The sequence below is a fragment of the Gymnoscopelus microlampas genome (genome assembly GCF_963454915.1).
Source record: "Gymnoscopelus microlampas genome assembly, chromosome: 1".
NCBI lineage: Eukaryota > Metazoa > Chordata > Actinopteri > Myctophiformes > Myctophidae > Gymnoscopelus > Gymnoscopelus microlampas.
Window position 1 is genome coordinate 52,416,133 of NC_139962.1, and position 72,089 is coordinate 52,488,221.

General features: G+C 41.6%; 1 protein-coding gene across 7 annotated transcripts; it reads left to right on the top strand.

Moving 5' to 3' along the window:
- The first annotated feature begins 984 nt into the window (after positions 1–984).
- Positions 985–48,416, top strand: cyld (cylindromatosis (turban tumor syndrome)). 7 transcript variants are annotated; one of them, XM_084069815.1, is made up of 17 exons: positions 985–1,618; positions 3,557–4,133; positions 7,137–7,457; positions 9,651–9,756; positions 17,940–18,041; positions 20,327–20,443; positions 23,375–23,790; positions 26,347–26,512; positions 28,720–28,861; positions 30,720–30,842; positions 32,447–32,538; positions 33,153–33,219; positions 40,594–40,726; positions 41,227–41,335; positions 42,742–42,860; positions 43,815–44,035; positions 45,657–48,416. In XM_084069815.1, exons 2-17 carry the CDS (start codon positions 3,642–3,644, stop codon positions 45,913–45,915), a joined length of 2,985 nt encoding a protein of 994 aa, XP_083925941.1. In that variant the 5' UTR covers positions 985–1,618; positions 3,557–3,641; the 3' UTR covers positions 45,916–48,416. The 7 variants fall into 7 exon arrangements, with proteins under 7 accessions (XP_083925941.1, XP_083925943.1, XP_083925942.1 ...); XM_084069817.1 differs by having other exon boundaries at positions 43,815–44,031; XM_084069816.1 differs by having other exon boundaries at positions 3,564–4,133.
- The last annotated feature ends 23,673 nt before the right edge of the window (positions 48,417–72,089 follow it).

Here is a 72,089-nt window from a genome sequence, read left to right on the forward strand (position 1 = left end):
ACTTAAAGTTAGCTAGTTTGTACAGTATCTTTCAGTTAGTTAGAACAGGCCGAAATGGAGGAAGAGGGCAGATTTACAGTATTATGGAGAACATTACGTATGTGACATTATGAGAAGTAAGAGTAACACTATCTTAATGAGAGATAAGCTACAGTAACATAAAGCTGAAAGTAAATTTAGTTAACAGCATTGGTTGAAAACTTTAGTTACAAGTTACTTTGTAGATATTGATTATTATCACAAAACTTACATTAACCACTTAAGCTCTATATACAGCATCTCTGTAGCCCTGTAACATAACTGTCATATCATGACAGTCATGGATTAACTTCAACCTGGTGTTTGCATTTTCTCCATTTACAGCCCGTACATCTACATAAACCTTCAAATTTCAAATATAAAGGTCTTACCTCATGGCCACGGATGTTGCAATTCTGTACGGGCTCTCAAAAGTACCCGTATTTTCCGTGTTGTTCAATAAAAAGCATTTTAATCCGATTGGTGGCCATTTTCGTCTCATTTTCTCCTTTCATCTGCGTGATCCTATCGGTTGGGAGTTATACTGCACTCTGTAACTATAAGAAATTGACCACCAATTGGATTAAAATGCTTTTTATTGAACAATACGGAAGATACGGGTACTTCTGAGGACCCGTATATAATTGTAATATTTGTGGCCATATGGTAAGCACTTTATATTTGAAATGTGAACGTTTATGTAGATGTATGAGCCGTAAATGGAGAAAGTGCAAACACTAGGTTGAAGCTCATCCATGACAGACGACCGTCGTGTGATCCATGGCTAAGCATCTCTGTAGCCACACTTCAACCTATCCTGTCCGCTCTGAGTGACGCGTCAGCGGGGAAAGCCCCATAATAGGGCGCGACTCGATGACAGACACACATCACAACCAATCAGCGCCCGGGCACGGACGGCTTTGGCCAATTAATGGCTGCGCGAGCGAGCGAGCACCAATACGTCACAGACAGCAGCTCCATGATAGTTGAGTTGTGTGTCATCTTGTGTAAATAATCTATTTCATACCTTACAGTAAGAGCTGCGGTTTAGCACCTTTTTTTCCCTCCTCTATTTGGGAACAGAGGCTAATACATTAAATGCTGACGGTACTTTATTATTGTGGAGGGAGGCCGGTAGCAGAGCACCCTGTCAACAACATCAACAGCTAGCTGGGCTATGGTAGCTAGTTAGCTGGTTAGCTGGTTAGCTGCTCTGCATCAGCCAGTGGAATCTCCCCTCTCTAGTTAGTTAGCTGCTCTGTTCATCACACAGCTAGCTGGGCTAGTAGCAAGTAGCTAGTTAGCTGCTCTGCATCAGCCAGTGGAATCTCCCCTCTCTAGTAGCTAGTTAGCTGGTTAGCTGCTCTGCATCAGCCAGTGGAATCTCCCCTCTCTTCTCTAGTAGATAGTTAGCTAGTTAGCTGCTCTGCATCAGCCAGTGGAATCTCCCCTCTTTTCTCTAGTAGCTAGTTAGCTAGTTAGCTGCTCTGCATCAGCCAGTGGAATCTCCCCTCTCTTCTCTCTCTCTCAACAAGACAGTTGACATGATGACAGCCGCCCTGAACCCCTGACTTCTTCCACTGAAGGCTACAACAACAAGGTAAGAGATGCCTGCAGTTGTAGTTGACTGTCATTCATTGCCACAACATACCTTCACTGTCTTCTGACACGTGTGTGTGTGTGTGTGTGTGTGTGTGTGTGTGTGTGTGTGTGTGTGTGTGTGTGTGTGTGTGAGTGTCTTGTTTTACCCGAGATTTGCTATTGCCTTCTATTTGCTAGCTATACGTCCTCCTCCTCTTGCAGCCAGGGCCCTGGATTATTATTATTATTACCACCTTGACTGGGAAAGGGAACACACACACACACACACACACACACACACACACACACACACACACACACACACACACACACACACACACACACACACACACACAGACAGGATTCTAGCTACTTCCTCCTCCTCTTGCAGCCAGGGCCCTGATTTATTACCACTTTGACTGGGAAAGGGAAGACACACACTCATGCACGCACGCACACACACACATGGGATACTAATCTTTTTTTTATGCTGCAGGACGAGGGCAACCCCTGTTATCATTGTGTGTAGTCTAGTCTGAAATATTCGCTTCATCAACCTACTACAGCGTTAGCTAATGCATGAATAATCGTTGTATGCCAGATTGCCTGTCAATAAAATAAAAAACGATAACATGACTTCTTATGCATCAACTGGCTGCAGCTGTCATACTTGACGTATGACAGATAGACAGAAGATGACAGGCACCTGTCATCTCCAGGCTCTGTACTTAGACTAGTACTTTATGCGACCTTATGTCTGATGATCACGTTAATGACGTTATCTATCTATCTGACCCTATACTGTCATAATATCACACCCAGAGCCCAGGGGAAATCCAGATGCCTGTTGTATGAATCATTTGTCGGAAGGAAGGGACCCAGCTGGCCACAGACTATATACTGTGTGTGAACAACATGCAAAGCAGACAGACGGTAGATATTTGTATAGGTCTCTTGAGATGAGGTATCACACATGACGTGTTGACTGCCCAATAAGATGAGAGCATTATTGATCTGAGTGGTATCTAAGCCTTATCTCAATGAAACAATAAGACTGTACTGTACAGTAAACTATCTTAAGTACAGTAAGATCTGTAATCAGAGCTCAGGGATCAGCAAAGTCACAGTGCATCGGTATGGGGGCATTGGGGGGGATAGTGTACAGTATTCTAAACGAAATCCCAGAGAAATCCTAGCCGCTAGCAACTCTTAGATGCCATCTGGCATCTAGAGTTGCAATGCCAACACTTGACAGCCCATTCATCCAAACAGAAAAGTCCTATCTGATTGTATTAAACAACGTTAAACTCACCAAGATTGCACCTGTAAGGAAAGCTTAGATTATCCTCCTTGCATCTCAAGTTTTTGTTTCATAAAAACCCACCATAGACATGTTATGATGAGCTACTTCCTGTCAATAAATTCCTAAATCTAAGTGTTCGAATTTGGAAGCGCTCATTGGAAATCACTCAACGGTCCTGCGTATCACCTCTTTCGAAATTGCACATAACGAGCTGATAGATATATCCATTACACTGTTGAGTATATTTGGTATTTCTTTGTTTCGCTGGCTTGACTGCCAAATGATTCAAGGGGAATAGTTAGTCTTTTGAATTATTTAATAAAAGCAACAGTGCCCATGATGTGGACTTTAATGATTAATCATGTGTTTTACTGACATGCAAAGAAAAAGGAAAATACTAAATACATGAAACACCTTCACATTTTACAACAAAGTACTAGTTGTCAGGGAGCTATTTCTTTGGCCTTTGTGATGTAAAGAGAATAAAGTAGTTTAGGAAAAGTCCATTCAGTAATAGGCCTGGCCCTGTCACAACTATTACATAATTGTTAATACATAATGGCCTGATTGCAATTCTTTGTATGACAGTCTAATCTAAAACCTAACATTTTGTAATGGTGACAGCACCTATTCAAGTAATGTGTTTTCTCCAAGACCACAGGTCAAGATTGCCTTGGCGACGTGAACCCCCCCCTGCCCGCCCGCCCGCCCACCCATCCCTAACGTGGAGCATGCAGCCATGAGCTCGTCGCTGTGGAGCCAGGAGAAGCCCAGCGGGGGCTTCCGGGAGGACTGGCGCTTCTACATGGTGGTGAAGGAGTGCGCGGTGGAGAAGCCTCCCCAGAAGACCCTGAGGATCCCCCGTGGCAGCCTGGGCCAAGCCTGCCAGGAGCGCAACAACCTGGGCCGCACGCTGCCGCCCAGCAAGGGCAAGCGGAGCCTCCGCATCCTGGACCAGACCAACGTGGTGCTCAGCCTGGACGAGCGCGACGTCCTGGAGCTGGACGAGAAGCTGGCCGAGCTGCTCTTCCCCATCACCAACTGTGAGGAGCGCTACGGCCTGCTGCGCAACAAGTCCCGGCTGGAGCGGGCGCGCGACATCGACTGCGGCTCCAAGGTGCGCGTCCAGCTGCGGTCTGGGGACGAGCCGCTGCCCGGCGTCGTTCGCTTCAAGGGCTCGCTGCTGCCCGACAGGGCTCTCTCTGGGATCTGGTTCGGGGTGGAGCTGCTGGTGAGAACCCTCTCTCTTTGTCACTAAGTACCCGTGTTGTTGTTTGTTTATGTCCTACTTTCAGAGACGCATGGATGAAAATTCTCAGTCGCCGCCACTGATTTCGGTCATTTGGATCCCATAGAAGCCAGCATTGTCCTCTATGGAAGCATGTTGTGCAGCGAAAATAGCCGATCTACAAGCTCTCAATGTGTCGCGCTGCGACGCATTGAGAGCTTGTAGATTCAGAATCAGAATCAGAATCAGTTTTATTGTCACATCACAGGTTTACAAGGTAAAAAGGTGGGTGAAATTCGTTTTTGTACATCACTAGATTGGCTATGTTCAAGATTAGAGCATTTCAAGTGGTCAAACTAGCAATATGTTCAGAAGCATCTTCCATAACCCTAATGGTCTGGTATATTTCATAAAAGCTAAGCCTCAATCTGTGATTTCTTCACCTGGTCGGCTGTATGCAGAACAGCAGGAACAATGTTACTAAAACATCATCATTTTACATAATTGTGTTAATTGTTTAGGAAACCGTCCTAGTGTGGGTGGGGGGGCTCCTTTTGACACTGTTTCTTAAATCGCAAATTAGGACTTGTCCATATAACATTTTACTGTTGTGAGATTTTAGTTTCTGACAATTTCTCCTTCACATTTTGCTCTGAGTGTGTTCAGCATGGTGCTCTCTGCAGAAAGAAAATTACCCTCTTAGATTTTGAATAGGCAGTATAATTTCTTCAAGCCTGATTAGAATACTTTTTTTTTTAATTGCAAAGAAAATATTTTTTTCCACTGTAACCTTCAGTTGAACCATAAATGCAGCCATAACTAGGCCACTATTAAATACAATCTAAGAAGAATCCCTCTTGTGGGGTGGATATTAATTTGTATCATGCCACCCAGCTGTCTTCGTCACAGTGCAAAATGTCATCATCCGAGTCTCTCATGATGCTACATAATGCTGCCAGGGACATGGCTAAAGCTCTGACATGCACAAAGCGTTGCTTATTGTAGCACAATGTTTGGTTTCTCTCAGCGAGTGGAGGCTGTAGGCTCCATGAGTGGGCTGCTGCTTGGACACATGCAACTCAACTCTCTTGCTCAGTATAATGGGCTTAGCGGCACATTCTTCTAGTCCAACTGCTGATTGTGATAATTGAGATATGCCCTGGCACTACTTTTGTCATTTTTCATATTTAAATGTCTGGTGTGGGTGATAGAATGTGGTTAGTTATAATGTTGCTGTTCCACTGAGTTTATAATGCATTATGACCAGCACTTCATAAACCTTGTTATAAGTTGTTATGCGTTATAAATGTCTTATAATGGAATTGTAAATGCATTAAAAATTAAAAATTCAATTTTCTTTTTTTAACAACCACAGACTTTCGCAGACTATCAAAGTATAAATTAAGGCTTAAGTGATTAACACCAGGAAAAGACAACCCTTATGTCATATCACAATATTACAATAATCCAAAATCCCAGACCATATCTAGTCTCATATCACAATATCGATATATTATCGATTTATTGCCCAGCCCTAGCCTGTCCCGCAGACGTTGGGCGTGAGTGCATTATGGCAGCACTTCCTATTTGCATAGTCAGATTCTTGGATTATATGTGGGTAAAGTTGTAGACTTTTGCTATCGTTTCCTGGCCTGGCACTTTTCCCTTCATGGTAGGATTGGATCTATACAAAATGAAATATTACTGCTAGTCGCTGATTTTTATTCACTTTTTAAAGATATTATTGGGGCTTTTCTGCCTTTATTGATAGTATACAGTCGAGCAAGAGAGAGACAGGGAGTGACACGCAGCAAAGGTCGTCTGGCTTGGGAATCGAACCTGCGACTCGCTGTCAGGCTAGAGGCATTAGAGCTTATACGTGGTATGCGCCTTAACCATTAGGCCAGTGGCGCCCGCTGATTGCACTTTAAGTTGCTGTGGATAAGAGCAGAAGCTAAACGCCTAACAACTATTATATAAAGCAAAGCACAGTAGTCTAGGTCGTGTGTCTGTGTGAACATCCCTTCAATGGTCATTTTCCACGTTGTGGCTGTCCCGTAGGGTCAGGTACAGCTACACATGCAGCAGGCTGTGTGATGCCAACTGCATGAATCAAGCCCTTGTACTCGTAGACCAGACCTGTGGGCAGCTCAGTAGGTACAGTAGAGCAGCCGTCTAGGAACCGGAAGGTTTCTGGTTCGATTCCTGGCTTCATGTCAAGTGTCCTTGACTGTCCTTGACTGAGACACTGAACCCTGATGAGCAGCCTTGCGTGCGTGCGTGCTTGCGTGCGCGCGTGTGTGTGTGTGTGCGGCGTGCGCTTGAGTGTGTGTGAGAGAATGTGTGTGAGAGAATGTGACGCACTGTAAAGCTCTTTGAGATAGATAAGGTAAGATAAACCCAAGATAAACATTTATTGATCGTCACGCTGACAGTGCTATTGGATCAAGTGTGTCGTAGTAGCAGCAGCAGTAAGAGCAAGAGAGTCGAGATAAAAAAATATATATCTAGAAAATGTGCTCCTCGGAGCACAGGTCTCCGCCAGTACTGTTCCTGATTAATCCTGTCTTACCTATTTATATTACATATATCCGTCATCGGAGCTACAGTAGTAGTTTGGATCTTTGTATCTGTAAGTTGAACCCAGCTCAACTTCAATTTGTATCTTTGTATCTTTTGTAGCAGCTACAAACGTCGGATGTTGCTTTGTATCTTCATGTCGCTGGCTTCCATTGAAAATGAATGGTAGCATGTATCTTTGTATCTGCCCGTGTGAACGCAGCATTACTGTTAATGACAGTAATATGGCAGGTTTCAGTGTTAATGATTGTAACATGCACGTCTCTTTCACTTGCCGTCTCTTTCACAATCTCACTGTCTTGCTTTCTCCCCTGTCTTATCCCTTTGTGCCATCTTCTTTTTTTTTTATATCTCTCCTCATCTCTCTTTCTCTATATCATTTCACCCTCACATTGTTATCACTCCATCACCACCCCCCTCCTCCAGGAGGAGGGCCGGGGCCAGGGCTTCACGGAGGGCTCCTACCAGGGCCGCCAGCTCTTCCGCTGCGAGGACGAATGCGGCGTGTTCGTGGCCCTGGACAAGCTGGAGCTGTGGGAGGACGAGGAGGACGAGGAGGAGCTGGGAGAGCTGGAGGTGGACCACGTCAATCTGGTGGAGGAGGAGCTGCTGCAGGACTTCCCGCGGCTGGAGATCAACTCCCGGGTGCTGGTGCAGACCCGCGAGGGCCCGGAGAGGGGCACCATCATCTTCTGTGACCTGCTGCCTGGCAACGAGAGCCTGGGGTACTACGTAGGCGTTGACATGGTGAGAGAGGGATTAGAGGGAAGGGAAGAGATGGGTGATGACACAGAAAATGTGTCGGAGAGAGAGAGAGAGAATGGGAAAGTTGTAGAGATGGTGGAGTGACCTCTAATTGAACTCGTTAGTTTTGACCACATTGCTGAAGTCCAAGTCAATGCTGTAAGGTTTTTGATGCAGTTCTTTCGTTTCAGTTTTAACCTGTTAAGACCGGGAACGTATTCATTTTAGATGTTTGCGTTGACTAGTTTGCACAGTTTGTACATCTCTATTTTAGAACGTTTGAAATATCTTGAAAGTGTGCGAGTGTACTGATTTTAGCAGGCATTTGTAGAACCGGCCTCAGGTCTTAATAGGTTAAAGGCGGCTTCAAAGGAAGCAGGGTAGTTGCAGTAAACTTGTATGAGATCAAGTCAATGTTCTATAACACACTCACTGCAGTCAAGTAGTATTGGTTGAGCCACGGAGCAATTGCAAAACTATTGTAATGAGGTTGTCTGTATGTCACTCTTTCTGCAATAGCTCAATGTATCACCGTCAAATCGCAACACAAGGCCATGAAACCTAACCTTATTGTCAATTCTGCCATGCAGAATCCCGGCAGAAATGTCCTGTACATATGTCCTGTACTGTACATGTAGAGCGTTTATCTTAGACCACAGTGAAGGCAAACAATGTAGGAATACAAAACAAGACAATAAAGGGGACAAAACTGGGTGTCTGGGCGAGCAGTAACAAGGCACAATTAATACTATACAGGCTATATATTATCTCTAAGTCAAAATGTTATAAGCTTTGGTATTCAAAGGTGAAGGTCAAGAAGTTCAGTAATTGATCAATACAAGATCATACATCACTTCTAAACTATTCATCATAGAACGATAAAACTAGCATTTGAATGCTTGCCCTTAGCCATTTCCCTTTCCTAAGTGTCTCCTAGTTGCGTACTGTAATATATAATTGATGTAAATTGATGTTAAAGTTAACTACTGTAAGCTCATCTCTAGTATCTTGTTAGCACAAGAAACGGTTACAGAATAGATGTACTGTAGCCAGAGCCTTAGCATTTGTGAACTCCCAAGCCCCTGATATTATTAAACGCTCAATATAGAATATTTCTATATCAGATTACAGGTTATTGTCCAGCCCCGGTGAAGAAAGCACATACTGGTATTCAAGGCATTTTTGTTTCTGCACAAACTAATGGAAAGCGGGATCATCACTTTATCAAAGCTGAGTGAATCTGTTTTGTTCGATTGGATTAATCATTGTAGTTTCAAGCTTATCCACGAACATGCTTAGATCAAAGTGTTTTATTACCGGTGCAGAGAAGTTGGTACACCGGTGCAAAGGTTAGACTCACCGTGTGCTTTGCAGGCACGAGCAGCTGCCATTTACGCTTGCTTGGTTTTGCCAGGCTGGAGTTTTAAGATGCCTAGTCATAGCAAAAAGATTCATATACATAAGTGAGACATTTGACTGCTGGCCGTTAGCAGCAGAAAGCAGCAGCCGTAGCAGCAGCAGCTTCTGCCCACTCGCAGCATCTGAGCCTCCCTCCCACACGGAGGCTAGGCAGTCACGCGGGGAGTGAGGTAAAGACTTGAGCACTGTATGACCCAACAACGTGGCATGGGGCCAGCGGGCAGCCTAGGAGGAGAGCCCACTGCTCTGCTTCACTCCCCAGCTCCCCAGCCTCGCCCTGCCTTTTTGCTAGATAGCTACTACTACAACAGCAGCACAGCACCGGCCTCGTAAACACACGACCGAGAGCGTGGTCCCGGTGGCGAAAAGGAGCCTCAAACCAGGGGAGGGGTAAACTGTGGTAGCTGCGTTTGCAGGGGGGAGAGGTGCATTTTGGGTGGCATGAGGTTCCATTGCTTCCGTAGAGTGGATAAGAGGAGCTGTGATGTTTTGGCAGTGCTACAGGAATATAGCCAAAGTACCATGTTTGAATAGATGGGTAGATAGAGAGAGACGGCATCATTTTTTACTGGTAGGGCATTAGCTAATATACTTTTATTAAGCCTGGGGGAGAAACTGAGTAATGGTGCTGCCATGGCAGGCTGACACTTGTGCAGAGCCATCTTGATCAGACTGATATACATTTTCTTTTTTTTGGGGGGGGGGTTGGGGGGGGGACTAGCGAGATGAGGAACGCCTGCAAGGGTCACACTACGTCTCTTTCTCCAACTCTTCCAGGACAATCCGATCGGGGACTGGGACGGCGTGTTCGACGGGAAACTGCTGTGTAACTTTGCCAGCTTGGAGCATACTCGCCTCGTCCCCATCTGTGACGTTATGCCAGGTGAGTTTGTAGCTGTAGTGTTTAATTCCCGCGTCAACGTTTACAACAACATTGATCGCTTAAATCTGTGTGTATTTCTAAGCGTTAGGAATCAACAGCGCTCCAGTGTTTTCTCGTTTGCAGCAGCGGCTGAGCTGAGTCTGAGCGCTCCCGGGTTTGTGTTTGGCTTGCAAGCGGGAACAGGGGGCCTTTTGTGTCGATGGCTCACTTGTTTTTGAAAGTCAAGTGAGATACTCAGGCTCTTTGTTCTCCACGTCAGCTTGTTGATTTGTTTGTGTTCCGCCTGTCCTCCTCTCCTGACGAAGCCCTAACTTCAAGCAAAATGAGATTTGTTTATTTTACTAATCTACTGCCTACTAAAATCTCTCTACACGTTGAAGCCCAAACGCATGGTACAGTCCATGGCAGGCCTCATGAAGTGTACTTAATCATAGTGCAAATATACTTACTGTAAAGGGGCGAGTCTAACTCGAAACAGAAATAATTATTATAATTATTGTTATTTTGCAAGTTGCTATTCCTGCATTATTGGACAGCTCAATGTTTATTTGTGAATCTGAACGTCTACAGGGATACTCTTGGTTGCCTTGCTTCTGTCTTGCTTGTTAGGGATGTGTAAAGAAATTCTCATAAGTTGTCTCTGACCTACAATTAAAACATTTAACTGAAAAACGACTATAATGCGACTTGCAAGACAATCATGGGAAAACTTGGAAATGACTTTGTAAAACAAAGACTCGATCTCAATTACTGACCAGCCAAGACGTTTCCACGCAAACCTTCATCAAAACACGCTGGCTGAAACACACACTGTGCTGAGGTCTTCTGAACTTACATGTTATAGTGCCACCGTCCATTGATAGTGTGAATGGGAGGCTGTCTTTATGGCCCTGACACACCAAGCTAACGTCAGGCGGGCTGTTGTTGAGTGTCTGTTGCCATCTGTCCGACAGGCGCTTGTAGTTTACCGTAGGCGCTAGTAGGCCATTAGCGAGGCCCATTCACCCGAGCGTGTTGAATTGGCAGCTGATGTTATCATAGACTCACGTAGCCAGGCGGATCAGAGATCTCCGCCTACTGTTGTGTCTAGTGACGTCTAAATTCAATGCGTGGGATAAAACTGGTTCGAAACAATTCGGAAATAAAAAAAACGACAACAATGCAAACACTGTCACTTTTTTGCATATTTGGGACTAGTGATCGGACGATAATCGTTATCGTTTATCGTGATAAGAATAAACGCTCACAATAATGGTGCAGAGACTTTAATTTATCGGTAAATTGTCTGAATTAGCTTTTGTTGAGCTGCAAATTCAGTACCCCTTAAACCTTCTTGCTAAAAAAAAGAGCTCATTTGGTACACTCTTATTTCACTCAACACAAATCAATTTGCCAAAAATAGCAGACCTACAAGCTCACAATGCGTTGCAACGCTTTCTGAGCTTGTAGATCGCCTAATTTTGGCGAACGCCCCCCCCTCCAGAATAGGGATGCTGGGGGTTCAAGTGGTTAACAAAAGTGGCATTTTAAGTTTTTAAAGGATATTTTGATTATCGCGATAATATCGTTAATCACAATAAGTTTTGCCACAATAATCGTGACATGTAATTTTCCTATCATCCCATCCCTATCCCAGTATCAGGATTGGTTTTCAGGTTTGTTACTTTAACACTGGTTTCTCAATATTGTTCTGACCCCCACATTGAATTTAGATTTCCCCAGACGTATCATCAGTAGACGGACATCTCTGAGTGTCTGGCCACACGAAACAAATGTAGTCTGGGACTGGGAGGGAGAGCTCTCTGTTTGGCTGTTGTCAGCCTGAGCAAATCAGAGCATGAGAAGAAGTGAACAGCAAGCCAACGACCTATTAAACGAGGGCACACACACAGACACAGGCAATATTGACATGCTCAATTTGTTTTTGTCTTCCCAATGAATGGCACAGGGAGTAACTCCATCCACGCATAATATTTTGAGAATATCATCACTGTCGGGCAGAAACCTTGTACAGTATCTCCATATTTCATCTTTGTCTGTATAAAATGAATGCCCTATTTTTTATTCTTTGTCGTATGATTGTGTTGCACAAAAGTAGTGAAAATATCACAATGCAACAAGTTGTTAGCTTGTAGATCTGCTATTTTCAGTGAAAAAAAGAAAGAAAAATGTACTATAAATATGAACAGTTGTAGTGACAGTTCTCCCCAGGTTTACCCGACCAGAACATTCTTCCCAAGGGTGCAAGTTCGTTCTTTACATTCTGGTATTGGGGAAACAGTCCATGCCATCTTTGTTTTGGAGATTGTCTCTGCTAGATATGCCGTGATACAGACAGACTGCTGCCACCTCCTGGTGTGGAGAGTTATTTCCTTCCACACAGGCGCAGAACCAGCTGTAGCCAAGACAAAAAAAAAGATCGACATACCATATCCAGTTTTACTTCCCGTACGTGGGTGAAGTAGGTGGCCGCCTTTTTAGGAGACCGGAAGCAGTTTGGGGTCTATTCATTCCAATGGAAGAGTGAACGTGGGGGATTATTTAGCCCCACTAGACCATACCAGTGGGGGGATAAGCGCACATGATCTGGCAACCCGGGAGCCAGCGAACACAAAAATGCTAATAAACAGCTGAGATTTCGTGTAATCGGGAAACGGGCTTCGCTTCTTTGTTAGGTGCACATGGTAATGGTCAAAGGCTGTGTGCAAATTCAGATCAATTGCTCCAGCCACTGAGGAGAACCGGGCAGAACAGATTTTGGCCTCACCACTACACCACGCACTACACCACTACAGAGGTTTGTCAAGTTATAGGAGGATGGTCACTGAACACAATTTTGGACCCAATCGTCACAACAAGCCACACAATCTTCCTAAGTTTTTCATACTAAAATGGCTTTTTTCAGAGACAAGTCGAGGAGAAAATCTACTTTATTATCGACCTTTCTCTGTCCCAGCAACACACTCTCGCGGGATCTAGCGCCAGTAAACATTAGACGTTTGTGAGATCTGCCGTCAGACGACGCCCACTTAGGATACCATTTGTAGGATGTGTGTACCATTTCGCCTCTAGTGGCTCCAACTGGGATGGTCTATCTTCATAAATTAACCATCTTTGGCTGTAGTCTTTGCATTGTATTCCAGCGCAACGTTTACTGGAGACGTGAGACAACGCAAAGGTCCCTATGTCAGGGCCCTTTATAGGCACAGTGACTGTACTCTTAACCGCTTAAACCCTAGATCAAGTCTTCAACAGGGGGTCCTCAGAATTACTACAGGGGGGCTGCCACATCTTTGTGTGATAGGAACTTTTTTCTTTTTTTCACATAACCACTTGAACCCTAGCATCCCTATTCTGGTGGGAACGTTTGCGGAAATAGCAGATCTGCAACGCGTTGTGAGCTTGTAGATTGGCTTTTTTTCGGCAAAGAGGTTTGGTGTGGAGGGGGAAAAGAGCGGACCCAGGCCAGTACAGAGCCTATGGTCAAGTTTGCCGAGTATTAAGGGTTTAAAAGGTTAAGTGGCCGAAGTGCTGTCAAACAAATATGAAGCTATCCATGAAATCTATGAAAAAGTTTAATGTGTGACACAATTTTATACAATATGTAAGAGGTGGTCCCTGCATCATCTCTCTCTTGGCTAAGGGGTCCTTGGGCTGAACAACATTGAAGACCCCTGCTCTCTAGATACTTAGTTAGCCGGAGCCCCCCCCAGGGCTCTACTGTATACTAAGCCGCCTCCTTGTTTCCCTCTACACCAAATATCTTTGGCGATCTAGATTCATAGATCTATAAATATTTATAGATCGGCTTGTTGTTGACTTTTTGTCCCAGAATAGGGACGCTAGAGTTGGAGTGGTTAAGCTTAATTTGAATCTGCCTCTTTATTGTTCTCTACTAGACAGACAAGAAAGAGGTGATGACATGGCACATGCCTATAGGTGTGAATCACCTCTGATGTTTATTGGTATCACCAATTACTAATTTAACAGATTATTATAGACGGGTGAATTAAGTTTTTTAGTCAGGATGGTTAACAACATAAACCCTAAATATACTCAGTTGATCGAGGTTCCCCAGGGCTGAGGTTTGCTCCTTTTTTTCCTTTTTCCCCCCTAGCCTGGTAAACCATCCGGGTTTGCAGACCGGTCTGACCGCGAGCCTTCAAAGGAGCTTTATTACACTACCTTTTCTTAGATTTTTTACCCTCATTCAGTTTATCCATATCTAATGAATATATGACTGTGTCAACCCTGTTTTTCAGGAGCCATGTGGCCCATAGGTCAGGAGCCTATCTCCTGTTTCCGTAGCATGAGGTAGCTTGATGTACAGTAGAAGTACAGTACACCCCCCCCCCCTGGACATGATGCTAGTTTGTAGTACTAGCAGTCCTTGATGCTTGCCAAGCGGCCAGGGAGGCCAGGGAGGCACTGGATACCATTTGTACCCCTGAGTCTGACATCCCAATACTCGGCTCTATATTAATCCATTAAGACCGGGAACGCATCTGTGTCATTTTAAGATATCTTTGGCTATTCAACAAAAATAGCAGATATAGATAAAATAGCGCTATGAGCTTGTACTGTAGATCTGCTATTTTTGGAAAAATCGTAAAAATGTGTGCAAATCTTTGAATATATGTACAGTATATATATGTTTTAAAGCGAACATTTGTAACTGAAATCCTTGCTTCTGGGGGTTCCTGGAAAGTAATATTTTGAGTTGGGGGGTGGGGGGTCTGCGGACAAATTCATTTTGGGGGTCCTTGACATGAAAAAGTTTGAGAACCACTGATATTATAGCAACATAATTTTTTTTTTTTAGAATTTAGAAGACATTTGTAGAATCCCCAGAAGCAAAGATTTGAGTTTAAAATGTTGCTTTAAAAAACATACTGTATATTCAAAGATTTGCACATATTTTCACTATTTTAAATAAATAAATGGCAGATCTGCAAGCTCGTCGTAGCGTGGCACTCTGTGCCGCACTATGAGCTTGTATATCTGCTATTTTTGAATAGCCAAAGTATAAAATAATGGTATAAGTGGTTACACAGATGCGTTCCCGATTTTAATGGGTTAATGCTGTGGAGATGATGCAGAGTGCAACAATATGCCTGAATTTCCATGGGTAAGCTTAAAAAAAAAATCGCACCCTGTGTGAAGGAAGCGGTGCCTTTGGTGAGTGGCCTCCTGCTTCAGCAATTAATGCTCGTCCCTATTGGTGGTCTAAGTCCACATACCAAATTTGGACTTGGTGGCATGCTGCAAACTGGAGTTATAGTTGTTTAAAGCCAGTGGCCTCCTGGTGGCGCTATAATAGGGCGGGGCGGGGCTTCAGCAGTCAATGCTCGTCCCTATTGGTGGTCTAAGTCCACATACCAAATTTGGACTTGCTGGCATGCTGCGAACTGGAGTTATAGCTGTTTAAAGCCCGTGCTCAAACGGACATCCGGGCTCAAACGGAGAAACGGACATCCGGGCTCAAACGGACAAACGGACATACGGACGGACATAGTCAAGTGTAGAGCGGCTGGCACCGCTAAAAGACAAAAAACACGAATTGGTTCAAGTGTGTCTTCTAAGTCCATCACGTCCTGTAGTGTTCCAGGTGTGAATGAGTCCCTCATTATATGGCTAGAATGAAAACCTCCACTTCTTTGGGTCCTTTGGGACTGGAGTGCAAACCACTGGTTTTTAGACAATGGGGGTCTTCAACGTTTTTCAGGCCAAGGACCCCTTAGCTGAGAGAGAGATGAAGCAGGGACTCCCTACTACGTATTGTTTAAAATTGTATTGCAGATTAAACCTTTTTCATTGATTTCATAGATCACATCAGACGGTGTTGGATTGATGTTAATGTGTATTTCCAGACATTTAACTCATTTAAACCGTCACTGCTTGGTAAACTTGACCTTTCACTCTGTCTGCTGTTTTTTCCCTCTACACCAAACCTCTTTGCCAAAAATAGCCGATCTGCAAAGAGCTTGTAGATCTGCTATTTTTGGCTAATGTTTCCCTCAGAATAGAGATGCTATGGTTCCATTGGTTAATGTAAAAAAGTTCCCATCGGCCCGGATGGCTGGCGTAGCTGTCCGGGCACCGTGTTGCAGGTTCGAATCCCGTTCCCGATGGCATTTGCTGCGTGTCACTCCTCATCTCGCCCTCCCGCCCATTTCCTGTCAGTCTACTATATTCTATCAAATAAAAGGCAGAAAAAGCCAAAAAAGATATGGCGGTCCCCCTGTAGTAACTCTGAGGACCCCCTGTTGAAGACCACTGTTTTAGACCATCCATCTCCCTTTGTTTTTTACAACACGCTCAACACCACCCTCTTCTGGTATAACAAGCACATTTCTGGCAACTAAACTATCCAATATGCAAGATGCTCTCTCTCTTCATACTCAAGGGGACAACAAAGCTTATCAGTGCTGTGCCAGAGACAACAGTGAGGGTTTCTTATGCATTGCTAAAACTTTTTAATGCCGGAGACTGATTAGATTTAGAGCTATTTTTTTTTACTACAGAAAAATGTAAAGGAATTTAATCTGTGTCATTGTGTCAAACAGAGACATACGTTTTGAGTTTCTCAGTGCTGACACATTACAGAGCCTTGCATGCAATGCAGCACGGCACATACAGTAACAAAAATGCAATGGCAACAGGACCACTGAGTACTACGCAGTGTTGATTTTGTCGACTAAAACTATGACGAAAAATGTTCGTCGACTACCTTTTTTCACTGACGAAAACAAAATAAAAACAAAATAAAAACTAAGCTACGATGACAAAAACTAAGGATAAATATATTGACAATTTTGTCAACAAATAAAAACTAGACCAAAATGTTAGTGAGGGACTAGTGGAGAAGAGATGCAGTAGAACTAAAAGACAATTCATTTTATGTTTGGTTGCGCTCGGGTGTTGCGCTCTGAAAATAGCAGATCTACACGCTCACAACGCGTCGCGCTGCGACGCGTTGTGAGCTTGTAGATTGGCTATTTTCAGCATGCAACCAAGTGTAAAATCAGCCATTACGACGCCACCAAGGTACGCCAAAAACATTTTTTGTCGACTAAATCAACTGTAGATTTAAACTTTAGACTAAAACTAGGCAAAAACTAAAACATGTCAGATGACTAAATATGACTAAAATTAAATGGATTTTTTTTCAAAAGACTATGAATAAAACTAAATCAAAATTTGCTGTCAAAATCAACACTGGTACTAAGCTGTCATTTGGTCAGTCGACTAAGACTTTGTGAGTCGATTATTTGCTTTGTATTCAATCAACTAATCGATTAGTTGACAAATTCCTGTGACTATTGGTTTTGACTAAGAATGTCTAAGTCGAGGACAGTCCTACAGGCTACACAGTAAGACTTTTTGTGCAAGACAAATATACCAAGGTTTACTCCCCCATTAGATCTCTTCACCGAAAATAGCCGATCTACTAGCTCACAACGTGTCGCAATGTGTGATGTGTTGTGAGCCTGTAGATCTGCAATTTATTTTCGAACGCTCACCTATTTTGGCCGAACTTGCCCAGAAATAGAGATGTTGTAGACAGTGTGTATGGTAGGTAAATGTACAGGTATGCTGATCTGGAGGCAGTGGTGGAAAGTAACTAAGTACATGTCTGTTCTTAAGTACTGTACTTAAGTGCAAATTTGAGGAATTATTACTTTACTGGATAATGTTTTTTACATTTTCAGTACTTTTACTTTTACTCCACTACATCTCAGAGGAAAATATTGTATTTTTTACTCCACTGCAATTATTTGAAAACTTTAGTTACTACTGTAGTTACTCTGTAATTATTATTACAAAACATGCATTAACCACTTTATCCCTATATACTTCGGCTATTTGAAAATAGCCGATGCGTTGTGAGATTGTATCTGCCATTTAAAAAATATGTTTATACACTTGTGAAATAGGACATTCTGCATAATGACTACTTTTACTTTTGGTACTATTAAGTACATTTTGATGCCAATACTTTTGTACTTTTCACTCAAGTAAATTTTGAATACTGGACTTTTTCTTGTAACAGAGTATGTTTTGCATTCCATTATTGATACTTTTTTTACTGAAGTAAAAACATTTGAGTACATTTTTTCCACCACTGATCTGGAGGGATGTTCCTCTAATGTTGGGTGTATTATTTCTGGGCTGTGCTTCAGAATATTCCATGCAGGACCAAAGGCTGCAAAAGCACAGTTTTGCCTCCAGGGGCACCAGCAGTGACAAGTCGTCCTCTGGCCAAAGCAAGCCAAAGAACAAAGGTACAGCACTAAATCTAACAAACCCACCACAGCCTGCTGGGGAAGGGGAACCTGACACAGAAAAGGGGAATTTCACTTGGAATAGACTTTGTTTGTTAATCTGCAAAGGTGGAAATATATGTTTTTTTATTGAAAAAAATCTGTTATCACTAAAGTTGAACCCATTAAGACCTGAGGCCGATTCTACAAATGACAGATGCTTTCCGGTCTTAATGGGTTAAAAAGTGTTATCTTTTATCAATTTTCTAAATCAAGGAAAAAGGAGAACCTATAGCATCATTGCAGAATAACAACTTAAGGACATCACTACCATGATAACAGGGTGCATGACAACTATAGGGTTGGGATCTGGAACCAGAGGAATTTTGGGGGAAACGGGACCAACATTGAGGAACCGGAATCGGTTCCATCACATTTTGGAACCGTTTCCGGAACAGGTTTTTAATCACACTGTCAGAGCTGGTATGTGCTGGTATGTGGAACCAAATGGACCCGTATGGGTCCATTTGGTTCTATTTGTACACTCTCAGAGTTACAGACCATTTGGAACCCCCTTTAGGGGGAAATTGTTAAAATCCTAAATAAAAGGATCCCAACCCTAATGACAGTGGTGTGATAATAGCACTGAAATAATAATGACTAATATTTAGGTTGTGCAGTCATTTTTTACAATAGATGTATGTGCACATTTTTGACTGCCTTTCTTGAAAATGCAAAAAAAATGCAGGACTGTGCAACTATCGTTTAAATCGAATTACGTGAAATTGTTGGGAAATGTATATTCGTTGCTTTTGAAAATAACATCCTTAAAATGTGAAATTCCTGATTTTAATGTAATGGAGCAATAATAACAAACCGAGAACTTTGGTAACGAGGAGAATTTCTTCCAGATTGTTCCAGAACAATGGGTTAATTCGATGTGACTGCAATGTGTAACCTGTGAATCTCTTGTGATTGGTTTCTTGCATGAAGAAAACTTTTTTTTAAAAAATATTCTATGATTATACAACAGGTTTACAGCAGTCTGATTGGTCAACGCACTCTCCAAACGTGCTGTTAATTCCTATAATTCACAAATAACCGTACTTTTTGCGGTTTTCTTCGCCAACTAAAGGAAAATAATGTCAGTGTTTCCCCATATGCATTCAGCAGTGGTGTGGATGTTTATGTAAATTATATATTTTTGTTTCTTAACAATGGAAGACGACTCCATCTTATGTCTTTATGAAAGTTATATTATGTTGCGCTACCAGTATGTACGCTTCATATCCAGTCACAAAGTTGTGAGGAGAGTTAGGCCTGTCACAATTATTACATAATCACCTAATCTCAATTATTTGAGATAATCACAATAATTATTTGCCTAATCGTTAATAGATCTGCTATTTCCACTATTCATGTTTTTTAGTATAAAAAGTATAAAGTTAAACAATTTCGTACGTTATTTGTCATATCTGCCCTGTGCACCTTTTTGATTATGAAGTCTAAAAGCACGAACAGAAATACTATTTTGTAATCATAATGTTACACAATTAAATCGAAATTATTTGAGCGACAATTAATCGTCAAGTAAAAATTCATAATCGTGACAGCCCTGAGGAGAGTACAGGGCCCCATCCAGATCCATTGAAAGATCTTTACAACGCTCAAAGTTTGATCTCACCGCGATGCGACGCCACCACGTTATTCATGCATTCTTCTTGTTATTTCGTAGCAGATCGCGCTCTTTATTTTGAGTGCAAAGGTATTTCGATATAAATATTCGCCACCAACTGCTAAAACTTCATCCTAGGGGAAACACTGAATGTAATAATACTGCTTTGAAGAATACGTTGTGACTCTACAACACATCACGCCTGTAAACGTTGTATAAAAGCCATTCTACTCTTCAAGATAAGTCTTTAACAGTTATCATGTGTACTTATGTGGTGCTGGCTGTGGTACTCTCACCATTTATGGATCACCTTGGTACTCATAATCACTTTTCTACCCTTGTGCTTCCCTTTCCAAACTATTCTGCTGTGGTCTTTTTTTGTGTGATGGAACTCAACTCGCGCAAACTCGCAGCACATTCTTCCCAGCATTTCTGCCTGTGTAAATCTGCATTCAATTCAATTTTGTTAAACTTCTCCTGTCACTCAATATACTGTCAATGTTCTATGTGGCTAAATATTTACCGTATGCCACTCTCTCTCTCTCTCTCTCTCCCTCTCTCTCTCTCTCTCTCTCTCTCCTGCCACCACCTTCCTTGTTGTTTTTCTTTCATGTACTTTTATTGTTTGCAGGCTTAGGTCACCAGTGTGGCAGTAGGAGCAAGTCAGAGTTTTACTATACTTTAAATGGCAGCTCTGTTGACCCACCAGCTCAACCCAAATCCAAAAGCACATGGTATATTGATGAAGGTAAACTGTGAGACGTGACAAGATGTACCCTAAAAAAAAAGAAAGAAAATCATCTTGATAGCAAGCTCCTGTTAATGATTTGAAGCTGCTTCATTGTCAATTCCACTGCTGTGAACTTACCGGAACATATTTTGTTAGAGACCAGCACATCACTTGTTGTCAGAACCTAAACATTAACTGCATTGCAATATGTGTGAATGTTCTTGTGATGGCTACAATTATATGGTCATCTAGGACAAAATAAATGCACTCAGCTTCTACATAAGTATTGCATACTATCAGTAACACTTTTGACTAACATCATTTTGCAGCATTTAGATTTAGAACATGGTCTACAATTACAATCCAAGCAGGTTTTATTTGGACAACAATGTGTTCTGCATTTTCACGCAGTAGATTGCTATCAAGAAGACCTTTGACTTCACTTTTCTCTCAGCGCGAGACTCCATCTGCATGGACTTATTGGTGTGGCATGATTTTCATCTGTAAGACTTGAGGCTTTTTAATAATGCTCAGTGCTGTAGAATCATTCTCCTGGCTATTGAATACTTTGCTTCATGCTTAACTTGTGCAGCAGCAGGTAGAACGAAGAAAACTAAGCGCATGACAACATCAGGTGTCTCAGTTCTCACATGAAAAAGTATTTTGAATTTGGAAAATTGGAAATTGTGCAGAAGTATTTAAATAGTAGTGCACAATCTTCGCATTTGTTACAACAATAGCCACAGGTCAAGCTGAATTAATAGCATTTGTTAGTCTAGCACAGTGGTTCTCAACCAGTGGTCCGGGGACCACCAGTGGTCCTTGAGGGGGTTCCAGGTGGTCCCCAGCTAAATGATGGAGAGTTGGTAACCAAATGGACCCTTATTGGGTAGATCTTTAACTCTTGAGAGCGTAAAATGGAACCAAATGGGTCCATTTGGTTTCATTTTACACTCTCAAGAGTTAAATTATTGTTAAGCATCTGCATTACTTAATTAAACAAGAAGTCTACACAATTAGAGAATATAGAAGAATTGTTATTTTGATCAACGTTTGCCTGTTAATCTCTCCTATTGGTGCCACAATACAGCATGGAATTGTAGACAAAAACCTTATCCAACGATAACAAAAAATAGTTTTGGGTCTGAGAGGCTAAATCTCATCAAATGGTGGTCTGTGGCTCAAATGCTGAATAAATAATGGGCCTTGATATGGAAAAAGGTTGAAAACCACTGTTTTAGAAAGATACTAATCCCTCTAAATCTCACTCATAAGTCGCTCAGGGATAGGAGCGTTGGCTCACAAAGATGAAAGCCAGAGCATTAATAAAAACCTTCTGTCTGGAGTGCTATGTGAAGACATTGGTACATTTGTCACATCGTCATCCTTAGACCATAGATATCACAGATAATGGTGTTGGGTACTCCTATTTGACTTGTTGGGAGGCTTAAATGGGCATTTCACTCCTCATTACATCTGTAATGGTCACCGACAATACAAAACAATGTTTCTCTCCCCCTCTGTACTCAATTGTTTCTCGCTCGAGGAGCAAGGGCATTCTCCATGGAGAATTTCCACCGCAGAGAGAACTGTTATGTATGATTGTCTGTTGTTGCAGGAACGAGGGGAACACCACGGTTGGTCTCGTTTGTGATGTTGGCTGTTTGTTCATTACACTTTTTATCAGTTCTCCTTTCATTGCTGTGGCCATTTTTTCCACATCCCTCAGGTTCATACAGTACTCATATTTTTTTCTTTGGTGTATTGGTATTTATTTTTTCTTCTTTTATAATATCTCTGCTACCTTGGTTTCAAACTTGTGTTTGTGTCAATGTGGAAGTAGATTAGAGGAGTAGTTCACTGAAATTCTTTTTTTGTTTTTGTCGCATACCTACGCCAATAATTTGATGACCGGGTCATCGGTCAATAGAAGCCCACTTGACTCTGCCGGTCATCAAATTATTGGTTTAAGAATGCGAATTAAACAAAGAAATCTTCATGAAATCTCCAAGGCTTCATGGGGTGTCTTTAATTGATAGAAAATAAGTAATGTTTTGGGTGAACTACTCCTCTAAAGCTACACATATCAGCTCTATACTTTCAATGCTTACAATTTAACATTGTAGTAAATAAATAAATACATGGAAATGTTAGGTTGCATAATCAGCATCTGAAGAGCTGTGATTATGCCAGCAGATATCTTACCTACAGCTTGCCTTTTAGAATAGTGGTTCTCAACTCAGTGTCCCAAACTACCGCTACAGCAGTTGTCTTCTTCTACCAGCTATAGTTGCAGCCCCTGGTTAGATGGCTAGAATGAACACCAGCTGTACTTTGGGACCACTGTACTTTAAAAAAAACATCAAATATATAACAAATCTGGTCTGATAATGGAAGTCTTGACATGTCTACATTGATACATGTTGAACCAAGTCCAGTATACGTCACCACTAGGCATGTAACGATTCACTCAACTCGAGATACGATTCGAATCATGATACGTTCACAAAACCTTCACAAAACGTTCACGATACGTTTTTTCACGATTTTTTAAAAACACACAATTATTTTCTAGACAAATGACCGCAAAAAACGATTTATTTTAATTTTATTTCTCTTACACAAATCCAGTATTTTCTTCTTAATTTAAAAAACATTTTTTTTTTTACAATACTGTTTTCTCTTATTCTACAGTACAGTAGCACTTTTTTTTTAATCAATTCCCTTACAAAGATCCTGTATTTTTTCTCTTTTTTTTGACGCGCCCTCTGCTGTTTGCATCACGATACATTTTTTATTAATTCAATTTAATTGTCACCAATTTGAATCGATTTTCAATCAATTTACGATAAATCGTTTTTTTTAAATCGTTTCACGCCTAGTCAGTCACCGCCTTTTTACTGACGCATGCGGTGTAACTTTCGGTTTCCTCCATTGTTTTCCTGACAGTTGGCGAGGACCCGGCAAAGTCGCTCACGGACACGCCGCCGGACTTCAACCAGGTCTCTCCGCCCTCCTCCAGGGCCCCCGCAGCCACGGCCTCTCTGTCCAGCGACAACAAGTTCCACTCTCTGCCCTTCAGTCTGAACCGGAAGGCGGGCCCCAATGGCAGCATGAGCCATGGGCCCCTCTCGCTCTCCGTCCAGTCCGTGATGGGGGAACAGCCGGAGCAGCAGCCCCCGCAGCCTCCCACCTCCGCCGCCCCTCCGCCGCCAGGGCGGCCCCCCAGCCCGCCCCGGGGCCAGCCGGGGGGCCTGGAGGTGGGGTCCCTGGTGGAGGTGAAGGAGAACCCCCCTCTCTGCGGGGTCATCCGTTGGGTGGGGCTGCCCCCGGGCCTGCTGGAACCCTTGGCTGGACTGGAGCTGGTGAGGAAAACCGTCTATTCCAGGGGGTCTTACACGTTTTTCAGGCCAAGGACCCCCTTAGCTGAGGGAGAGATGAAGCCGGGACCCCCACTACATTGCATTCATTTGTGTTGCAGATTCAACTTTTTCATAGATTTCATAGATAGCTTCACTGACTATCATCAGTGCTATGTAAATTCATGTTTTTTGTTCATTTCAGACATTTAACCCCTTAAACCTTCAATACTTGGTACTTGATTTGCTCCTTTTCCCCTCTACACCAAACCTCTTTGCCGCAGTGTTAATTTTGGCAACTAAAACTAAAATACTAAGGTTTTGATATTTAGTCGACTAGACTAGACTAAGACTAAACAATTTTCAGAAGACTAAAATAGGACAAACTAAATGGTGTGTTATTCAAAAGACTAAGTCTAAACAATTTTCAGAAGACTAAAATAGGACTAAGACTAAATGGTGTTATTCAAAAGACTAAGATTAAGACTAAATCAAAATTTGCTGTCAAAATTAACACTGCTTTGCCGAAAATAGGTGTGTGCTTGTAGGTCTGCTATTTTCGGCTAATGTTCCTCAGAAAAGAGATGCTAGGGTTCAAGTGGTTAATGTAAAAAATAAATATCGTATCACAAAGATTTGGCGGACCCCCTACAGTAACTCTGAGAACGGCCCCCTTGTTGAAGACCCCTGGTCTATTCAATATCATCAAGAATAAATTAAAAAAAATCTTATTGAATGATTTAGGAAGTGGTGAAACATTACATCTGTGAAATACTGTTACACTCCAATCGTTTTCACGCAGCAGTCAGTGGTGTGTTCTATCGTGTTACTAGTATTATACGTAGTATGACGTGCAGATTTTTGGGGAAAAAAAGCGTAGCCCTCTACTAATCATCAGTGGTGTAAAGTAACTAAGTACATTTACTCAAGTACTGTACTTAACTCATTCAGTGCCCAGCTTATTTATGGAATTTTGGCTCTGAGTGCCACAGCTAAAATTCATTGTAAAAAAAAAGTGCTTAGGAGCCGAGATACAGCCTTTTTAAGTTAGAAGTTAAACACAGAGTGAATGGAGCAGCAAATCTTCAAATCATCATATCTTGGGTTCTGAACATGTTTTTCCAAAAAAAAAAAAGAAATATTTTCTTTTTTTCATGACGTCATGTGGCGCACGGGGCGTCAGGCCACGTGACGTCTTAGACGTCATGTGGCACTGGATGAGTTATGTACAATGTTTAGGTATTTTTTTTACTTTACTGGAGTATTTTCCAATTTGCAATTGGCCTACTTTAACTTCTTCTCCACTACATCTCAGAGCAAATATTGTACTTTTTACTCCCACCACAATTATTTGAAAACTTAAGTTACTTGTTACTTTGTAGATCTTGATTATTATTACAAAACATACATTACCCACTTCAGACGTATATATATATTTCGGCCATTTGAAAATTGCAAATCTGCAAGCTCGAGCTTGTAGATCGGCTATTTTGAAAAGATTTTTTAAACATTTTGAACTTCTGAAATGGTACATTCTGCTCACTGAGTAATTTTACTTTTGGTACTTTAAATACATTTTGATACCAATACTTTTGTACTTTTACTCAAGTACATTTTGAATTCCGGACTTTTACTTGTAACAGACTTGTATTTCTACATTGCAGTATATTGATACTTTTACTTAAGTAAAACATGTGAGTACTTTTACCACCACTTACCATTTCATCCATTGACCACGCACATGAAAAAACCTAGATCACACCACTGGCAGCAGTGCATTGGTCAGAAACTAGTGCATTTTGATAGGGTCCAGCTGTGATGTTGTAGGAGTGTGACCATCTTATCAGTTAATGTGTGTCTGGTGTCTCCCGTATGATATGGAGTGGATAAGGCAGTGCTTCTCAAAGTGGGGTACGGGGATCCCCAGGGGTCCTTGAGGGAGTTCCAGGGTGTCCCCAGCTAAATTAGGAACAGTTTAACTCATTGAGTGCCATTAACGTGTTTCACATGTTTTTGAAAAAAATAGAAAAAAGAACCCAAGATATCATTATCTGAAGATTTGCAGCTCCATCCACTCCTTGTTTAACTTATAACTGAAAAAGGCTGTATCTCGCTTCCTAAGCACTTTTCTTTTACTTTGAAAAAAAAAAATCAAAAATCAAAATCGTACTGGCCAGAAATAGCCAGAAATAATTTGGGCACTCAATGAGTTAATTAAACCCGTATTTATTTATTTTTGGCTATTCGGTACCCAATCTACAAGCTCACTACTCGTCGCAACGCATTGTGAGCCTAGTGTAGATCTTCTCTTTTAGATTTCTTTTTTTTACTTTGTTGAGTTTTTCACAGAAGCATTCATTATTGAAGCGAGTACTATGCAGATAAAGAATAGCATCATCCAATGCAAACCATGCCATATAAAAAAGACAAATCTTCTCTTATGGGGGTGCTGTGGTGCCAAATTCATATCAATTTGAGGGATTCTCGAGGAAAATGTTTGTGAAGCATTGGGATAAGGTACGACGTACATGACAATATTGTTAATAATGTCTTTGGCTCTAGGAAGAAGAGTGTGTCGGCTGCACGGACGGCACCTTTAAGGGCACACGTTACTTCAGCTGCCCGCCCAAGAAGGCCCTGTTTGTCAAACTCAAGTGCTGCCGGCCCGACTCCCGCTTCCCCTCGCTCCACCACTCCTCCAACCCCATAGAACGCTGCAACTCCATTGGTGAGTCACCCGCTACACTAGCTGTTTACACTGGACACAAATATCCCTGTCCTTGTGGGAATAATAGTGTTACTATGGGAACGCATACTGTGTCGTTTTAGATTTGTAGCCATTATTTTGTACTTTGGGCTGTTCAAAAATAGCAGATCTACAAGCTCATAGCTTGAGTGACGCGCTACGAGCTTGTAGATCTGCTATTTCTTTAAAAAAAAAGTACTTATGTTTGTTAGTTATGTTGCTATAATATCAGTGGTTCTAAAACTTTTTTCATGTCAAGGACCACCCAAAATTATATGTATTTGTCCGTGGACCCCCTATCTTAAAATATTCTGTTCCAGGGACCCCCAGAAGCAAAGATTTTAGTTAAAAATGTATATATATATATTCAAAGATTTGCACACATTTTCACCGTTTTCTTTTTTTCGTGGTTCTGTTGTGTTTCTCTCTGTAAATCAAGGGCTTTATTCATTTATTTGTATCGGTCATCTCTGCTATCTGCCATTCAGGGACATTTTGACACATGCATATTTAAACAAGACATACAGCAAGGCCCTACAATTTACAATTCAGGTATTTAGAGGAACGCTCTTATCCAGGGCGACTCACAGTACGAGCGTGAGATCGGAATAAGCAGAGTAAACATGAACTCTTGGTCAATAAACAAGGTAAATAGTCACATAAATAGTGTGCAGAGAGAGCAGTGTAGTGCCTCAAAGACACTAGAATACCAGGTAAACAAAGAATGTGGCATCTGTCTAAACAGTCAAAATAACATTCTGTACATTTGAAACTGATAGGATACCAGGTAAACAATGAACCTAGCATCTGTCTAAGTAACCTGCTTTCTAAATCGCATTCGTAACATTTGTGGTCAAGAAAAGCAAATCTAAGAAACAAAAACATGAGAACAAGTGACAAAGAGATGCATAGTAGTACCATAGTATCTTGGACATTCGCTAGCATCAATCGAAAGAAAAGGAGGCTAAATAGGTGGACACAGGAAGAGTAACAGGGAGAGTGAAGTGCCAGGGGGTGAGGTGGAGAAAATTTGGAGTGAGTCTGCAGTTCTGACTGCAATGGGGAGTCGTCCTTGGCACCGTAATGTGGGGCAGGCCGATTGGCGTGAGGCGCAAAATGACAATTTCCTAAGTCACAGTTGTGTTAGTGTGTGTCTGTCCCCGTCTGTGTTTGTTTGGTATTTTGGGGACTCACCGTCCACCAGTGTGGGAGGGAGCCGAGGCACAGACGAGGGTTTGTCGTTTGCAAATACGCAGCACTCTGCAATTTTATTGTCAACGAGGACCCCGATTTGCACCGCCCGCCTGTTTGGACCAGGTCTAACAGCGTATTGTGACTGAGGCACGCACACTTAAAATAGCGGAGGTGTATCCAGATAGATGTGTCCAAATTAAATCACACCAAGCTGCTTTATATATAGTATGTTATGCTTGTCTTGTTTCACTTTGGTATTAACCCTTCCATGCTGGGAAGAATATTTGAGCATGTTTTTATGCATTCTAACCCACATGGTTAATGCTTGTATCGAGCAAACCTGTTGCACAGAGAATATTGAAGTCATTATATCCATATTGGTTTCTCCTTTATAAACGTCTTTGTGATTGGTGAACAGGTTGGGACACATAGACAGAGACTGACTGACTGACTGACTGACTGACTGACTGACTGACTGACTGACTACAAATGCAATCCAACTTCCACCCTCTTCATTAGTTTCACTTTGGATTTACCAGTCATGGTGCAGACTGTTTTGAAATGGTTCTGTTTCGTGATTCCATACCATGCATATATTGGCATCGGCTGTGATTGGTCTTACTTTTGACAGTACATACATACATACAGCTAGACATCTGCTCAACCATTTCATACATACATGCATGCATGCATGCATGCATGCATGCATGCATGCATACATACATACATACATACATGCATGCATACATACATACATACATACATACATACATACATACATACATACATACATACATACATACATACATACATACAAACCCTATCCTGTCCTGACCATGTACCTAAATACATTGAAATGGTTGAGCAGATGTCTAGCTGTGGTGCCTGGGCTTTGCTCACTTATGATGAAGTTATTTACATGAGAGCATCAACCACATAACCCAAGCATGGGAGGAATAAGTCCTTGGATCTCTAAACTTATGTTCTTTGTGTAGCATTCGGCGGGTACTTGAGTGAGGTGGTGCACGAGAACACTCCTCCCCGCACAGAGAACGATGGGCTGGATGTCATGGTAGGAAAGAAGAAAGGTATTCAAGGCCACTACAACTCCTGCTACCTGGACTCCACCCTTTTCTGGTCAGTACCTTTTGACATAAATGCCTATACATGAACATAATATTTGTGCATATCTATTCAAAAGCATAAAACACGTAAAAAGCTTGGGAGCTTATTTCCATTGTGGTCATTGAGTGCAAATATGTGTATAAACTGTGTGTGTGTGTGTGTGTGTGTGTGTGTGTGTGTGTGTGTGTGTGTGTGTGTGTGTGTGTGTGTGTGTGTGTGTGTGTGTGTGTGTGTGTGTGTGTGTGTGTGTGTGTGTGTGTGTGTGGTAGCAGAGACATGCAGACATAATATTAATAATAAGTACCTTCAGGCAATTTCAACATTCCAATAAGGTGGCAAAAAAATACCATGGGTACTGTAAATGCTGTATATAACATCTGACCCTAAGACCAGGGAGGTAACTCAATATAATTATGTATGATGTATGAATATATACATCAATTGTTCATATTTCATAATCACCACAGTCAACTACATAGTGCTGCCATCCTCCAAAACCATTAATACCACCTTTCACCACTAGAGGAGGTTGTTTGCCTTCCTAACTATTAATTGCTCAAGGGCAGTAGTGGCTCAGGAGGTAAAGTTGCCATCTTGGAATCTTGAAGGCTTCTGGTTCGATTCCCTGATCCTCCTGGCTGCTTGTCGAAGTGTTCCTCGAGCAAGAAACACCCATTTAGACCCGAGGCAGATTCTAAAACGCCTTCTAAATCATAAACCTAAGTTTTATGAAAAACTTCAAATTTGTATTGCAACAACTAAAGTGACACAGATGCTGTCCTGGACTGAAAGGTATTACAACATATAGGTTGCAACAAGTCTAAATGGGTTAACCCTTAACTGCTCTCAATGAACAGGTGGCTGCCTTGCTTGGTTTCCTCTTGTGTGTGTGTGAATGGGCAGTGTTTCCCCTATATGCATTAAGCAGTGGCGGGCCGCCACCCCTTAAATCTGGCCGCCACAGTATGATTTTTTCAAAAACAAAAATGTTTCAATTTTCTTTTTTTTATTATCATGGACATATCCGTGATTGGCAGGTAATGTGTTAAGTAAGAAGTGTGAGTACTTCCTCCACCACTGTCTTTTTTGTTATGTATGACAGTTTGTCTATACTACTTGGTCTAATAAAAGTATATTTTCCTAAATCTGGAGACAATTCATACGTAAACTATACAGATATCTTCCTGCTCATTACTGTGCACGTGTACTGTATAAGTCTTCGTGTTTGAGCACAAATATGCATTTTGAGAACCCAAAATGTTTCGGCGTGCACGCTCGCCACGCATCCTCCCCCACACCTTCAGCCTCTGGCTAGGGGAAACACTGATGGGTGAATGTGAAATACATTGAAAAGCGCTTTGGATACAGGTGCTACATACATGCAGCCCATTTACCATTCCAGTTGCGTCCTTGCTGCATACTTTTTGTTCTTCTTTTCCACCTCCATCTAACAAGCCTCAAAACAGTGTTTGCCTCTCCATCATCTTTGACCCTGTATTCTAAGTGCTGTCGAACCTGAAAAGTATCATTCTGTTGCTGTCGGGTGGAAACCTTGTATGTCCAAAACTGCTCCCCCTTTTTATTATTATTTAAAAAAAATAATATACCGGTATATACAGTATGTAGTGAAAATAGCTGATCTACAAGCGCCACAATACGACGAGTTGTGAGCTTGTAGATCGGCTATTTTCCCTACTTTTGTGCGACACTCCTGTATGATGAAGTAGGGCTTTATTTTACGAGAAGTAAAAAAAAAAAACATACCCGACACAGCAACAATTTCCTTGTTGTAACCAAGTCCTCTGCCGTCATGCTACACGGTCAACTGAAAACTCCCAAACTTACCGTTTATTATTCTCTCTGTTTGCAGTCTTTTTTCCTTCAGCTCTGTCCTGGACACAGTTCTGCTGAGGCCACGCTGCAAGACTGATGTGGAGTATTACAGAGAAACCCAAGAGCTGCTGCGCACAGAGATAGTCAACCCCCTGCGCATGTACGTTTATTTTTTGATTGATTGAATACTTTATTAGAAATGTAAACAGCAGCACATGGTACAGTAAGACATGGACTTGTTTCCATTGTGGTCCTATGAATTCATTTCATCAACATACAGTAGTATACAAATGTACCACAATAATTCATAATAATCAACTTATACAAACACTATATACGAAAGAGATGGAAACATTACATTCACTTCCCCTTTGGGTCTCCTGAAAGACGTTTTTTTTTCCAGGCCAATTTTGGAAGAAACCAGTGTTACACATCTTTTAACCCATTAAGACCAGGAACGCATCTGTGTCATTTTTATATTTCTTTGGCTATTTTTGGAAAATCTTGTTTTTTTTTAGAAATCTTTTATTTACTTGATGGAGAGCCAACAGTGTAGTTGATAATCTATGCCTGCATGTTAAAAAAAAGAAAGAAAAACATTTCAGTGAATTTATTATGCAAACATTGGTCTTGTGAAGCTTTTTATAAGGTGAGTGTTCTCCATTTCCATTTGCTAGAGAGACAGTGGTTGGTTTACAGTAGGCTTGTCTCTAAATGGGCATAGCATTCTTTCACCTTATGAACAAAACTACTTCATGAGAACAAAGACGGTGTAACTAAGAGATTCACTGACACAAAACAAAACAATAAACAGCGTTTTTGGTTGTTTATCAGCTACAACTGTCATGAGTTGGCATTTCCTAGTTTTACACAGTCGGGTAATGTGATTGGCTCTCGAGGAAAGTCTTACCGTAGTTACAACAATGTGCTGTGGCACGTTAGAGTGTTCGCCATGAGACTGGGAGGTTGGGGGTTCGATTCCCTGGCCGGGTCATACTAAAGACTATAAAAATGGAACCCAATGCCTCCCTGCTTGGCACTCGGCATCAAGGGTTGGATTGGGGTAAGTCCCTGCGACATACCAGCGTCATGTCCAGGGGGTGTGCTCGTACATCAAGCTGCCTCACGCTACAGGAACAGGAGATAGCCTCCTGCCCTATAGTGCGTGCCAAAAATCCTGACGGGGGCGTCAACAAGTGTCATTTGGTAGCGGCGGACAAGTATGTCTGCAGCTACTATGCCACGCCCCCCGTGGTGACGACACGTTGGCACGCACTATTGTCCACATGGCTCGGCAAGGCTTACTACTGGCCTCAAAATGCGCAGAATACCCGAAGCATGGAAAAAAAGGGTATGTGGGACAGCCCTGCATAGTATGTATTTCTAAACCTTTTCTCTCTAAATAAAAAAGACACATGGTTAACAGAATTATGGTTTGGACTGTCCTTGATTATATTTCGATGTGTGCTACCAAACCCGTTGAGTTGTGCAAGCTTGACTAACCCTGGAAGTAGACGTAAACTAAACGTATTGGATACGGAACATTTTAGTTCCGTGAGAGTTTTTGCAGTGGATGCTGCATTGGGTTTGTCTGTCCTGGTCCTGCTGTCATCAGTACCCATTAGTTTGCTGTTCAACATGCTTACATGACAGCAGTAGCTGCTGGCATCCATGACAGTGTGGTTTTGGGGGTAATGCTGTTGTTACTGTATACAAAGTATGGCTAACGTGACAGTGTCCTTTTATCTTCTGCTTGTCTTCCAGTCATGGATATGTGTGTGCTACTAAAGTGATGAAGCTGAGGAGGATTCTGGAGAAGGTAGAGGCTGCATCTGGCTTCACCTCGGAAGAGAAAGGTAGGTAGGATGTCAAGTCATGATGTGTCAAAGTCGGTAGTGTTGAAGCTTTTCAATACAATTAATAACAAAGTTAATGAGATAATATAAGTTAAAGGTAGGGTAAGTGATTTTCTTTGATTAAAATAAGTGTTTGTTCAGTAAAAGGAGTCTCCATGTCTCTCCAGCTCTTGCATTTTCGTTTCAGTTTCAGTTTCATTTCCAATTTTATCCAATCAGGATAGAGAACTCAATCAGGATATAGATTAAACAAGTGAAATTGGAAGTGATGACACTAAGAAATGAGCAGGCAAAATTGGAACTGGAACACTATAAAAATGAAGCTTAAAAATGGGTACTTTCTCCTGGTTGGCTGAGATTTTGACACCTACCGGAAAATGTATTTTCTGTTTATTAAAGAGCTGGAGAGACGGGGAGAATCCTGTTTCTGAAAAAACACTCTATAGCAATGATTACAATCAGAATATAGTGCTTTAACCTTTTAACAAAATACTTTTTGTTTTAACCAAAAAATATCACTTACCCTACCTTTAAGAATTATTTTATTTTCCCAGACATTTTTCCACATTTGTCCAGGCCTTTGCGCAACATAATGTAGATTCTTCTTTTTTTAGACCCCGAGGAGTTCCTCAACATTCTCTTCCACCATATACTGAGAGTGGACCCGTTGCTCAAACTAAGGTCAGTTACCCACCCAGTCAGTAAGTGTGTGTGTGTGCGCGCGCATTTGCATGCGCAGACAAGTAACAACTAATGCCACAATGTAAACAGTCTGTACTGTATGAATTGCTTGCTCAGGATGGGACAATGTCGGGTCTCTACTCTATGTGTCATGAGACAACTTGTTACGGGGCCAGAGCTCTGCTCTGGACACGTATTGTTATTCGCATTATTCTGTCACTTCTGCCACTTTTCGCAGTTCTGGCTGAACCGTGCAGTCGCTTTTTACGAAACTCGGCCATATGGTAGATGGTCATGAAAAACGATCAAGAAATAATTCTCACACTCATTCGTCAAAAGGTGGCGCTATAGCACTCAATTGAAAAATGCCAACTTTGAACAGGTACAACTCATGCCCTGTTTGACCTACAGCCATGAAACTTGGATACACATATGCGTCTCCTCATGCTGAACAACTTTCACACTCTGACTTTTGACCTCTGACCTTTAGATCTCCCACCATTTTGAATTATATGAAAAACAGTCATTGGCTCCTAACTTCTGCATTTTTTCACTTATGGAAAATCCGTTGGAAATTTTTGTAGAAAGTGGTCCAAAGTTCAAGTGTGAAACGTTTCGTGCAGATTGCTCAAAAATCCCAGGAGGAGATAGATTTTAACTATTACAGTTTTATGAAAATTATTCATCTGTGCCTAAAACATACATGCAGACTCACATTTCTTTGAAACTTTGCAGAAATGTAGAGGGTCATTCCAAATATCACTGAAACCAATCTTACTCCAATTGGCCAAAAGGGGGCGCTATAGCAATTTTTTGAAAAGGCAGACTTTAAACAGGCATAAGTCATGCCTCGTTTGGCCGAAAGTCGTGAAACTTGCTTACACATGTGCCTTGACTCATGAGGAACACACGTATCGATTTGACCATTAAGCTCCGCCCTTAGATTTTCCGCAATTTTGAGCAGTTTGAAAAATACTTGTTTTTGCCAGTTCTGGCTTAACCGTGCATACGCTTTTTACGAAACTCGGCCATATGGTAGATGCTCATGAAAAACTACCAAGAAATAATTCTCACACTCATTCGTCAAAGGGTGGCGCTATAGCACTCAATTGAAAGTGCCAACTTTGAACAGGTACAACTCATGCCCTGTTTGACCTACAACCATGAAACTTCGATACACACATGCGTCTCTTCATGCCCGACAACTTTCGTGGTCTGACTTTTGACCTCTGACCTTTAGATCGCCCACCATTTTGAATTATATTAAAAACAGCCATTGGCTCATAACTTCTGCATTTTTTCACTTATGGAAAATCCGCCGCTTTTGTTTTGTCGGCAAAGGTCCTAAATTCATGTGTAAAATGTTTTGTGCAGATTACTCAAAAATCCCAGGAGGAAATAGATTTTAACTATTGCAGTTTTATGAAAATTATTCATCTGGCCCTAACACATACATGCAAGACTCACATTTCTTTGAAACGTTGCAGTAATGTAGAGAGTCATTCCAAATATCACTGAAACCAATCTCACTCCAATTGGCCAAAGGGGGGCGCTATAGCAATTTTTTGAAAATGCAAACTTTAAACAGGCAAAAGTCATGCCTCGTTTGGCCGAAAGTCGTGAAACTTGCTTACACTTGTGCCTTGACTCATGAGGAACACATCTATCGCTTTGACCAGTAAGCTCCGCCCTTAGATTGTCCGCAATTTTGAGCAGTTTGAAAAACACTTAAACCCAGGATTTTTCAGCTATTTGCGTGAAACTGTATCATCTGTGTGATCTCCTTTTTCACAGTTACTTGTCTGTTGGGCCAATGGCGTCTCCCTTAAATGAATGCCTCACAATCTCAAGGTCGCCAGTTCAAGCCTCACTTGATGGAGACTTAATTTAAGTTGAATTGCAAACAACAATATAGCTGCAAGCAGCGATAATACGGGGCCAGGAGAGAGAAAGAGAAATGATAATTCCTTTAACAGGTCAGTTCATGAAAGTCCTTGCGGTCTTGTTTCCAATGAGGGCCTGTGAGCAATTAGGGGTTAAGAGTCTTGCTTGTGTCGATGACAAATTTCATCGACACATTTGCTGACCTGGCCTGGAATCGTACCTGGGTCAACCAGAGCCTCTGGCTCACTAACCACTCAGCTATGGCCGCCCCTGAGAGAGAGAGAGAGAGAGAGAGAGAGAGAGAGAGAGAGAGAGAGAGAGAGAGAGAGAGAGAGAGAGAGAGAGAGAGAGAGAGAGAGAGAGAGAGAGAGAGAGAGAGAGAGAGAGAGAGAGAGAGAGAGAGAGAGAGAGAGAGAGAGAGAGAGAGAGAGAGAGAGAGAGAGAGAGAGAGAGAGAGAGAGAGAGAGAGAGAGAGAGAGAGAGAGAGATGGAAACGGAATAGATTGAAGAGACAGAGACATGGAAACGGAATTGATTGAAGAGAAAGACATGGAAACGGAATTGATTGAAGAGAAAGACATGGAAACGGAATAGATTGAAGAGAGAGAGAGAGAGAGCCATGGAAACGGAATAGATTGAGTCATGTTTTTTGCAATTCAACTTAAATGAGTGTGCATCAAGTGAGGCTTGAACCAGCAACCTTGCTGTCGTGAGGCACTCTTAGGTAGCTGCAACACTACCTATAGTGCTATAGCTTTGTCCAGGCTGACGTTGTCTGTTGAGGATGACAAACGCTTGCCTTCTGTCATGACCCAAGCCCCTGTTTCACTAACACTAAGATCACTCGTTCACAAACCATTTACCAATGAAGAAATTGTACATCTCCTCAGAAGCAAAACTAGTGAAAGTAGCCGATCTACAAGCTCACAAACCATTAAAAGTTGTCAGATTGTACATCGGCTATTTTCACAATGAAGTATGTTATACATTGAAAAAACATACTCTCATTGCTATCTGAAAAGTTGTGAGATTGTAGATCAGCTGTATGTAAAAAACACTCAATTAAGTATTTCATGTTATCTTTAACAATTGCAGATGTATTCATTGATAGTCATGTTGTGTGAAATGCAACTTAGATGAAGTCTGCACCAAGTGAGGCTTGAACTGGTGACCTTCAGGTTGTGGGGCACACATTTAAGCGAGAAGCCACCAACAGACAAGAACCTGTGAAAGGAGATCACACAGATGATACAGTTTCACGCAAATAGCTGAAAAATCCTGGTTTTAAGTGTTTTTCAAACTGCTCAAGATTGCGGACAATCTAAGGGCGGTGCTTACTGGTCAACGTGATAGATGTGTTCCTCATTAGTCAAGGCACATGTGTAAGCAGGTCTAATGGCTGTCGGCCAAACGAGGCATGACTTTTGCCTGTTTAAAGTTTGCATTTTCAAAAAATTGCTATAGCGCCCCCGTTTGACCAATTGGAGTAAGATTGGTTTCAGTGATATTTGGAATGGCCCTTTACATTTCTGCAAAGTTTCAAAGAATGGTAAGTCTGCATGTATGTGTTAGGGGCAGATGAATAATTGTCATAAAACTGCAATATTCATTGGCTCATTAAAGCTTCATTTTTTCACTTATGGAAAATATTTTGCAAACGTTTTTTGGCATAGGTCCAAAGTTCATGTGTAAAAAGTTTCGTGCAGATTACTCAAAAATCTCAGGAGGAGATAGGTTTTAACTGTTTTTCATATCATTCAAAATGGTGGGAGATCTAAAGGTCAGAGGTCAAAAGTCAGAGTGTGAAAGTTGTTCAGCATGAGGAGACGCATGTGTGCATCGAAGTTTCATGGCTGTAGGTGCAACAGGGCATGAGTTGTACCTGTTCAAAGTTGGCATTTTTCAATTGAGTGCTATAGCGCCACCTTTAGACGAAAGATTGTGAGAATTATTTCTTGATCGTTTTTCATGACCATCTATCATATGGCCGAGTTTCATAAAAAGCGACTGCACGGTTCAGCCAGAACTGCCAAAAGTGGCAGAAGAAGAAACGGAATAATCAGAATAACAATACGGGTCCATGCTGGAAGCCTGGCCCCGTAATGACTGTATCAATGAATACATGTGCAAATGGTAAAGATAACCTGAAATGCTTATTTGAGACTACGTTTTTTCAACGTATGACATACTTCATTCTGAAAATAGCTGATCTACAATCTCACAACTTTTCATGGTTTGTGAGCTTGTAGATCGGCTACTTTCACTAGTTTTGGTTCTGAGGAGATGTATAATTTCTTCATTGGTAAATGGTTTGTGAACGAGTGATCTTAGTGTTAGTGAAACAGGGGCTTGGTTCATGAAAGAACGCAAGAGTTTATGATCTTCAACAGACAATGTCAGCCTGGACAAAGCTATAGCACTATAGGTAGTGTTGCAGCCTATTAGTCTGAAGGTTGAGAGTTCGAATCCTGTTAATGGCAGTAGGTTGAGATGTCCAATCAAACCATTATGTTTCCATCTCTCTCTCTCATCAATCTATTGTTTCCATGTCACTCTCTCTCTCTTCAATCTATTCCGTTTCCATGTCTCTCTCTCTCTCTCTATTCACTGGCCCCGTATTATCGCTGCTTGCAGCTATATTACAAATTGTTTTTCGCTCCCTCTCAATTCAAGGCTAATCTTAGTTCTGGCTTAACTGTGCTGTCGCTTTTTACGAAACTCGGCCATATGGTAGATGATTATGAAAAACGATCAAGAAATAATTCTCACAATCTTTCGTCAAAAGGTGGCGCTATAGCACTCAATTGAAAATGGCAACTTTGAACAGGTACAACTCATGCCCTGTTTGACCTACAGCCATGAAACTTGGATACACATATGCGTCTCCTCATGCTGAACAACTTTCACCCTCTGACTTTTGACCTCTGACCTTTAGATCTCCCACCATTTTGAATTATATGAAAAACAGTCATTGGCTCCTAACTTCTGCATTTTTTCACTTGTGGAAAATCCGTTGGAAATTTTTGTAGGCAGTGGTCCAAAGTTCAAGTGTTAAACGTTTCGTGCAGATTGCTCAAAAATCCCAGGAGGAGATAGATTTTAACTATTACAGTTTTATGAAAATTATTCATCTGTGCCTAAAACATACATGCAGACTCACATTTCTTTGAAACTTTGCAGAAATGTACAGGGTCATTCCAAATATCACTGAAACCAATCTCACTCCAATTGGCCAAAAGGGGGCGCTATAGCAATTTTTTGAAAAGGCAGACTTTAAACAGGCATAAGTCATGCCTCGTTTGGCCGAAAGTCGTGAAACTTGCTTACACATGTGCCTTGACTCATGAGGAACACACGTATCGATTTGACCATTAAGCTCCGCCCTTAGATTTTCCGCAATTTTGAGCAGTTTGAAAAATACTTGTTTTTGCCAGTTCTGGCTTAACCGTGCATACGCTTTTTACGAAACTCGGCCATATGGTAGATGCTCATGAAAAACTACCAAGAAATAATTCTCACACTCATTCGTCAAAGGGTGGCGCTATAGCACTCAATTGAAAGTGCCAACTTTGAACAGGTACAACTCATGCCCTGTTGACCTACAACCATGAAACTTCGATACACACATGCGTCTCTTCATGCCCGACAACTTTCGTGGTCTGACTTTTGACCTCTGACCTTTAGATCGCCCACCATTTTGAATTATATGAAAAACAGCCATTGGCTCATAACTTCTGCATTTTTTCACTTATGGAAAATCCGCCGCTTTTGTTTTGTCGGCAAAGGTCCTAAGTTCATGTGTAAAATGTTTTGTGCAGATTACTCAAAAATCCCAGGAGGAAATAGATTTTAACTATTGCAGTTTTATGAAAATTATTCATCTGCCCCTAACACATACATGCAAGACTCACATTTCTTTGAAACGTTGCAGTAACGTTTCAGAGTCATTCCAAATATCACTGAAACCAATCTCACTCCAATTGGCCAAAGGGGGGCGCTATAGCAATTTTTTGAAAATGCTAACTTTAAACAGGCAAAAGTCATGCCTCGTTTGGCCGAAAGTCGTGAAACTTGCTTACACTTGTGCCTTGACTCATGAGGAACACATCTACGTCAACATCGCTTTGACCAGTAAGCTCCGGCCTTAGATTGTCCGCAATTTTGAGCAGTTTGAAAAACACTTAAACCCAGGATTTTTCAGCTATTTGCGTGAAACTGTATCATCTGTGTGATCTCCTTTTTCACAGTTCCTTGTCTGTTGGGCCAATGGCGTCTCCCTTAAATGAATGCCTCACAATCTCAAGGTCGTCAGTTCAAGCCTCACTTGATGCAGACTTAATTTAAGTTGAATTGCAAACAACATGACTGTATCAATGAATACATGTGCAAATGGTAAAGATAACCTGAAATGCTTATTTGAGAGTACGTTTTTTCAACGTATGACATACTTCATTCTGAAAATAGCTGATCTACAATCTCACAACTTTTCATGGTTTGTGAGCTTGTAGATCGGCTACTTTCACTAGTTTTGGTTCTGAGGAGATGTACAATTTCTTCATCGGTAAATGGTTTGTGAACGAGTGATCTTAGTGTTAGTGAAACAGGGGCTTGGTTCATGAAAGAAGGCAAGAGTTTATGATCTTCAACAGACAATATCAGCCTGGACAAAGCTATAGCACTATAGGTAGTGTTGCAGCCTATTAGTCTGAAGGTTGAGAGTTCGAATCCTGTTAATGGCAGTAGGTTGAGATGTCCAATCAAACCATTATGTTTCCATCTCTCTCTCATCAATCTATTGTTTCCATGTCACTCTCTCTCTCTTCAATCTATTCCGTTTCCATGTCTCTCTTTCTCTCTCTATTCACTGGCCCCGTATTATCGCTGCTTGCAGCTATATTTGTGATTTGTGTTGTGCCCCCGGAAATGCAAAAAAAAATACATTTTCGTTTTTTTGTTCGAAAGGATTTAGATGGCGAAAAAATATTTACTGAAAACTAGGTGCATGGATCACGGTTTTAGCCCGCAGATAACCGCAGTTTGGTGCATTTGGGTCAATCAAATATAATTAGACATTTAGCAGTCTTATTAATTATTAATTAATATTGGATAATCCGTGGGTGAAATAATGCAGGTAATAGATTAATGACATCGATCTATAGGCCTATTATAGCTTTTAAAAAGCACAAAATCTCGCTGTGCGTGCGTCTGTAGTATTTTAATATTAGGTCATTTTCCATCAGGAACAAATTAGCCGCCTACTACACGTGCCTTGTTCGGCATCATCGAATCCATCTCCAATCACTGCAGTTGTGCTAGTTATATTGTGTTAGCAAAACATTCTCCAACGTACAGATTGGTTAAAATATAATGGTATTGATTTAAACAAATTCCTGATAGCAGCTTTATGACAGAAAGCATAAAGAAAAACACTTAAGTGTAAAGAAATGTTCTTTGTGCAAATGAAAAGCTGGTTGTTTTGGTGTGCTACAGGTCGGCAGGGCAGAAGGTCCAGGACTGTTACTTCTACCAGATCTTCATGGACAAAAAGGACAAAGTGGGAGTTCCCACCAGCCAGCAGCTTCTAGAGTGGTCCTTCATCAACAGTGACCTCAAGTTTGCAGAGGTTTGTTACACTATGAGTAGTCATAAGTAGTCATTGTGCAGAATGTCCCAAAGTTCAAAATGCATAAAGATCTTTTAAAAATAGCAGATCTACAAGCTCACAATGCATCTCACACTTCTCAACGCAATGTGAGCTTGTAGATCGGCTATTTTCAAATGGACGAAATATATATATATATATATATATATATATATAGGACTGAATTGGTTAATGTATGTTTTGTAGTAATAATCAAAATCTACAAAAAAAGTAACTAAAGTTGTCATGTAATTGTAGAGGAGTAAAAGCACAATATTTGCCTCTGAGATGTAGTGGAGTAGAAGTAAAAGTATTGAAAATTGTAAATACTGAAGAAAGTAATAAATACCTCAACATTGAACTTCAAGTACAGTACTTGAGTACATGTACTTAGTTACTTTCCACCACTGTTTGTCAGTCTACTATAAAACACACTCTGCCTAACAACGTTCTCTGTGTCCATGTTTTCCTCTGTTGTCCAGGCTCCCTCCTGCCTTATCATCCAGATGCCCCGCTTTGGCAAGGACTTCAAAATGTTTAACAAAATCTTCCCGTCTCTGGAGTTAGACATCACAGACCTACTTGAAGACAGTGAGTTTGCACTCATTCATTGTCATTGTGTGTGTGTGTGTGTGTGTGTGTGTGTGTGTGTGTGTGTGTGTGTGTGTGTGTGTGTGTGTGTGTGTGTGTGTGTGTGTGTGTGTGTGTGATGAGAATTCTCATCAAAGTGGTTTGTTCACATATTCTGAATGGCTGCTATGTATATAAAGGAATGTATATTGGTAGGCACAACAGAATTGTTGACTTATTAGTCAAGGACATAAGTTCATACATTTCATCTTCTGCCAAAACGTATAAGCACTCTTGTGTTTCAACTGCCATGTGCAATAATGAAAATGATGCCTTTTCAGATGTCACAGCTTATACACCAGATGTTGTTATTGTTGATGAGGACAGTAGAGAAGTGACCATTTTGGAAGTGGCATGTACATTTGCCCACAGCCTGGAAAAGGCATTCCTTACAAGATGCTTAAAGGAGACACACCATGAATTTAAAAAAATATTTGATATTTAATATCATATGGTGTATGTCCCTCAAACCATTTTCAAAAGGTTTGAGCCTAAATCAACACTCAGATATACTCATCCCAAGTCAATTCTCTCAGGCTTATAAAGCACTTTCAGCTGCAATACCAAAACGTCCAGTTGGCTAGGGGGGTGCTGTACTGCGGTACTGAGCAATTCTGTCTGTCAAAATACATGGGCAGAAAGTTTGGTGAGGTAAGCAAACTTGCCATTCTGAGATGGCCTGTTCAGACACGCCCATTCTGAAAATCTCTGAAATGAGAATGAATGACTGAATGTTAAAAGAAAATATTTTTTGGGGTACAAGAGACACTGGGGAGCCAAAAAAATAAAAAATAAATAAAAAAAAGTGAAATTCATGGTGTGTCTCCTTTAAATGCGAACGTCTTAAGGATGCTATTCTACAGCTTGGTTACAAATGTAAACTGCTTGTGTTCATATTTGGAAGCCTCGGTAATGTCCACAAATCAGGTGTGAGAGGCCTGCAGATTGCAGGAATGCCTAAGTCAAGAGCTAAGGCATTGGCAAAATTCTGTTCAGTGTCTGTGATAATTGGCAGTCGCCATATATGGAGGAGGCGATGCTTCCTGTACCCGTGTTCTGTATCCTGAAATACTTGTTGAGCTTTGCCAAGTTTGTGCATCTACTACTGTTTGTGTTCAAGAATTTCTTGTTAAAATGTGAACGCAAATAAAGATTGTGTGTGTGTGTGAGAATGAATGGTGATGCAGGAATGGATCAATCGGCAATCAAGTCTTATTATTATCATAACACGACTCAATGTTCACCCAACTGAGATTGAACACATCTGTGTTCTTAACTCCCCACTTCTTAAAGACTTACATAATTGTCACTGTCGGACGGAAACCTTGCAGTGCAAACTAACTAAACTGCTGTGTTTTGTGCTGCAGCTCCCAGAGAATGTCGAATCTGTGGAGGCCTGGCTCTCTATGAGTGCCGGGAGTGTTATGAGGACGGCGACATCACCGCTGGCAAGATCAAACAGTTCTGTGAAAAGTGCAATACACAGGTAGGTAGAAGACACAGTGAGCCTGTTATGGCTGCATGACTGAAGAGAGCAATAAACTGCAACGTGTGTACCATCGTTGGCCACTAGGTGGAGCCTGTTGCTAAGGAATACATTTGTGTTAAGGCAAGAGTTATATTAAGTGAAATGGAAAAAGTTTATTCATTCTTTTGTTAGTGATTAGTTTGTTGTGCAAGTGTTATGCAATGTGCATATACATATTGTATGTATACAAAATATGCAATATAATCAATGAACTTCACAATTTGGTTCATAGTTATCACACCATAATAAAAAATTAAAGATGGTACGAGGAGAACCGAAATGAAATAACTCAAATAACAGTATTTATTGCATGTGTGTGTGTGTACTGTTATTACTATACTTGTGAGGGCCAAATGTACCCACACATATAGTAGAGTTATAGAAGTAGAAATTGTGAGGACCATTGCCTGAATTATACTTAGTTATGTGCCGGTGTCATGCACAGACTATAGCCCATCTACAAGCATACAACGTGTCGGCAGCGTGATTGTAAATATTTTTTTTCTCCTGCTTTAGATTTAGGGTTACAAATGGCCAATTTTCTTTTTTAAATGTCACTCATAAAATTGCAGTCCTAAACATGTTAATGTCCTCACTAGGGGTGTGCCGATACACTAATTTCACGAAACGATACGATACGATATTTGGCTCACAACTTAGATACGATTTCGATACGATACGATACGCACTTTTTTTATTATGAAAATATATGGAGGAGAAAAAAAGAAAATGCAAACAAATAATTCTGTTTTTGCATTATTCAGACATGCAAACTTGTAGCTTTTCAGCTACAATAGCCGTTTTGAATCCAAATAGTATGACACCTGAACCGAAAAAAAAACATGTTGTCACTCTTTTCACTTCGGGGCCGTTTGCATGCCTGATTATTATGATTGTAAATTGTGTATCCAGGTCCACCTCCACCCTAAGAGGAAGGCCCATCGGCACGGCAAGCTGTCCGTCCCCAAGGAGCTCCAAGAGGGCCTGGGCCGGCAGGGCAGCTTCCCCCGCCAGAGGATGGAGCTGTTCGCTGTGCTCTGCATCGAGACCAGTCACTACGTGGCCTTCGTCAAGTATGGCGCCGCCGACTCTGCCTGGCTCTTCTTTGACAGTATGGCCGACCGTGACGGTATGTGAGTGTGTGTGTGTGTGTGTTTGTGAAAGCGAGGTCAGTGGTTTCAAACATATTTTGCCGCGGACCCCCCATCTGAAGAGGTTTTGTACCAGGGACCCTTCAGAAGAGAAGATTTGTGTAAAAAGATAAAAATATAAATTATTACATTTTTGTAAACATTAATTTTCGATTCTTCAAAATATTTCAAAAAATAGCAGATGTACAAGCTCGAAGTGACGCGCAGTGAGCTTGTAGATCTGCTATTTTTGAATAGCCAACACATAAATGGATAAAGTGGTTAAAATGATTGTGATGCTATGTTAACTACTTTAGCTGGGGACCCCCTGGAACCCCCCCCCCCCTCCCCCCCAAGGACCCCTGGTTATATGCAAGAATGCATAAATGATGGTGTGATAACCCTACTCTGAGAAGCACTGCCCTAGATGATGGTAGCCATTCAGTGGTGGTGGTGGTGGTGGTGGGACAGACTAAGGGCTTGATAAAAAAAAAACTTGCCATCGGGATCAATGTCATCGTCATTTAACGTGATGAATGCTGGGCAGCTTGCATTAGTGCAAAGATGTGCCGATCTTGGTTTCTCAATACCGATGCACTTTGTTCAAACTCAATAAGACTTTGCATTTACATATATTGCACAGACACAGTGCAATATATACTATGGGCAGTATACTACAAAATTCCATATGCATTCCCAATTACCATTAAGACTAACATCATTAAAAAACCTTTAGGAAATGTATATTAGCAGTATATTCCCTGCTATTAAATAACTGCTTTTTCTGCGTGGGGAGTTCGTTCCAGACAGAGAGGGGCCAAGTTGATTTATTTTTATTTTTATAAATGAATGTATTTATTTATTTGTGGTTAATACATGTGTAGGCTCCAATTAAGTTGCCAAGTCATAATAAGGACCAGGTTCTTTTTTTGTCATTCATCAAAAAAGCATTTGCAAGCACTTTCCTATGTATGACAACTTGCATGCCATTATTTGAATTCTCCTTGATACACTAAACAACCCCACCCAAAACAAATGGCTCATTTGTTTCCCACTATTTATTTAAGCAGTTCTTTGAACTTATAACGTACCTATTTTGGGCATGTCAATAATAGGCAGAAATCTGAAAAAAATAGAAGATCTACAAGCTCTTAAAGCATTGTGATGTGACTTTGTGAGCTTGAATTTCCATTTGACAACCGCTTCAAGCGGTTACCGTAACCCAGCTCTGGTTCTAACAGCAGCAGCACGTTGTGAGCTTGTAGATCGGCTATTTTCGTCGAAGAGATTTAGTGTAGAGGAGGAAAAGAGCTGGTCAAGTTTGCTAAGTATTGTGGGTTTAAAAGGTTAAGTGGCCGAAAATACACTGATGATCGTGCTGTCAAACAAGTATGAAGCTATCTATGAAATCTATGAAAAAGATTATTCTTTATTCTGTGACACAATTTTATACAATATCTAGTGGGGGGTCCCTGCTTCATCTCTCTCTCGGCTATAAGGGGTCCTTGGCCTGAACAACATTGAAGACCCCCTGTCCTAATGCATAACTAGGCTACCATACTGGGGGTCTTTGGAAAATAAAAACAGTTTTATTTGTGTGTGTGGTTCCCTCCCTTCCCCACAGGAGGGCAGAACGGCTTCAACATCCCCCAGGTGTCCCCGTGCCCGGAGGCGGGCGCCTACCTGAAGATGACCCCCGAGGAGCTGCACCTCCTGGACCCCAAGAGCATCCAGGGCCAGGCCCGGCGGCTGCTCTGCGACGCCTACATGTGTATGTACCAGAGTCCCACCATGAGCCTCTACAAGTAGAAACACACACACATCCACACCTCCATCATCTACCACCGCCACCTCAGAGGGGGCAGGAGAGACCCCCACAGTGAGACCCCTCACCCCTCCCAAAAAAATAAAACTGACAGAGAAAAGACTGAAGGAACTGACTGACCAAGACAGACCCCCAAGGAGGGGTGGAGGAGTCGACCTACCTACCTACCTACCGACCGCTAACTTCCTGTCTGCCCCCACCTCTCCTCCTCAACGCCTCTAGCCCCGGCCGCATCTCTCTTTTCCACAGAGGTTATAACGAGGTGGGGGGGGGGGGGGGGGGGTCGGCTGTGGTAAGGGTAAGGGTTGTTGAGGGGGAGGAGGTAAGAAACCTATTTTTGCACTGTGCGTTATTTGAAGTGTTTGTGTCTTCATGCATCTCTCTGTAGCTTCCTTGTGCCTCAGTGGAGCGCGCCGGTTAGCAGTGCTAAATGAGTTGAGGACATAACAGGCCTGCTGGAAGAGTCCCTCCCCTTCCAAGGCAAGGCAATGGGGGGGCGAGGTTGGGGAGGGGTCCGCTCGTCTCCGAGCGGTCTCCAAACTCGTCTCCCAACGCTTGTAACAAAACAAACAAAAAAATCCAAGAACAGTCAGGGACTAGAGAGCAGCTCATTTTAACCGGTGGGGGTGAGTTCTGCTTTTATTAATCAAGCGCAAAAAGTTTGGGAGGAGATACGCGTTTTTTTTAAAGTGGGCGCGCGCACAAAACCCCCTCATCCACAGACCAACGTGCTGTTCCTCTCTCTACAAGCTTGTGTGAAATCTCCTCAGTCGCTAGAAGCCTCCGCTGTGTCCGACAGAGCATCGTCATCATGGACAGTATAGTCACACTTTAACCTGTACGACTCCCATCATCAAAGACCACAGTATTCTCTACTCCTTGTGAAGCGGTTTCACGTGTATACAGTACATCCATCCACGCCCAACATAACGTCGCCTAGATGTCCTTACAATGTATGTTTATTACATTTATACATTGTCTGAGTTGTTCACGCGGTTAGCGAGTTGCGGTACTGGAAAAAAACAAACATAAAAACGGTAATTTTTTGTTGTCGTTCCTGAATAATAATTCAGTTAACAGTTTGATGTGAAGACTGCGATATCCATTTTTTTTTGTTTTTTTTACTTGGCGTGTCGAGAAGGAACTAGAACTAAAAATTGTGTTTTATGTTTACTGAAGGCTTAACTCCGCCCCCCTCAGGAGTTTGGATAACCATTGGGTGAGAGGAGAATACTCGTCAAAGTGGTTTGTTCTCGCTGCCTTTTTTTCATTCAAGTGTGTTACAATGTGTCCAGTTTCCAGCCGTGCATCGGATAACTTAAGTGAACTTATTTGATCCAGTACTATTTATTATATTCTAATCCGCATATATTATATATATATTTACAAACTTGTAATTCCCTTTTTAATGAAATAAAAAGAAACCAAGGGGTGATACAGGTGATACATTACAAGCGTCGGATACTTCTAAAAAAGCTTGAGTTATACATAATTGCAACGTGGGTGTCGTGCCGCTGAAATGAACAGATCTACAAGCTCTCAACTCGTCGTATAAGCGTGACACGACGCGAGTTGTAGATCTGCTATTTTTGGCGGAAAGACACCCGCACTGCGCAAACGAACCAAGTACACATGAATCAGGCTTTTAACCCTGTCTCACTGTATTACTAAGGTGAGACGTTGTAGTTGACGCTGTCCCATTGAAACTACTGAACATACTGTGTTGCAGTGTTATAAAGACAGGAGGTGAGGAGGAACCAGGCTGGGTACTTGGAGACCTCCAAATGTGTAAAGGCTTTTTGGCTTTCTCCTAGGCCAGTGGTTCTCAAACTCTATTATGTCTCAAGGACCCTCAAATTGATATGTATTTGGCCCGCCGACCACCATCGGAAAATATTTAGTGCCAGGGACCCCCAGAAGGGAAGTTTTTTTTAAAACAAAATTGTTCACCAAAGTGACGCGTTGTGAGCTTGTACATCTGCTATTTTTGAATAGCCAAAATATAAATTGGTTGAAATGATTGTCAGGCTATGTTAACTACTTTTACCGGGGACCACCTGGAACCCCCCCCAAGGACCCCTTGGGGGGGGTTCCATGGGACCCACTTTGAGAACCAATGTCCTAGGCTCCATGTAAAAAAAAAACAGGGTTAAAGTTATGTATACATACTGTATATGTGTACAGTATATATATAGCATTTGGTCATGAACACAATGTATGTCATAGGAAGCCTTTTTTCAAGTGAAGTCCTGGATGAACTACAAGTCCCAGCATCCCCTTGTAATCACCCCCCCCCCCCCCCCCCCTTCCTCCCCTGAAGAGGGAACGACCTGTATCTGCACTGCTGATATGTAGAAGCTTTTCACTGACGAGGACAATAATTGTCCACAAGGAGGACACCGTGTGAGTCTTTGTGGAGCGCATACGGGGACGTTTGACTTTTGTTTGTCTGTACAGTGTAGACAATGCTGTATGCAAAAACGGAAGGAAGTCAATGTCAGTGATGATGTTTCTGTAAATGTTAACTAAATAAAAAAACGTTTTTTTTTTCAAAAGGTACTAAATCGTGTGTTGTGGATGAAATGGAAGAATGAGGCCTTGTTGCAAAGTGGTTCGTTCAGTCTGTTTGGCACAGAGCAGTCAAAACGTTACACTGCATGTATAAAACGTTTGAATCCGGTTCATGATCGGTCCGATGTTATTCCAGCTGTGACTGTTAGTCCTTAGCGCATAGTTCCTAACAGTGGTGGAAAAAAGTACTTAAGTAAAAGTATCAATACTGCAATGTAGAAATACTCTGTTACAAGTTAAAGTACGGAATTCAAGATGTACTTAACGTACCAAAAGTTGAAAGTACTCATTATGCAGACAAAAATCTTTTGAAAATAGCAGATCTACAAGCTCAAATGACCTAAATGTAGTGGTTAATGTTTGTTTTGTAATAATCAAAGTCTACAAAGTAACTAGTAACGAAAGTTTTCAAATAATTGTAGTGGAGTAAAAGTACAATATTTCTTTGCCTCTTAGATGTAGTGGAGTAGAAGTAAAAGTACAGTACTTGAGTAAATGTACCTTGTTACTTTACACCACTGGTTCCTAAGCACCAAGGACTACCCTTTAGCCTTATGTATTGGCTTATCCAACAAATCTCGCTGCTGCTTCTTAAATGTAAATGGATTATAATTCAATTCAATATAACTCCAAGATTTTGGGAGCTATGGTCATTTAACACCGTAAGAAAATTGTCTTAATGACTAAACATTTTCTTTCGGGGGAGACCAGGTTTACGGGAACAGCATCAGGGCAAACATAAATGTTACAGGCAACCGTTTGAGAAAGCAAAGCACCAACCTACAAGTACGGTACAGCATAACACAAATGTGCATTATTTATCAACAGGGACGTTAGCGTGATCACCCCCAATTTATGTCATCTCCTGTTCTGTGAAGTAGATGACGACAACAATGTGATCACACATGCAGCCTGTTGTTGGTTAATATTCTACAGCAGGATTACAAAGATTAAGAGGGCTGGTCTGTTTTGTATGGGGGTTTTCTTCGGTCTCTTTCACTGCCCTACTGTACTGTATATGCTATGGATTGAGTTCCATATGCGGTGACCCAAATCCCCCCAGGCAATCTTTAACAAAGACCCCGAGATAAATCAGCATGTATTAAACATGCATCTCCCTCCCACCACACAGGAAGCTTCCAGTTTCTTCACCCTCAACCTTCCCAACCGGCTCCCCCGTTTAGTTGTTGTTTTTTTTTCGTGTCAAAAAACTTGAAACCAGCTTACCAAGCTTGACTTCAGAACTGCCAGATAAGTATTTGTCAACACAACAGCTGGCACACAATGCCCTCTTGTAGCTTTATGCCACAGCATATGCCAGTCGCTCGTAGCGTGTGATAATTTAGCCGGGGTTGGTGCTGCGGGAGCAGATGGGCTCAAAGTATTGTTATTCTCTCACTCCAGCTCCGGGCCCCTGGGGGAGAATCGCTGAATAAAATCAAAGCAGATGGACCCCCTCTTCTTCTGGGCCCGGGCCGTGTTTATGATAAACAGCCAGTGTCCACCTAACACCTTAACCCCACCCCTTAACAACAAACACGGCAGCATCGTCAAACACCAGAGCGTTAACTTCACCTGCCAATGCTTCTTGAATTTTTCTCCAGCCAAAAGAGCAATGGTGCACTTGGAACTACAACATACGTTAACCTGTCATTTACGTTCGCTGAACCTACAGGGAAAACAAACACGCACAGGGGAAATTGGATATGCCACAAAATGACCCCCATTTGCTGATTAAATTTGAATTATGTGGCACCTGCCAAAAAGTCCCGTTTCCATTCAACAAAACCGAAAAGCCAAATAAACCAGGACAAAAGGAAGTACATCATGAATGATGTAACTCATCCCTACCCCGGGTTTGAACTTTCCATTCACAAGAATTAAACCGCGTGGTCCACAACTGCTGAATTCACCAAAACAATCAGCAAAAACCCAAATAAATAGACAAAAAGGCAACGATTCCCATAATACTGGATACTGGACACGATGATATGGAACAAGTTCATAATAATATTATTATTATGAACTTGTCCCATATCATCTTATCCATTATTCAAATAATTTCCATTCACCAAAGCAATCGCCCTTTTTTTGTTTTTTTTACTCTGACCTTGAGCAGCAAAACTTTTCCCACCATAAACTCAGACTGTACTTTGCTCCTTTATTTTGGTGCTGATTTGGGATATTAGTCAAATGTCTGACTATGCTGTTCTTTCTCATTAATGTTGCAGAGGACTGTTTTGTTCTTTCATAACCTTGTCCCTGTGTTGTGCTCACGTCTACAATACCACACGTTGGACCTTGGCAGAAAATGCCCGCCGGTATCATTTATGGTAAACATCATCTCTCTCCCATAAGGTAAACGGGAGTCTGCCACCACTACTACACATAGGAATGCAGAGCAGTTCCTACTTAGCATTGAACTCCAAAGCCACTCTCATTCCCATGGGAAACAGACAGCGGAATACAAAGAAATCCTATCAGTGCCGGAGGAAGGTAAAATGTTTAAGGCCATTCAGACAACAGGAAAACAGTGATTTCCGACCACTAAAGATGAAAAAGAGTCAAAGCGAGAACAATTTCAAGCCAATCAGATGCTAACCCAATATACCACTTAGTCGCCGTTTTAACTCCATTGTGATAACGGGGTTTTATTCAGTGGCTTCAAAAGGTCAGGTCTCTGTGAAGTCAAAAGGAGCACAATCAAACCAAAATGTTTATAGCTCAAAGAATTAATTCGGCAGTTATTCAATCACCTTAAGCCATCTTGAAAACCATGTTGTAACGTTGGCTTTTTTTCTTTATTTCTCTTAACAGCCAGTCATTTTTCATCATTATCCAGCCCTGTTTTCTTTTTGTAGACTGATCGCTTTCGGGCACAAACCTTATACGTCCAAAAACGTTACTTTTCAGGAAATGGAAGAGAGAAAAAAAAGAGAACCGGCGTTCCAAAGGATCTAGTAGTGTGGTTATTTAGTCACACGCTCTTGTTAATGCTTTTTCATTGGTTAAATATTTAAAAGTCACACACAGGGCTTAACCACTCTCAACCTGCCACCCTTATGTTGGGCATGTCGTTATAGGGTTCTGCTGGGTAGGAGGAGGGAGTGGAGGGCAGCCCATCAAGGAGTCCCGGGTTGGTGTCTGCTAGTCTGCACCCTCACGGCACAACGCATGGGTTTTTTAAAAGTGTAAGTGAAAATAGCATTATGGTAAAAGTACTATATCTTTTTTAACTTAAGTAAAAGCATCAATACTGCAATGTAGCTATACTCTGTTACAAGTAAAAGTCCGGTAATCAAAATTGACTTGAGTAAAAGTACAAAAGTATTGTCATCAAAATATACTTAAAAGTACCAAAACTAAAAGTACTAAAATGTTTGAAAATAGCAGATCTACAAGCTCACAACGCGTCGCGACGCGTTGTGAGCTTGTAGATCGGCTATTTTCAAATAGCCTATGTATAAAATAGGGCTAAAGTGGTTAATGTGTGTTTTATAATAATTTATATCTGCAAAGTAACTAGTAACTAAAGTAAAAGTACTCATTATGCTGAATGTTTCCGTTTCACAAGGTATTATTATGTATCAAAATGTATTAAAATCTTTTGAAAATAGCAGATCCACAAGCCCACAATTGCGACGCATTGTGAGCTTGTAGATCGGCTATTTTCAAATAGCCAAAGTTTAAATAGGGCTGAAGTGCTTAATGTATGTTTTGTAATGATAATCAAAATCTAACTAAAAACATAACAAAAGTTTTCAAATCATTGTAGTGGAGTAAAAAGTACAGTATTTGCCTCTGAGATGTGGAGGGCAGCGATCAAGGAAAATAGCATTCTCATTAGGTTTTGATAAGGGCTAAAACAATAACATTTAATAACGAGTGTATTTCATCATGCAATGTAGGCTATATTGTTACATTTGTAAAGGACATTGGCCTCTCTCTAAAACAATACGATGCAATAACAATAATGAAAAAAATAATAACACTATCTTTTCTAACGCCAGACCTATTATGCTGGGTGCTTCTCTTAGCATGTTTGCGCTCCACAGAGCTTCACACATAAGCCTCCTCTCCACAGATATTCAGCGAGAGGACCCTATGGTCGCTTGGCTGAAGAATTAATTGCCTCTAAAGCAACTGCTACCAGATGTTGTTGCCTCTGAGAGCCAGGTGCGGGTAAATTGCATATGCAGAATGCGTGTAAAATATTTAAAGTCGTATCTTTCACTTAAGGTGTGAAGTGGTTTTATTGCCCATCACTGCTCTGAGTATGGTGAGAGGGAAAGGGCCGGTGGCCCCCCTGGGCATGCCATGCTGGCACTCAGCACCTGCGGTGCTAAGACTACGGATGGCTGGGGCTGAGAGTGAGACTTAGGGGGTGACAGGGCGGTGGATGTGGTTGTGTGTGTGTGTGTGTGTGTGTGTGTGTGTGTGTGTGTGTGTGTGTGTGTGTGTGTGTGTGTGTGTGTGTGTGTGTGTGTGTGTGTGTGTGTGTGTGTGTGTGTGTGTGTGTGTGTGTGTGTGTGTGTGTGTGTGTGTGTGTGTGTGTGTTGGGAGGTGGGGTGGGGTGGGGGGTCGGCACACCTGTTCACCCCCTAATCCTGGCTGCCACCTTTAACACTGCATTATTTACAGGTGGCTTGCTGGATGGAGACGCAAGCTGCCGTCTGCTTAAATATGGATGCTTGAGAGAGAGAGAGAGAGAGAGGGGGGAGAGCAATAAATGTCAAACATGGTATAACAGACTCATTTCAAACATCATAATGCAGTGCTGTACCTGGCGATCATACAATTCTGATTTTCAACAACATACTATATAGAACATGTTTTATAGTTTTCAACAACATACAGTACTATAGTCTAGGCATGACGTTTTTTATGATTTTCAACAACGTGCTATCCTTCCAATGAATGTAAGACACATTGAAAACACGTCCCTGCTTCTGGTGACTGATGTTAAAACTTAGAAACTGTCTGGGGTGCACACACAAAAGACCGAGTAGATGTAAAGATTACCCCGGAAGTGTTCTAAATTGCCCGAGACTCCCTCCACTTCCTTGTTTGCGTTTTGTGTCACTGCAGTGGTGTGGGCGAGTCACAGACAGTATGAATGGTGTGGGTGAGTCACAGACAGTGTTGCCATATTCTGTGAGAGAAACAAGCAACCAGGTCTAGGAAAACCAGCCCGAAAGAAGCGACTATGGCCCACATGAGCACTTTAACATATACATCAGCTATTTGAAAGTAGCAGATCTACAAGCTCGCGATGCGTTGTGAGCTTGCAGATCGGCTATTTTCAAATAAAATATTGCGGGGAAATTATAATAAGCAGATCTGGCAACCCTGGCTGTGGGTCAGATTTACCGACTTATTTTGAAAAGCCAAATTTAGTAAATTCACACACGTTTTTGTGACTCGATTTTCAGGCCCTCAAATCCAGTCCTATATTGCGCTTGAAATGTTAGACACTGCTGTAACACTGCTGTAGTGCCCAATATGTGTGCAAATTATACGTTTTATGTGACTAATGTCATGGCAGATCCCTGAACAGTGTTTGTGCCAAGTTTGGTGCGTATTGGAGCAACATTGCGCCTGTGGCCCCCCCATGGGCCCCTGGGGGCCACATTTATGGTACAGTTTGTTGACTACTTTTGATGACAGTAATGGAGAAAAAAAAAAAGAATACCACTTAAGAGGTATTAAAAGTCTTCAAAGTTGTTAAATTATCACTTTAGAAATGTGCAGATACCTTGTGTACACTTATACTGTATGTTGGTTTGTTTACTGTCGAGTGAGAAAACAATGCTCATTAAGAATCATTTGGACCCCCCCCCCAACCCAAAATCATTTGGGGACCGACCCACAGTTTGAGAACCACTTGTGTAGAAGACTAGATACCCTTCCACCCCCCTTCCCATCTCAATGCACAGATAAAGGCATAAACACCCCTTGTACCACCAACAAAGGCATCAAGCAGGCATTTCGTTAGGCCATTGTGTGATATGGCAGGCTGCTACTGTGAATGTATTTATTAGTTTGCGATACATCCCTTTTCCTGTTGTCGCCGGTGGCAGCGCATAATGCTGGTTTTGTTCGGCGCCCAGTGTGAACGGCGCCTCGGCTGCCAGCTGTCAGGGTTGATACCGTCTCATTTGGCCTCCCAGCCTGCCCTGGCTGAATGGCTAATTAGATTTGCCATTTTCAATCCGCTGATTGCCATACATAATAGGACAAAAGGGTGCTGACAGCATGTAGTACTAGCATTCAGGTTCCGACTGTAACAATTAATAACAGCTGTAATTAACATGCGCGCCGTGGTGCCCATTGATTATGACATTACCTGCATAACGGATGGCCTCGCCCCCGCCGTTTCATTAGCGCATGCAGATATAGATTGTTATTAATAAACTGCCCTCCGCCGCCGAGGACGGGGGTTATTAATTACACAAATTAGCGGGTGCAAAGGGGTAATCAAGTTAAGGCCGTTTTGTTTGCGATAATTGATCTAATTTTTACTGACCGTTGCCGGGGTTGGGTTGTTGTCGAACGCCTTCGCGCGAAGAGAAATCACCTCATTAGCAGAAAGTTTAATCGTAATCATAGTTCTCGGGACCGCCTGGCTTTAAGGTCATATCTGAATGTCAGAACCGTTTGAAATTGATTGGTGGTAAATTGAATCAATGTCATGTTTAGGGAAAACAATAACGGCTAATAGATGGGACCAAGGTGCTCCAAAATCAACATGTTTATTGGAAGAGGCGGGAACCTAAGCTAAGGGGATAGGGGTGTGTGTGTGGGGGGGGGCATGTCTTGTTCAGCCACTTTCATAATTCATTATGTCCACAGTTAGAGAAATGTCAGGATCTGGGCAATTAGCAGGAGCAGCAGGGACCTGTTAGCTCCAGGGCCCAAAGAGGAGAGAAGCCTGTGTTATACTTGGCGTCTGTTTGGCACTGAAAATAGGAGATCTGCAAGCTCAGAAGATGCCACACTGCGGTGCATTGTGAGCTTGTAGATCTGCTATTTTCAGTATATAAAACATATATATATAAAATAGTAAACAACACGCCTGTGGTTCAACCCAGTATTATATATTTTCTACAATCAAATGATGTTCTCGTCTCACAAGCGTTTAACCTTTAATAGTATGAATGATTACATGCTGATTACACTTATTTGAGGAGACCAACACAGAAGACCAGGGATCAAATCCCGGGCGTGTCGGACATGAAACTTAAGGATTGTACCTTTAAAACTGAAGATTTTTACAGTGCAGTACAGGTGAGTGGATTGACATTGGTGAATTCTCCCCGCGGTCCTCGTTTTCCAGTTTGCTTATTTTTTTTTTGTTTTCGTTTCAGGTGACTGGAAGGCAGCCAGCTGCAATAAATCCTCTTGATCCTTACAAAGCCGCAGAACACAGTGGAGAATGGGCCCGTCTCTACTGAACACGGGGGAGAAAGGGCCCGTCTCAACTGAACACGGGGGAGAAAGGGTCCGTCTCAACTGAACACGGGGGAGAAAGGGTCCGTCTCAACTGAACACGGGGGAGAAAGGGTCCGTCTCAACTGAACACGGGGGAGAAAGGGCCCGTCTCAACTGAACACGGGGGAGAAAGGGTCCGTCTCAACTGAACACGGTGGAGAAAGGGCCCGTCTCAACTGAACACGGGGGAGAAAGGGCCCGTCTCAACTGAACACGGGGGAGAAAGGGTCCGTCTCAACTGAACACGGGGGAGAAAGGGCCCGTCTCAACTGAACACAGTGGAGAAAGGGCCCGTCTCTACTGAACACGGGGGAGAAAGGGCCCGTCTCAACTGAACACGGTGGAGAAAGGGCCCGTCTCAACTGCAGGGCCTACTCTACATAATGAGACCCACACCTGGAAGGAAGGAGCCTTCTAATCTCCCAAAGCATCCACACAAGTCTGTCCCGCACTCTCACCCACACATACAGTATATATTACTACACTTGTGGGGACATCAACATTTTAGGACACCAATGCCATAAATTATTTTTTTTTGCATTTGCATTTTTTACCCCCAACCCTAAAGCCTGCGAACGCGTTGTGGGCTTGTAGATCGGCTATTAGCGGTGCACGACACGATATGCAAAATCAAGCCTACCTCACTCAGGCCCTGTATGGAGACAACAGGTCCTTGCTGTCCCTAGTCCCTAATTTATGCTCTTGTCGTACGACGGTGTCACTCGCCTAAAATAGCAGACCTATAAGGTCAAAGTGCGTTGCGGATGCAATGCGTTTTGAGATGTCGGCTATCTTCGGCATGCGACACTGTAGTGCAACGTGCAAGTGCAAATCAGGTCTAATTGCTCAGATCCTGACATGTCTCTAGCTGTGGACAACACACACCTATTTTTGAATAGCCAACGCAAAAATCTTAAATGACATACGGTAGATGCTTTCCCGGTTTTAACATAGCTTCCCGCCTCTTCCAATAAACATGCTTATTTTGGAGCACCTTGGAGCTTTTTCATATTTATCACACATTTTGTTATTTTCCCCATACGTAGCCTACATGACAGGTGAAAAAAACTTAAAAATAGTTATCATAATGAAACTTCCCCAGTTGATTACTTACATGAAGACAATGAATTATCGTATTACAAGTTTTCTGAAATTGTACATTTAAATATGCAAATTAGGCATTTAGTCCATGAGCCAGAGCCCCAAAATGGAGCCAGATATTGAATATTCCCTCATTAAAAACCTTTGACTCCAACATCTTAACAAAATGAAATAAGAATGTTGACTTGTCCAATGTTCCAATGTTGATTCTGGAAAGTTATGCAAATTCGGGCATATTTTCCTAATGCCTAATTTGCATATTTAAATATACAATTTCAGAAAACTTGTAATACGATAAATCATTGTCTTCATGTAAGTAATCAACTGGGGAAGTTTCATTATGATAACTATTTTTTAAATTTTGTCATTTTTCACCTGTCATGTATGTATGGGGAAATAACAAATGTGTGAAAAATATGAAAAAGCTGCTCCTGTGGAAAGGTTATCATATATTTATTTACTTATATTGACCCTATAAACAATTTAATATAGGTATGGTTTTGCCCACTCTTTCGATAATGAAATCTTGTCTGGCTCATGGACTATATTAGCCGTTATTGTTTTCCCTAAACATGACATCGATTCAATTTACCACCAATCAATTTCAAACGATACCGGACATTCAGACGTAACTAGACCTTAACCCCTAAAACTAACCTAAAATGATGCAGAATAGCACAAATGACACTGATGAAATCATAGAAACAGAGAAAGATGTTGCTAATTTGTGTAGATGAAATAAATGTACATATATAGGTACAGTAAGGTTGAATTGTTTCATTTCAGTTGAGTTCAGTTTTTTTTCCTTTTCTGTGTGAACTAAATAATTGAGTGTTGCTATGAGCTAGATTTTCTACAACACCTTTCCTGTGTCATTCTAAATGCATCATCAATTGTGTCATGTCTCTGCCTTCATCTAAATTGTATTATACAGTCAAAACGCAGTACAATACGTCTTCAGCGCAGCTATTGTGGCGAGTAATTGAACATATCAGTTCACAGAAGTTAATAAGGTCTACTTTTTGTAATGTAGTGGCCGTACGTTGACAAACGGATTGCATTTGCTCCCTCCTGCCTCGCTTATTATCAGTAAGTTGTAATATAAATATGCAAATCCCCCGCTTGAACTTTACAATCCTCCTTTGAGGCTATTCATCTCCTTTAAAGTGTTCATTTGCATCTGGAGGGCTCCCATGCATCATGCCGTGTCATTTTGAAAGCAAATATTAATCAATTTTGCGTGGTGGATTGCCCCCGGTAGCTGGCTGTAATACATGATACTGCGCAGTGTCTCTATTTGGATGGATGTCCACACACTCTTCCTCCAGTCAAACTTCTAATGATAAGTCTGAAGTGGTTGTAACGTTGCTGAAGATCCACTCTTGCTCAGCCCTTATCATATAAGTGTTCAGATGCCCCTGCCCTGTCACTCTCTAAAGTCTCCGTGTTAACTTGAAAAGCTGTTATTTTCGGCAAGGGACACCATCGTGCTGCGGAGTATAAATTAGGCTCAGTGTTTTTCTTCTCTTTTTTTAGGCCAGTGGAGAACGACAGGAAAGTGAAGGGCAAAGCGGGGGTGTGTCACCATGCAACTAGGCCTGTCACAATTACATAATCGCCTAATCGCAATTATTTGAGAAGATTGCAATTATTTCTTACATAATCGTCATAATCGTCATAATCATTTCCATATATTTTCAAACATTTCTTTATTATTATTTATTTATTTATTCATTATTTTATATTTTTTTATACACATTAATTGTGGAAATAGATCTACAAGCTCAAAACAACCCTTTCAGATTGTAGATCTTCGACTATTTCCACTAATAATGTTTTTTTCAAAGTATAAAGTTGTTACATACGGTATGTTAGTTATTTGTCATATCTTGCCCCGCGCAACCTCATTTTACGAAGCCTATAAAAGACAAACAGAAATGTGATTTCTATTCATAATCTTGCAATGTTCAACAACAGAAACACAATGAAAGCGTTAATCGCAATTACGTGCGCAACAATGAATGGTCATAATGGTGACAGCCCTAGGTACAGTATGTCAGCATGCAACAAGGGTCCTGTGGTGGGATTCAAACCCAGGGCTGTTGGATGAAGACGATTTGGTTCATGTGATGTGGGAGTTAAACAACAACTGATGCACTGAATGGGATCAGCGTTTTACCACTTATAACCTGGCATGTCAGTATACTGTGTCACCAAACCTTTTAGCTCGAGACCCAAAAGGGAAATTTGATGTCTCCCCGAGACCCAAAATAGTGAAAATAGTCGAACTCACAACACGTCGCATCATTACTTCTTAAAAGTCCCTTTTCCCTCTAATTAATGGATTTTAATTATTTTTTATTTTATTTTATGGATTAAAAAAAAAACTTTTGAATTTGTTTTTAACTTGTGAAAAAATTTGATCTTTTTTGGATAAAAACTAAATGTAAGAAATAAAAAATAAAGGGGTATTTACTCGCGACCCACTGTTTGGGAAACAGTGCTGTAGGTGACATTTTTTTTAAAGAAATTACAGTTTTAGAAGTAGCTTGTAGATCTGTGATTTTCTCTATTTTTGAAATAGAGAAATAAAGTTGGTTGACCGGAGTAAGTGGTAAACCACTTACACTCTACAGTAAGTCGCAGGGTTCCCCAGGGGTCTGTCTTCGTCCTTTTTTCCCCCTCTACACCAAATGTCTTTGCCAAACAAATGCTCATATACAAGCTCACAAAGCGCTGCATTGTGATGCGTTGTGAGTTGCTATTTTCACTGAATGTTTCCCTATTTCTTCCGAATATTTGTCTGTTGTGACTTGTGACATGCCCAGAATATGTATGCTAGGGTTCATGTGGTATGACAAACCTGAGGTCTTTAGTAAATAGAACCCCTGGTCCCAGCGCTCGCCCCTGTGGTTGAAAATAGAACCCCTGACAGAAGAGAGTAAGAGAATAAAATGACAGCGCAGAAGAAATGATTGAAAAACCCCAGTAAAACGCAGGGAATTACTTAAGCTTTGATTTCACAGAACTGAGAGTTGTAGCAGACCCACAGTTTTCTGGGAATTTGTTCCAGATATGCGGTGCATAAAAACTGTTTCTCCATGTTTTAGTTCTGATTCTGGGTTCAGAAAACAGACCTGTCCCAAATGACTTGAGAAGTCTGGATGATTCATGATGTACCACGAGAAATTTATTTATTTTGGCCCTAAACCATTCAATGCTTTAGAAACCAACAGTAGTACATTGAAATCAATGATTTGACAGACAGGGAGCCAGTGCAACAATCTAAGAAATGGAGTGATATGATCCACATTCTTGGTATTAGTAAGTACTCGAGCAGCAGTATTCTGAATCAACTGCAGTCGTCTGAACGATATTTTATTTTTATGTAGACCTGTAAAGACACTGTTACACTTAGTAGTTGCTGAATATGAATGCATGGACAGGTTTTTCCCAAATCTTGTTGAGACGTACATTAAGTCCTTTATCCGTCATATATTCTTAAGGTGATAGTAGGCTGACTTTGCAGTTGTCTTAATGTGGCTTTTGAAATTCAAGTCCACGATGATACCAAGGTTTCTGGCTTGGGTTGTGGTTTTTAACTTTCCAGATTGAAGCTGAGAATCAATCTCCACACTTAAGCCTCTTGAAGCAGTCCACAGTGCCCTACGTTTTATCACTGGTGATGATGATCACACACATCACTGTATTTTATATGATAAAGTGGGTTGGCCATCGCTCGCAGTACGTAGAGAGCAACGTTGTATTTTATTTATTTATAAGGCCTTGTGTGGTAAGCTTCCTTTGTACCTATCTTCGCTTTTTGAACCAAAGGATACTAGACATTCAACACGTTCACAAACACACATTAGATATACTGTACCAGTCCACGTAAGAGCAGTGAACAAGGAAAGACTGCTCTCATTTATTTCTCCACACAAATGGAACAAACTTCAGGACTCTAAAACTGGAGCGATTGGTCTCAATAGAGACATTTAGGGTACTTATTGAGGACACATTACATAGTAACTGCACCTGTTTCATGTAACACTATATTTATTTGCATCTGTGACGATTTTAAGATGATTCAAATGTTTGTTATTGTTTTTCATTATGTATGTATTTTATATGCTGTTATCAGGGCGTCCTTGAAAAAGAGAGCTTGCTCTCAATGGGCTTCCCTGAATAAATAAAGGAAAAATAAAAAAAGGAATGTACTTTTAATCGTCCTTAATTGGCTTCAGTTTGTCTATGTTTGATTGGAGAAAATTCTGGCACATCCACTCATTGACTTGTTCAACACATTTTACTCAGTGATTGTATTGGAGCATAGTCCCCTGGTGAAACAGTTATGTAATGCTTTGTGTTGCCTTTATAACTATGGTAACATATTTTGTTGTTTTCCATAATCTGAGCTAGTGGGAGCATGTAGAAGTTGAACAGATAAGTACCTGATTTGACAAATAATTAAGATCTGCTATTTTCAAAAGCCTTTTACACATTTTAGACGGGACATTCTGCATAACTAGTACTTTTACTTTCGGTACTTTAAGTACACTTTGATGCCAATACTTTTGTACTTTAACTCGAGCAAATTTTGAATTCCGGACTTTTAACCGTGTATTTCCACATTGCAGTATTGATACTTTTACTAAAGTAAAACATTTGAGTACTTTTTCCACCACTGGGAAAGGAATTGCTGACATGTATCTATCTATACTACAGTATTATGCTTTGAATTGTTGCTGTAACCTTTGTCATGGATATTAATGATCTCCAGAGCCACCTGGCTACCATGGTGATGAGCTATACTGACAAAGAACCAATCATCACAGTCTAATCCTGACTCAGTCATGACTGACATCAGTTCTTAAATGCCTACCCGAGCCATTTTCTGTGAACATGCATATCAGAGCAGATTTATAGGTTCGTCTGAGCCATATAGACAGGTCTGATTCAGCCCCGAAACGCTCGGTTAATCTTAATACCAGTAAGAACTCATTAGCCCTGGTTCTGTTGGATCACAGCGTTGCTATTCAGTTACATAGAAAGTTATATGTTGAGTGTAATACACTGCAACAATAATAATATGATTCTGTCTATTAAAACTCATATGCCCGTGTAATTTGCTTCCCAGCATCATAATTTGCCCTAATGAGCTCCCAGGCTTGTGTCATCATGTTTTCATACAGTGGTTAGCTTAGAAAGACTGCCTTTTGGCCCCATTACAGAGCCCTATAAATACATGTTGAGAAGGACTTGGTAAATGTGTGTGTCCATCATCTCCCTATCTTGGAGAGGCTGTACCAAAAACCAGGGGTGTAAAGTAACTAAGTACATTTACTCAAGTACTGTACTGAAGTACACTTTTGAGGATTTTCTTTTACTTAACTGGAGTATTTCCCATTTTCATACTTGTACTTCTACTCCACTACAATTACTTGAAAACTTTAGTTGCTAGTTACTTTGCAGATATAAATTATTAAATTATAAAACACACATTAACCACTTTAGCGCTATTTCATACTTAGGCTACAGTATGTAGATCTTGAGCTTGTAGATCTGCTATTTTCAAACATTTTAGTACTTTTAGTGTTGGTACTTTAAGTGTATTTTGATGCCAATACTTTTGTACTTTTACTCAAGTAACATTTTGAACACAGGCCTTTACTTAGGCCTTTTACAGAGTACTTCTACATTGTGGTATTGATACTTTTACTTAAGTAAAACATTTCAGTACTTTATCCACCGCTGCCAAAACAAGGGACAAGTCATCGTTTCCCCCTGTTCAGACACTTATAAGATGTTGACCACCTAAGCCCTATTTTCAAAAACAGCAAAAAGAGTTGATCAACAAGCTACAAACATTGCGATCCACAAACATTGCGACACGTTGTGACCTTATAGATCTGCAATTTTCGCTATTTCTGGAGAAAAAAACAAAACAGTATTATTCCCCTATGATAACATGCCCAAAATAGAGATGCCAAGTTAAAAGTGGTTAAACATGGTAAAGCTGTCGGAATCTGTGTTGCATCCCGTTCCACATGACTTTCACTGTCTCCACATTACTTTGAAAAAAAGGAAGAAAAATAAACAGCTTTATTCACATCCTGTGTAGTTGTATAAACACCGTGCTGTAATCCAGCCATATTACTGTATAGACATACATCTATATCTCACAACAAATCAGACGGCGGCTGCAGCTCTTTTTTCTCTCTAAGGTGTGTGTAACACACATTTACCCGGCGACTGACAGGCAGGCAACTGGACGTCTGATATAAAGCCTAGCAAAGCAACTAAATAAAAATGGAGTACACAGCAAATCCCCCCCCCCCCCCGCCCTCAGGCCCACCCACTGCCATTTCCCTAAGGGCTCCCGCCCACGCTATTGCGTTGGACACGGCAGACAAACGATGATAAAGTGATACTCTCATGACTTTGACAGGCATGGCAGTCAGACAGGCAAGAGAAGCAAGAGAGGAGGGCCCGGCTCACGCAATAACAGCAGCAGTCAGCCTGCCTGCCTGCCTCTATCACTGGAACACTACAGCACACTGCAACCCTGTGACAGCGGAATCAAACCAACCCCCCCCCCCCCCCCCCCCCCCACCGGCTGGCCTTATGCACGATGTCACAAGCTCTAATTACCTGCCCCAACATGTGAATAAATATGATTGGATGTACAGTACAGTCTATATATGCTGTCATATCATCAGACACGTCTTTATAAAAAAGGCCTTGTTCTAGGTGGCGGATGGCTCCACGTTTCTGAAGTCGTGTTACAGGCTTTCACCTATTCCTTCCGGGAACGCATCTCTGTCATTTTAGATTTTTTTTTGGCTATTCAAAAATAGCAGATCTGCAAGCACTCGGTGCCGTGCTATGAGCTTGTATATCTGCTATTTTTGAATAGCCAAAAGACATCTATACTGACAGAGATGTGTTCTCGGATTGAATGGGTTAAATGGGAAGCTTGGAACATCGGGGTCACCAAACTTCAACTTTCAGATGAAACCTTGAAAGTCAATAAAAGTGTACAAATGTAACCTTAACACACGGAGGAACCTTTTAACACTGAGGATTTGACTGTGTATTGTCATAGCCCCCACATCGTTTTTTATGCTTTTTCGTACTTTAATTCCATACTTCATCATACAAGAGTGTCGCACAAAAGCAGTGAAAATAGCAGATCTACAAGTTCACAACGCATCGCACCACGACGCATTGTGAACTTGTAGATCTGTAGATATTTCACATACAGTAGCTTATGATTCTGGCCTACGATGCATACATCTATACTTACTTTTTTATGACATACTCATAATGTATACTTTTATTCTATTCAAACGGATTCTGAAAGTCCCCCCCCCCCCTTTCCTTCTCTTCCCTTATTGTCCATTCATCAATCATAGTGCCAAATGTACTGTAGTCAAGGAAACAAGCTAAAATCTCCCCTTGCTGACTGTATAATTGTATTTTAAGCAGCAGTTTTTGGTCTGTCCCTGGGTGCAGCCGGCCAATCACATGTCTCGCTTTTGTTCAGATGGTGATCTTTAAGCATGGGGTGAATGTGGGGGGGGGGACAATATTTGATTTGAAGATGTTCTGAAAATGTGACGAGGCGGCCAGGAGAAGTGGCGGAGCAGAAAGGTCAAGCACGTAATATCAAAGAGACATGGCACTTGGTTCCGGCAAACAATAGCCTCCAGGCTGCAGACGGCATCTGCTCCTTTCAACACCGGCCGGCCGGGCCAGCCATTTCGTTTTGTTAATTATAGTCATATCGTTGTATTGAAGGCTGTTCCTTAACATATTCCTCTTTGTTGTGACGCCACCCCCCCCCCTTTTCTCTCAGGTATAATGGAATGTCAGCTCTGTTGCAATTCCCGCGTGTCGCAGGGTGTGTGTTGATCAAAGTGACCTTTGAACCCCGAACCCCCCCTCCCACCCCCATCCCCCACCTCACCTAACTCCCCCGCCAACCAACATGCCCGCCCGCTCGCTCGCTCTGGCAAATCAATACGCACAGACAACAGCACCTGACAGAGGCAAAAGGCACGACAACATGTAATAAATGACAATTCAGCGTCACAACGAACGGCGGTAGCAGATCTGACAACTACAGCTCATGACAGTCATTTTCCACAATGCCACAAGGCCTTTTATTGTTCAAAGTGGGGATTCATTTGCCGGAGACCTGCCTCTCTCACACACGCACACACACACACACACACAGGTGGCGATATTACAAGGCAGAAGGTGTAAGCACCTCATCCAGCCGAGCCGTACGTTTTCTCACCGAAGGCCTGTCCTCCATAGACGAGAGCTGACAGACAGAGGGAAACCATATTACAGTTGTATCTTTTTTTCTCCTTTTTTTTTATATGTTTTATTGTCGTTGTCTTTCAGATGGAGCTGTGTTATACTGAAAGCAATTTTCCTCTTAAGGGGCAAATTGTTCACAGAAAATTGTAACTGCCATCGCCCGGGAGATGATTGGCAGCATGTTTTGGTGGCGGCAGCAGCAGCAATGGAAGGATTTCATACATGGAGGAAACTAGTGGGGGGTAGAGGGGGGGGGGGGAGACAGTGCATATTAAAAGATGTTTTGTGAAAAAACGAGTGTGACAGTTTACATGCTCCGGATGATGAAATACTGTGTGTGTGTGTGTGTGTGTGTGTGTGTGTGTGTGTGTGTTTGTATTGCTATACTTGTGAGGGACAAATGGCCCGCAAGTATAGTAGAATTTGAGAAATAGACATTGTGAAGACGATTTCCATCATCCTCTCAACCAGAAATTTTTGTTTTTATCGTTTAAAGACTTTTTAGACTTGTAAACCCAACTCTAATAATCTTTATCTTTTTTTATCATAAAAACAACCATTTCTCCAACCAATAAAGGAAAATATTCAGATTAAGGTTAGTCGGGTCACATGGTAATGATGGTATACATACAAAATATACAAAAGAAAATTCTCTGTACTGTATATGAAATGTGCCATAATAATGAAGTTTGGTTTGATCGCACTGTAGTTCTTATAACCCTTTTTTAACTCATTAAGGCCTGAGGCCGATTCTGAAAATGAATTTAAATATTTAGTTCTAGGGACCTCCCAGAACTAAATATCTGGGAGGCGATATCTGATCGCTTTAAGAAACATCCATATTTAAAGATTTGCACAAAATGTTCAAGATTTTTCAAAAATTGCAGATCTTGTAGATCTGCTATTTTTGAAAAGCCTAAGTATGAAATAATGCGTTTTAGCTAAAATAAAAAATGACACCGATGCTTTTCTCCGGTTTTAATGGGTTAGATGTGACTAGACAAATTGTTCAGGTATGCAAAGATAACAACTGATACAAACTCTGACCAAAAGCACTGCTTCTGTGGACCTTCCATAGTTTCTGTCTATCATGGTCCTTCCTGGTCCCGAGGAGAACTCACAAAGAGTGGCCTCCGCTGGGGTTTAGGAAGCGCTGTCACGCTTAGTGAAGAGCAAACACCCACCGGTGAGCTCCTTGACATCACTCCTCTACTCCCTCTGTGCTTTTATATAGCACTCTGCTGCTGTCTCCTCATTCCTTAATAACAGTCATGGTGGAAGAACCTCACCGGCTTTTAAATGAGTGGGATTGTCTGTTAGGTTGGGGAAGTGTATGGTAAGTTAGACAGACAGACAGACAGGCAGGCAGAGTATAGCCTACAGCGCGCACACGCACGCGCGCACGCACGCACGCACGCACGCACGCACGCACGCACGCACGCACGCACGCACGCACGCACGCACGCACGCACGCACGCACGCACGCACGCACGCACGCACGCACGCACGCACGCACACACACACACACACACACACACACACACACACACACACACACACACACACACACACACACACACACACACACACACACACACACACACACACAGAGGATGTTTCTGGATAAGGGTATCTGTTACCCACATGAACCCATGTCATAATGGGCGAACATTTGGCGGAAATATAGACAATCTACTTGCGAGCTTGTCGATCGGCTAATTTCAGCGAAGAGTTTTGATGTATGGAGAGAAAAAGGAGACAAATATATAGGGTTCTCATACATGTACAGTATATGTGCACTACAGTACAATACAATACCATGATGTAATACTACTGTACACTAAAGCTAAGCTGCCAAAGCCAACAGAATAAGCATTTTCACTGTTGCTCTAAGCTTTAGAAAGGTAAAGCACTGGTGTCTCCATTGAGGCATAAATAGCATCAGACGATATAATGGTAATATCACCATTAGCCAAGACAACTAAACATTAACAAAGAACACTTTGAGGCCTGAATGTCCTCACAGTAGTTCAGCAACGGTTAATTATGGTATCATTTTGAAGCCTGAAACACAACTAGTGTAATGCACTGCAAGTTCATTACATAGAACTCTCAAACCTTGCTGTACTCCAAACTGTCTTCCAATGGATCCGGTGTAGCTATTATTTAGTCACAACAAGCTCTTGTTAATACTTTTCATCGGTTCAATATTTATAAAGCCCTCAGGCACACTGAACCACTTCAAAAAAAACTTCTCGAAAATATCGGTTCTACAAGCTTGTAGATCTGCCATTTTTGCTACTTTAGTGTGACACTGTAGAATGACATAGTAAAAGCATTAATTTCCGAGTTACTGTAGGAGGTTTCTGCCCGACAGCAACGATATACTACTAACAACTTCTATAGTATACTATCACTACTTCCCAGTAAAACAGGCGGTGTTAATTTAACTGAGAGTGTAAACATGGATCTGTGAGGGTCTCTGGATCTGACTCATTTTACTGCTGCGGTTTCTACTGTACTGCTACAGTAGATTATTATTACTATAGTGTGTAGTATACTACTACTTATACAGTATAGCCTATTGCTAGTACTACAGTACTGCTGTGGTATAGCCAGTAGTGGAGAGTAACTAAGTACAGTACATGCACTTAAGTACAATTTTGAGGTACTTGTAATTAACTGGAGTATTTCCAATTTTCAATACTTTTACTTTTACTCCACTACATCTCAGAGGCAAATATTATACTTTTACTCCGCTACAATTATTTGAACACTTTAGTTACTAGTTACTTTATAAAACATACATTAACCAGTTCAGACCTACACTATACTTTGGCTATTTGAAAATAGCCGATCTACAAGCTCAAGCTTGTAGATCTGCTATTTTCAAAGGATTTTATACAATTGGAAACTTGAGAAATGGGACATTGTGCATAATGAGTACTTTCACTTTTAGTACTTTGATTTAGTATATTTTGATGCCAATACTGTTGTACTTTTACTCAAAGTATTTTTTTTAATACTGGTACTTTTACTTGTAACAGAGTATTTCTACATCACAGTATTGATACTTTCACTCAAGTAAAACATTTAAGTACTTTAACCAACACTGCGTATAGCAGAGGTGACTCATTGTCGTAAATAAGAATGTGATCTCAATCAACTAACTGTTTGCAGAAGGTTCTCTTTTTTTTTTGAAAGGCCCTCTTCAATAAAGCTTAGTGTTCTTCTCTGCAGACATACTGCACTATAATAGTTGGTATCAGGTACCTCACATGACTTCAATAGCATATGTGATGTGAGAAATGAGGGAGAACATATGTTGCATGTGGCCGGGCCTGCATTGAGAGAAAGGCGATACACTCAAAAACAATACACAGCATATGAGTAATCTAATATGTGCCATATGTCCAGCATACCTATAAGTCCTCTCCTCTCATCAGCGGAGTGAAAAATGAAATCAAGTATGTCAAACGGAGAGAAGCCATTAAATTAATATGCTATATAGACCAACCGCTGCTGTAACCCGAACTCACCAGCTTCTGAATGGGCCATTTTCTTGTGTTTGTTCGACATTCAATATCTCATGATGTTGGAGTTTTTTTTGCCCCCCCTTCCTCGCCCTTTCTCTTTAGGTTTTCTAACCCCCCTCCCCTCTCTTTCTTTCCCTCCCTCTCTCTCTCTGTACAGGTAAATTGCCCACATTGAGCTCCTTAACAAGTCATTTATACTGCTGTGTTCTTCAGAGAGAGCCCAGCCAGGTCTCCAGGTGTTAAAACACGCTTGGCCAGAACCAGAAGGACAGACCACCGGGCCAGCCAGGCCGGCCCGCCGGGCCAGACCTCCTTCCTCTCCTCCTCTATACTGTATGTATTCCTTCCATTCCTTAGCTGTGTGTGTGAGGGGAGAGCCCCGGGCTGCCCGACAGACTGCCAGCCCCCCCCCCCCCCCCCCCCCCCCCCCCCACACACACACACACACACACACACACACACACACACACACACACAAGCAGCCACTTCTTAAATTTACTCACCCAACTGCCCAAATTTGGGGGAGGCTGCAGGGACTTGAGGAGGCTTATTATAGCCGGTTTAACCAGGGGGCAGACAGTCATTTAGCCTAGCCGTGCTACCGTGCCACACACACACACACACACATTCGCCCTCAGAGTATCTAATAAGATGGTTTGCTTTGCTAATGAATTGGACTTGGAAGTGCAACAGAAGAAATGGGATTTAATTCAATATGATATAATTGCTGCGATTATCAGAGAGGGAACATTTGTGTTGGTTTATTTAAGTAGCTGGTGGTGAGCGAGGCGAGGACAGGGCCGATGGCTTGCGGCCTTGTGGTTTTGGCACGGCCATAAATCTCCGTCATCCTTAACAAGAAGAGACAGGGAGCAATTTGCGAGATTTATGTTTTTCTGAGCGATATGAATGAAGAACAGACATATCTCGTATGACGGCCGCTTTAATCTAATGAGGCCGGAAAATGGATTTCGAAGGGCTTGTCGTTACAATTTAGGACTCATAAGGGGCCGTCACGTTAATTCAATTCCCGATCAAGATGATTCCGCTGGAACGCAGTGAACCTTCTGAGGCATAAGGAGGGTTTTAAGGGCGAGCATTTTCAACCTTGCATGTTTGACAAGGACAGATATGTTCTGTATCGTCTATAATAAACAATGTCCAAATCACATTATAGTTACCACCGGAATAATTGGGTTAGGGGGGGAAAACGCACGCAAATCACATAATAATAACGCAGCGAGAGAGATTGAGAGCCGTACGCTGGTCATTGACGGGACAGGAAGGGTCTGTGCAGCACAGTGGGGCATCTCTCTGCCTGTGCCACTTTTAGACTGCCTGGTATACAATAGAGGTCTCATAGACAGACAGATGAGTGCTTTCAGACATGCATACTTATGTGTGTGTGCACACACAAGCTCATGCATGCATACTTGTTGTGCGTGCAATGTGCATGTAGACAAAAGTAACAGACACGCAGAGGCAAAACGTCACACTCACACAGGCACAGAGAATTACACAAATCAATGTCACTGGCGACCATAAACAATAACGATATTACAAGCACAATTATTGTAAAACTCAAAAATCCTGACTGTTAATTTAAGTTATAAACTGTCGGGCAGAAACCAACGTGAAAGTTGTGGGAAAAAAATTACTTGTTTTAAAACAACACAATACTACCTCATCAAAGTCCTTAGATTATCATCACTTTACCCAAATACAGCTCCAGTGGAGTTGGGAGGTTTTTGACCATTAATGTGGAGATACTTGTTTTGTCCATCATTGATTAGAATGATGAAGTCAGACGGGGAAAAAAAAACGAAGTTGATGTGGTTTGAACGACAGTTTGAGGATCCAATGGAGTTAGGAGGTTTAGTCTTTTTAATACTTTTCATTGGTTCAATATGTGTAAAACACACACACAGGTGTAAAGGGTGTTCAATAGCACTGATTCATTAAAGAAAGTAAAAACGTTGAAAAATGGAGATATATTGGTTTCTGCCCGACAGCGACGTCACACTGAATTCAAGCTATCGACCATATTCACATGCCGGGGTTTCTCTTTGCCAAGGTGACGGTATTCGCACAAAATGGCCGCCATGTGACTAATTCTGGTCAATGTCAGCTGCCAATATGTTATATTTATTACCCCTGTAAGTTTGTTACTGTATGCGTTACACTTTCATCGATATCAACGTCCCAATAGACATTGACACTTCACAAAAATATGTTTAAAAAAACATAGAACTACAGTCTTGCTGTGTGATACACAAGTTTATAGTACAATATATCCCCTAGGGTAGGTACCCTCACAAAAAATATGCAGTAATCCTGGTCTCTATACTGCCTCCCCTGGTCAGCCGGGGCGTCTGATGGAGGCGAAAGGAACTGGTTGGAATAACGTGTTCCTTCTACGTGCTACGTCCTACCGGGGAAACTCCCTCCTGTCATGTGACAAGAAGCGGCTTGCTAACTCCTCATGCATTGAAGGAAGCATCAGCTCAGTTCTGGGCTCTCCCTAGGCTGGCAGAGGGAAAGTAGCGCCCAGAATTACATAGGCGATTGGCACTGGGTGAAAAAATGGGTTACAAAATCGTGGGATAAAAATGTAATAAATAAAAAAGAATGCAGTGTAGTGATTTAGGTGACCCCCATGGCCTTAGTAGTGTCCCCCTTAGGCCTGATTTGTACTCAGTCGCGGGCAGGTGTCTTGCACTGAAAACACAACCTCACAACAAGTCACGCTGCGATGCGTTGTGTGTGAGCTTATAGATCTGCTATTTTCGGTGCGAGACACGAGGCACAACTAAAGTATAAATCAGTACCGACGCCTACAGAGCAAAGTGTTAATGCTCTAACTCTACAGGCGATGTGTAGGGTGTAAGTGTGACATATGTTAGTGCAGGGTTTTGGGAATGCTATCGCATTAGTGTGCTGGATCAGAGATAAGGTTTGTGGTATATTCTGGTAGTGCGTGGTAAACCCGCTGGCCTTGACCTCGGAAGCTGGAGAGGTTGAATTTTCTGATGCTATCTGTGTGGTCTCTCTCTCTCTCTCTCCCTCTCTCGCTCTCTCTCTCTCTCTCTCTCTCTCTCTCTCTCATACCCTGAAGCCCAGATGAGCAGATAAGCAGTCAAACACGTAGATACACAAGCATAACGTACTGTATGTACTCACACACAAGCAAATACAGTATACACAC

Excerpts from the sequence above, each read along its gene's own strand:
- cyld (XM_084069815.1), top strand. The coding sequence starts at position 3,642 with ATGAGCTCGTCGCTGTGGAGCCAGGAGAAGCCCAGCGGGGGCTTCCGG. Across the intron at positions 28,862-30,719 it reads CTGGACTCCACCCTTTTCTG|TCTTTTTTCCTTCAGCTCTG; the intron begins GTCAGTACCTTT and ends CTCTGTTTGCAG. Across the intron at positions 42,861-43,814 it reads GTGAAAAGTGCAATACACAG|GTCCACCTCCACCCTAAGAG; the intron begins GTAGGTAGAAGA and ends TTGTGTATCCAG.